At 58.9% G+C, this 68152-nt stretch overlaps 3 protein-coding genes across 6 annotated transcripts in view; 1 reads left to right on the plus strand and 2 right to left on the minus strand.

The window, feature by feature from the left end:
* The window catches only part of LOC111155735 (cystathionine-beta-synthase), a 19538-nt gene extending 7076 nt beyond the window's left edge, over window positions 1-12462 (minus strand). For both annotated transcript variants that reach the window (XM_022516102.1, XM_022516101.1), the window contains exons 1-11: window positions 12418-12462; window positions 9764-9977; window positions 6442-6548; window positions 5947-6081; window positions 5703-5782; window positions 5489-5623; window positions 5018-5087; window positions 3585-3676; window positions 2678-2803; window positions 2191-2275; window positions 1118-1223 (exon numbers count right to left, since the gene is read on the minus strand). In XM_022516102.1, coding sequence (XP_022371810.1) covers window positions 1118-1223; window positions 2191-2275; window positions 2678-2803; window positions 3585-3676; window positions 5018-5087; window positions 5489-5623; window positions 5703-5782; window positions 5947-6081; window positions 6442-6548; window positions 9764-9969 — 1142 coding nt within the window. In that variant the 5' untranslated portion in view covers window positions 9970-9977; window positions 12418-12462. The remainder of the gene's footprint in view (window positions 1-1117; window positions 1224-2190; window positions 2276-2677; window positions 2804-3584; window positions 3677-5017; window positions 5088-5488; window positions 5624-5702; window positions 5783-5946; window positions 6082-6441; window positions 6549-9763; window positions 9978-12417) is intronic.
* A 9631-nt stretch (window positions 12463-22093) lies between these two features.
* LOC111155749 (U2 small nuclear RNA auxiliary factor 1) lies at window positions 22094-34935 on the minus strand. 3 transcript variants are annotated; one of them, XM_022516132.1, is made up of 9 exons: window positions 34820-34935; window positions 31496-31583; window positions 28581-28647; window positions 27680-27746; window positions 24238-24287; window positions 23989-24087; window positions 23278-23411; window positions 23102-23194; window positions 22094-22375 (listed from the first exon to the last, which is right to left on the minus strand). In XM_022516132.1, exons 5-9 carry the CDS (start codon window positions 24265-24267, stop codon window positions 22228-22230), a joined length of 504 nt encoding a protein of 167 aa, XP_022371840.1. In that variant the 5' UTR covers window positions 24268-24287; window positions 27680-27746; window positions 28581-28647; window positions 31496-31583; window positions 34820-34935; the 3' UTR covers window positions 22094-22227. The 3 variants fall into 3 exon arrangements, with proteins under 3 accessions (XP_022371840.1, XP_022371839.1, XP_022371838.1); XM_022516131.1 differs by lacking the exon at window positions 27680-27746 and having other exon boundaries at window positions 34820-34922; XM_022516130.1 differs by lacking the exon at window positions 28581-28647 and having other exon boundaries at window positions 34820-34913.
* A 30939-nt stretch (window positions 34936-65874) lies between these two features.
* LOC111155751 (crystallin alpha A) overlaps window positions 65875-68152 on the plus strand; it is a 2891-nt gene continuing 613 nt past the window's right edge. The window contains exons 1-3 of the mRNA XM_022516133.1: window positions 65875-66121; window positions 67054-67176; window positions 67994-68152. The exon at window positions 67994-68152 is cut by the window's right edge and continues 613 nt beyond it. Of these exons, the coding sequence (XP_022371841.1) occupies window positions 65933-66121; window positions 67054-67176; window positions 67994-68152 (471 nt within the window). The 5' untranslated portion in view covers window positions 65875-65932. The remainder of the gene's footprint in view (window positions 66122-67053; window positions 67177-67993) is intronic.

Below are 68152 nucleotides of genomic sequence, written 5' to 3' on the forward strand. Positions count from 1 at the left end.
CCTCTGCCCACACGGGGGTTGGGGGGGGACCCAGGTGCTCAGAGAGTCCAGCACCCCCCGCCAGATGCCACGGTCCAGCAGAGACCCCGCTGCGGCCGAGGCTGTAGGGTAAGGGGGACCCCGCAGGGACCCGGTGAGAAAGCTGGACAAGCAGCAACCTGTGTCTGTGTCTGAATGAGCCCAGGACACAGCAGCTCCCGTCCCCGGACCTGGGCCAGCAGGCCCCTCGTGGCTACAGGGTCACCTCCTCCCCAGCCCACTCCTGACACTCGGGGACAAAGGGAGCGCAACCCTCCTGGGGGTGAGGGACACCGGCCACACCACGGGCACCTCCTATGCATTTACCCCCCCCATAGCCGCCCCTCCTCCTGCCTTCCCCTTGCACACCCGCCCCTCCTCGCACACCCCCTTCAGACTTTATCGCACACGCGGCAGGCGTGCCAAGTTCACGGAGTCAGACACCCCTCCTGACTGGGGCAGGTGAGCTGCCCAGCTCGAGGCGTTTGGCCGCAGGAGCCCAGACATGACTCACGCCGCCCCTGGGAGAGCACCGGAGACACGTACCCCAGCCCCCGGGCTGCGGAGCACACGGTGAGGGTCTGGTGGGCGGAGGGGGGCATCTCTAGATCTCTGCCCCCCACAAGCCCACCGCAGAGCGCATGGGTCCGGGACCATTAGCCGGGCCTATGGTCTGCAGAGTCAGGACACAAGGTGAAGGGGTCTCAGAGGCCACTGGTCACACATTCCGCACCAGGTCCCACGGGGCCATCTGAGCCCCCCTGGGAGCGCCTCGGCCAGAGGCTGGACAGAGCTACAGGGGAGCGTGGAAGCCAGCAGGGAGGCGCAGTCACCCTCCTCCCTCGAGAGATGCTTTAGGCCCAGACTGTCAAACGCGTCTAGAAGACCCGAGGTGGGGACGAGACGGGAGGAAAAACCACGGACCCGAGACCCCAAGGGGACCCCAAGGACCAGGAGGGTGGACACAGGGCCTGCGGGTGTCGTTCAGGCCCCCACCCCGCCACGTTCTGCCTGTAGACGTCAGGGGAGGCTCAGTGGCGGGCCAGAGCGCGGCCGGGAGGGATGGGGCAACCCGGGCGGACGAGGGGGAGCGTCTCACATGTAGTTGCGAACGGAGTCGGGCAGGATCACCACGCAGCGCTGACCCTCCCGCAGCTCCTGGGCCGCCTTCACGGCCACCGACATGGCGCTGCCCGCGCTGCCACCTGCGGAGCAGGACTGTGAGCACGTGTGCGTGTGTGCCCGGACACGCTCTGTTGGACCCCGGGGCGCCGTCACCAGTGGCTGCCTCTGTGGAGAGCACCCCTCTTCTCAGGGCCCCCTGCCCTCCTCTCTTACCCACTGAGCTCTGCGTCGGCCCAGGCGTTCCTCACTCGACCCTGCCCCAGGGAAACCCAGAGACCCCTTGGCGGGTTTCGCAGAGCACAGGCACTGCCTGTCCCCTCTATCCCGAAGCTGGTCAAAACCAAGCTGCTTCCCTCGGGGGCCTTGGGGACTGTGAGAGCTGGTGGGGAGTGTCGTCCCACCTCCCTCTGACCCGAGGCCCGTGTGACAGACGCCCTCCAGCCTCTCCAGGGCATTCCCGGCGCCCTCTCCCGGCCGGGGACTCCAGTCGACGACGAGCCCCCACTCCAAGGTCAGTGCTGGGCTTGACTGCAAACACAAGTGTCCCAAGAGCCTTGGCCTCGCCCCCAGAACAGCCCAGCATGGCTGATGGCATCGCCAGGGCTCTTCTCACGGGGTGGGGGACCCAGGTGGGAGGCAGACGCCCGTCGTGCACCCGGACCCCGGTGCCTACTTTCCCAGGAACGCGATGGCTACTTCCTCTCCCGTCAAGCTATTGGGGTCTGCTGTGTCCCCAGGCCCTCACCGCTCACGCTGCCCCCGATTTGCGCACCATGTCCCTATTCTCAGCAAGACCGTTCAACACAGAGCACAGAGCATGTAGGGACCTGGGAACACCGGCCAGAGATCCGCACTCCCCAGTCTCCTGCCCTCATGCGAGCACGATGACCACCAAGCACTGAAGGGCAGGCAGGCGGCACCTGAGAAGCCCGGCTGCCGCCCCCCGCAGCCCCAGGAGGAGGGCATCTCTCGCACCCCTGGACTGGAAGTGGGCAGAGGGCCAGCCCACCACCCCCCTCCCCGCCCCGGTGCCCGCGCCCCACTCACCGCACAGCAAACCCTCCTGCGCGATCAGCATGCGGGCGAAGGCGAAGGCCTCCTCATCGTTGCTCTTGAACCACTGATCCACCACCTGCAGCCAGGACCGAAGGCCTGGAGGGGTGCGGCCCACCCCCTGTACCCCCGTATGTCCCCACGGGGCCCAGCCCAGACCCTCTCAAGAGCCTTGTCTGGGGTCCTTCTCATCCGCCTCGCTCCCCTGCCCGAAGCACCTGGAGCTCCCTCCCTCTGCGGGGGCCTGATGGGCACACAAGTTGGGTCTGACCGGCCACGTCCACGTCTGTGCCCAGCAAGGCCACGGCACACACCTGTACGGTGCTGCCGGTTACCCAGCCTTGACCACCAGGACCGTGCTCCGCCCACCGGCCCGTGCGGTGCTCACGTCCCGGCGCCCCCTCCATAGGAAAGCCGGTCCGAGGGCGCACGTCACGGAGGGCTGGAGCCCCTTACGCGGAGGTGGCCCGGCTCTACCTACCGACCGGTCCAGCACTGTAGGGATGAAGTCGTAGCCGATCCCCTCCACCTCGTACATGGTCTGCTTGGTCTGGTTCAGCTCCTCGGGCTCCGCAAGGATGGAACCCTCAGGATCCACCCCGATGATCTGCAGAGCAGGCGGCGTTGGGGCCGGAGCTGGGCACAGGTCCCATCCGGCCAGGCCTGGCTTTCACCCAGGTGGCCGATCCCGACCCCAGCAAGCGCTGGATCAAGACTGGCCCCTGGGGCGTCGGCCTCTTTCCCAGGCCTCAGGCCAAGCTGGAAACCCAGGAACCCACGCCCCCAGCCTTGGGCAAATTCCAAGGTAAACATTCACCCTGGGGCACTCAGAGGGGCTGGCATGTCGGGGGAAGGAGCCTCCCAGGGGAGAACCTGGTGGCAGGGCACGTCAGGAAAGCGCTGACTGGCCCTGTGGGGACAGCTGAAGCCTGTGGGGCCAAGAGGGCAGAGAACGGACCACCAGCTGTTTCTACAAGCCCCTCCCCAGGTCCGGGCTAAACCCCAAATCCAGATGCCCTCCCAGGCAACACACGTGGGACCCGAGCCTAAGAGCTTAGAGCTTCTCGAACAGTCCTTGGAGGCCACCCAAGCCAACCGTTCGCCCCCAGAGCATCTGGGCACATAGGTCACGGGCCACTCCCAGACCGGCACAGACACACACCGGCCCGGACACAAGGCCGGAAGCAGAAATGGCAGGAACTCTCAGCCCTAAAGCAGAGGCTGCTCTGGGGACTGGATGCCCGGACGCCTGATGGGTCGGGTCCGCCTCCAGCTGTGGCTGAGGCCACAGGAGAGAGACGCGCCCACGTCGGGGCCTGCGTCTCGGGGCAGGGCCGGCATCCACGGGCCCCCACCTTCCGCCCGTCCGCAGCCCCGGGGTCACTCACCTTGCAACCCGGGCACTTCTCCTTCAGCTTCCTGGCGACGCCGGTGATGGTGCCACCCGTGCCCGCCGAAGCCACCAGCATGTCCAGCTTCCCTGATGGGAGAAGCTGCGTCAGGGGAACATCCTTGGGCCACAACCCAGCCGGCCCACCCCGCCTTTTCCTTTTTTCTTTTCTTAAAACTTTATTTATTTAGTTGAGAGAAAGAGCACATGCGTGTGTGCACATGTGCAAGAACAGGGGAGCAACAGAGGCAGAAGGAGAAGCAGGGTCCCCCCTGAGCAGGGAGTCCGCATGGGGCTCGATCCCAGGCCCCTGCGGTCATGACCTGAGCCGAAGGCAGACGCTTCACCGACGGAGCATCCACCCCCACCCCCACGCCTACTAACGGGTGAAAACCTAACCCAGGTGAAGGCTGGTTATGGGAAAGTTCCAGAGAAATGATTCTCATGTTTCAACAGCCTTTCATTACAGTGCCTGATCTCTGAAAGAGTTCACGGCGAGTGACCCCGGGGGCTTCACTCCAGTCTCGGCTGGTGGATCACAGCCACGGAAACCCCAAAGTGGTGGGAATCCCTCCATGGAGGCTGCCCCTGGGGGACGGGGCCTGGGCAGCTGAGTCTGGTTGGGGACAGGACTAAGGGAATCGAGTTGCAGAGGAGAAAGAGGATATTCCTGAGGCTCGGCTCCAACATCCCCCGCTCTCAGCTGCTGAGGGGCGAGCTCTGACAGCTGCAGACAAGTCCGCGTGGGCACACACGCCCGGGCAGACGCGGGTTTTTGCCAAGGGAGAGAGGGTGACCCAATGCTTGGAGCTCGCCGCCTGGCTCCTGGGCTCAGAACGCGGCTGCATGGAAGCCCACGCCAGCACCAGACTCCAAACAGAAAGCCAGCAGGGCCCACCGCCCCGGAACGACTCCCTGAAGTCTCTTTGCAAATGGCCCGTCGGCAAACACCGCCATAGCCCCTCGGGGCCTTGGCTCTGAACTTGTGGAAAGGCGTCAAGGAAGCTCCCGTCCGTCCCTAGGGTAAGGAAACCAACCCCAGGTGCCACCACCCATTCAGATCGGGGCTCGATGCCAAGTGCCCTTCCACAGCGTGAGTCCAGGGACGCATCCAGCACTGGCCAGGGATACACGCACTCCCTGAGCTCGGGAGACGCTACGCGTCTGGAGGGCACACCGCTGGGCATACAAACGGGACTGCTCGTGCCTGGTGTTAGAGGAGAAGCAAAGGCAAAGTCCAAAAAAGCACACCAGAGGGAGAAAACCTCTCTAGGGAGAGGCTTGGCAGAGCATGTCACAGAGTGGGGGCATCTGAGCTGGGTTTTGAAGGACGAATAGTTTACCAGGGAGAGGATAAGGGACTCGGACACTCCCAGGCAAGCAGGGGTAGAAGCCGCGGAGATGGACCACGGGGCGGGACGGGGTACGCACCCTCACACTGCTGCAGGATCTCCTCCGCGGTCGTGTCGTAGTGAGCAAGGGGGTTGCTGGCGTTGCGGTACTGCGCAAAGACGGCGAGGTCAGACACACTAGGGGCTACAGCCACAGCACGGGAGGCGCACGGCACAGAGCCAGGACACTCCTGGCAGCTCAGGTGACGGTGGCCACAGCACCGGCAGTTTTGGGAACCTCAGCAGGCACAGAACACAAAATCCCATCTCCGGGAGCCCCGGGAGGGAAGCGAGTGACACAGAGAGCGTCCGGAGAAAAGGGTTTTGTGTGCTTTACACCCATACAGCACTGCCAGGGTCCCCCGCACAGGCCGTTCCAGCCCAGGGCCTGACCGGCCGAGACACCCCTGCCTGCAGGCCAGGCACCCCTGCCGCCAGTGCGCCCTCCCCCCATGCCCCCACAGAGGTCCCCGCCTCTGAGGGCACACCCACCCCCCAGCCCCACCCTCACCTGGTCCAGGATGTGAGAATTGGGGATCTCATTTCGGAGCCTCCACGCCACCCCCACGTGCGACTCGGGGGAGTCGAATCTGGCAGTGGTGGGTGTCCTCACGATCTCCGCCCCCAGGGCCCGTAGCACGTCCACCTGCAGAGGAACACAGAGGCCTGCGTGTTCCCCACCCTGAAACCAGGACTGGCCCCGGGGGGAGGACCCCTGCCCCCACCTTCTCGGTGCTCATCTTCTCCGGCATCACGATAACGCAGCGGTAGCCTTTCACGGCAGCAGCCAGGGCCAGGCCGATCCCTGGGGGGGAGGGGGTTTTGAGAGGGGCACCCCTCCCCGCGACACTCCCCGCGACAGGTGCAACTGGTGCAAACGGTTGAGGGAAGAGGCCGGCCAGACAGGCCAGCATGCAGAAGCGGGTCGCCCTGGGCCGGGGTACCCTCCCAGCCTGTCCCAACACTCACCAGTGTTCCCGGATGTCGGCTCAATGATGGTGTCCCCGGGCTTCAGAGTCCCAGCCTGCTCGGCGTCCTCGATCATCCGCAGGCTGATCCGGTCCTTGACACTCCCGCCCGCATTGAAGAACTCGCACTTGGCCACTGGGAGCCAAGGATGGATCAGCAGAGGAGGAGGCCCTGCCCCGCACTGATCCCGCCACCCCCGCCCCGTGCTCTGATACAGACCAGATGTAGGGACAGACACGTTCTCTGCTGATTCTGCAAATCAGCCCCTCTCCGTTCCCACCTCCCACCTGCACCTGGAGGAGGGGGCTGGTCCGAAACTCTCACCTGTCTCCACCTGTTGGCCCCATGGCCCCTCCCCCTGAAGGAGACAAAGGCCCCTGAGAGCCCCTGCAGGGTGACAGGCCAGGAAAGCCCCCGTGGGGGGGCCCAGGGGGTCCACCCCCCATCCCTGCACCCCCCGAGCCAACCACAGGACAGAGGACACCAGGCACTCACGGAGCTCACACTTCAGGCCAAACTTCTTCCCAATCTTGTTGATTCTCACCATGGGGGTGTCCCCAATTTTCTTCAGGATATCTGGCAAGATTTTGGGGGATTTTGCCCTAAAACAGAGGGGTCCATGATTATTCAGTCTCGGCAGTCCGGCACGTTGTCTTAAGTCAAGAAGCAAATCGAAGAACGGGGTTTCCTGGGATCCGAGAGAGGACAGAATCCACACGTGGGGTGGAAGGCCACAGGCACACTCACACCCGCGTGTGCACGCACACCACGGGAGGACCGTGTGAGCCCCGCCTGGAGCTCGGCGCGGGGTCAGCCGCGTCAAGGTCGTGTCCTCGGCAGCGGGGGTCACAGGGTGGCCGGGCGCAGGGACGCAGGACCCCTCCGTAGGCTGCTGCAACTTCTCACGTCACGTTATTTCCAGATAAGGACGCTGAAGGACAGCGCTTTGACAAGGTCCCGGCCGATCCGTTCGGGAAGTCTTCTCTGGGGACCCTCACTTCCTTCCCTCTCTCAACCCAAGCTCCAGGACTCCTGCTTTTCCTTTTCTCGATGAATGCACTGAAGCCGACCCCAGAGCCCCAGGCCGCCCGTTTGCCCACCAGACCGGGGACGGTGGCTGCAAAGGGCTCGTACCGGACACCTGGCATCATCTAGAAAATGCCAGCCCCCAGCGGTGTGAAGTACCACACTCAAAAGCAAACCACAAAGACTATGGGGAAGTCCCTGGTGCCCTTGGGGTCAAGGTCAGGATGAATTCCGAGGCGGACCTCCAGCTCAGTGTGGGTTTCCGTACCATGGACCTGCTGTCTCCCTTCACATTCCGGCGACTGGCTGCCTATCTCCATTCTCCCACCTGGTGACAGGTGACAGGCGGGTGTGGACAGCCCAGCTGGTGGGGGTGTGCAAACCGGGATACGTGCACTTCCTGAAGGATCCCCACGAACTTTCCTCCATCCTCACCCTCAGGGACCGATGCCAATTCCGCACCCTCTTCCCATCTGCGCCAAGGGTGTGCTCGCCCAACGTTCACCCGGGAATATGCCCCACAGACCAGAGTTTCCAGAAATGCAGCCGCTTCCTACACCCCTGGCTCTCACGCACATTCTGGGGTTCTCAGACACAGCAGGTCCACTGCTCCAGGAACCTGCTGTGGCCAGATTCCTGGCCCCACACCCAGCGCCATCGGGCCCAGCATCCCAGGGGGTCCGGAAGCCCTAAGAGGCAGCATTCCAGCCTGGGGACCTGGACAAGCCGGAACCGGCCTCCCACTGCAGCCTTCCAAGAGGCTCAGAGGACACCCCCTGGGGCGAGCTAGGCAGAGAGGCGCCTCACAGATGCGCGGCTGAAAGGTGAGCCTGGCTGGGGGCCCAGGGCTCCTGACCTTGGCCTGGGAGGGAGGCCAGGACCTCAGTGAGTCGGAGGGGCTGATTCATCAACTAGCCAAAGGTGCAGAGGTAAACAGTTACTCCTGAATCATCCTGCCCCCCGCAGGGGCTGAAGCCCATCCCCTCTGGGCAGGAGAACCTGGGGTTCCTGACTCAGCACCAGGCCTTGGGGGCAAACCCCACCTCCCAGAAGCTTGCCCAAGGTGAGCAGCGCGGGAGCCCGAGAGAGAACTGAGCAGGGACCAGCCTGGAGGCCTTCAGGAGGGTAACCCCACAGCATCTTCGGGTAAAGCACACCCTCACCGCTGCGCCCACCCTGGCCCTCCTCCCAAGCCTACTCCACCTGGGAACCATCTAGAATCCCCTCCCCCAGATGTCCCTGCGGCTTCGGTCTATCCAGACACAACCCTCTCCCCCACCCAGCCCAGCACACCTGCACCCTCACCCAAGGCTCCCCAAGCTCCACGGGCCCCGGGCCCCCGGGGTCTTGCATTCTCCCGGCAGGTCAGCCCCAACACCCTCGGAACTCTAGGTCTGAGCTGGAACTAGCGTCACAGGGGACACCGGCCCCTTAAGGGCTTTTTAAGAGGATGGATCAGGCCGGTGTGTGAGATGCAGGTCTGACACTATCTCACAGCCCGGGAAGAGAGCATCCTTTCCACCCCGGGCTTTCTGAGTTAGAGCTCAGGAGCCTGCAGGAACCTGGGTCACTCTTTGCTGCCTCACCTCCCCTCCCCCCACCACGCCACCCCCGACCCCAGCAACCACGCCCCAGCGTCACGGCCCATCTGCCCACGGCTGGGCTTTGCCTGGGATGCGAGGGCTCATCCCGTCCCAGCAGCGGCCAACGTGGCCTCCTCCGCTCCCGGCCCTGAAACTTGTCTGTTTGCAGCTTCTGGGACATTCTTCATCTCTGTCAGCAGAGGCCTGCACCCCCCCAGCCCTTGCTTCTGACATTCAAACCGGGGATCACGAGCGCTGGTCCAGTAGCGTCCCCGGGACAAACAGCACACGCCTGGGAGCACATCCCAGACCTACCTGTCCCGCTTCCGGGAGATTATTCCAAGGACACGAGACAACCCTGGGGTTTAGCGCACTCAGCTTTTATCCCGGGACAGGGACTTCTGTCCTTTTTTTCCCTTTCCCACAGACAGATCTCCTGAACCTACAACAGGTCACAGGTATCGTGGGTTTTCGTTAAAGACAGAGTTTTCTGGGGCACGTGGGTGGCTCAGTGGGTTAAACCTCTGTCTTCGGCTCAGATCATGGTCTCAGGGTCCTGGGATCGAGTCCCACATCGGGATCTCTGCTCAGTGGGGAGCCTGCTTCCTTCTCTGTCTCTGCCTGCCTCTCTGCCTACTTGTGATCTCTCTCTCTGTGTAAAAAAAAAAAAAAACTTAAAAAAAAAAAAAAACTTAGGGAAAAAAAAAAGTTTTCTACAGACAGTTCTTCACACGAGATCATCGCAAACATCCAATACTCAATAAAAGGCCTAACGAGTCTCCACGCGACAGCCTGGGCCCAACCACGAAGGGGCCCAAGGCAGGAAAATATTTCCCGATCAGAAGCGTTCATCACCTGATGCAGAAAAGCGCAGGCGTGTTCCTAATGACCAACGCCCACGGGCTGGCCTCCCACACGAGGGGGTGGCCCATGTGACGGGACAGGAAACGTCTCCCCCACAGGTCGCTCCAAGTCTGCGGCTGGTTACGGGCTCAGCGCGACCCTTGCGGCACACGGGGTCTAGGTGCTGGGCTACCGTGCAGAGAAGCCCGGGCCTCTCTGAGCCTCGGCCCACTCCTCCCCACAGCGCCCCCGCCCCAGCTCACTGGCCCTCCGGAGGGATTTCGAGGGGGGACCACACCTCGGGCCAGGGGACTCCCAGGAAACAAAGTCCTCCCTTCCACTGCCAAGTGTCCACGGGCACTTACAAGGTGGCGTGGTGATGCGGAGAGTCGGAGACCGGCCTGCCCAGCTGCCAGGAGCACCTGCTTGGGGCATCGGGACGGATCCACAGGCGTTCCTTGGCTTCTTTGTCCCCCGGGGGCCTCTTCTCCAGGCTCCCTTTCCCCAGCTGTGCCCCTGAGAGGTGGGGGCACGCCGCGGACCCATCTGCTTGGGGCGTCTCGGAAGGCATGCTGGGATCTGCCAAAGGGAGGGGACAGAGTCCGTTCCGGCCATTTCTAAACACTGCTGCCAGACCCGGGGCTTGGGCCCGGCTGGTCCCCCTGGGGTGGGGGGTGGGAACGAGCACGAGTTTCAACTACAGCCCCGGCTGCTCCCCAAGATGTTAACACAGACCCACCATGCGGGTCGGCGCCCCACCCCCAGGCACAGACCGACCCCAACGACCGGGAAGGGGGTGTCTGGGCACCGTATCCGTGGCAGCGGGGCTTGCGGCGGGCGACAATGCCAACAAGACGGGTGTCGGCGCGGATGACAGGAGAAACGACGCGGCATCCCCGCAAGACAAATATTACTGGGCTATGAAAAAGCAATAAAATTTCAAATTTCTTCTCAATACGAGGTTACGTGGGGGAAAAAGAAGGGTTCCTGTGTGGAGGTGACGGGTATCTTGACTGTGACTATCAAACCTGAACACAAAGTTGTAAAAAGGGCTTCAAGTGGCATCTGTAGGGAAGGTTGGGGGGGTGCAGATCAGGGCCGCAGGGGGAGCTCAGCAAAGTGTCTGCCTTTGGCTCAGGTCATGATCTCGGGGTCCTGGGATCGAGCCCCACGTTGGGCTCTCTGTTCTGTGGGGAGCCTGCTTCTCCCTCTCCCTCTGCCTGCCTCTCTGCCTACTTGTGATCTCTCCCTCGCTGTCAAATAAATAAAATCTTAAAAAACAAAAACGAAAACACTCTGGAATCCGGTAGGTTTGGAAAAGTCCCTGCCAGAAGCTCATGGTAGGGGACCTGGCTCGGAGCCGTCTCTTGTGCACAGCCACGCAGCTCCTCTGGGAAGTGGGAGGGACCCCAGATCCCAGACCTGCTCATCTCTGCTCCCCAAGAGCTCTGTAGGGCAGTTCCACTGTGAAAAGGCTGGGTGGGGGCCCTGGGGAACTGGCTTGAAGCTGTGCACAGGGTTCCTCTCACGGAGATGCAGATCCACTCCCCTGCTCCCTTTCTCCTCTGGAGCTCACCTGGCCAGGTGATGGGCGAGGGCAGCGGCCGCCCCAGCTGGGTCTCCTGCCTCCAGCGCAGGTGGCCTGATGCGACCCAGCCTAGCGGCTCCCCACAGACACCCAGGCCAGAGCCTGCCAGCAAGGAGTTAAGAGGGTTGGGACCCTTTGTAAGTCATACCCCTGGGGAATCCTGCAGGCCGAGGCTCCCCCCAAGCCTGGGGCATTCTGAGAGAAACCAGCTCCCAGCTGTCCTGCCCCGAGGCATCCTTAGAGTGGTGGTTCCCTCAAGGGGACCATGGGCTTCTACTGGGGTCAGACCTTCCCTGAACCCACTTGAGGATCTCCTTCTTCCTCCTTTTGGAAAGACCTCAGCAGAACAGCGCCTGTTCCCCAGCAGTCGCCAGAGCCGGCTGTGGGCAGGTGACCCGCATCTTGCAGAAGCCCCCATCACCAACGAGGCTCCCCGGGAGGGGCCAGCAGCGCCCGGCCCGGTAGGCGCGCGCTGGGCCGCAGGAATGGCCACAGACCGGCCACCCGCACCTCCTTTCCGGCGACTGACCTTGCCTGGCGCAACCTGCGTCCCGGTAGGAGCTGCGTCCACTGATGGAAGCCTAGGGAGTCTCCGTGGCCCCCAAAAGCACTGGGTCGCGCGCGCGCTCGGGGAGCGGTCCGAACCCGCGGGCCTCACCTGCGGAGGCGGGCTCTCGCCTCACCTTAAACCGCAAGACCCCCCCCTCCCCGCCCCGGGTCAGGACCGCCCGAGTGCACCCTGAGCTCTGCAGACACGCACCAGTCGACCCCGTGTTTGGGGGTGGGGGTGGTCAGGGTCAAGGGCGCAGGGGCGCTAAACTCCTCTCTTAAAGTGTGAATTTTCAGGCGGGAGAGCGAGGCCCAGAGGGACAGTCCGGGATACGCACGCCCAGGTCACCTGGAGGAGCTCCGAGTTTTGCGTTCCCGCCCTTGCCCCCGCCCCCCCAGTCCGGCCGTTCGCCTCGCTTAGGGTTCGGGGAAGTGGGGGTTTCAGGGCATCCTCCCCCCACCCTGCGTCCCCTTCCCCCGTGGACACCCGCTCACGTGCCGCCCACGCAACTCCGTCAATATTTACTCCCGCCTCCTACAACTGGGAAAGGAGCATTTACGAAACAGCCCTTTCCCGTCCAAAAAATGCAGCGAAAACTCAATGATCGCACCCCGTCCCCGCCCCCACCCCATTTGCTCCACAGCCACGGGAGTCGGGGGGCAGGCCTGGGGCCGCGTGCATGCGGCCCCCACAGTTCACGACCGCCCGGACGCGCGGGAGCGGGGAGGTCCGGGGGCGCGGGACGCCAGCCCCGCTCCGCCGCGTGCGGCTGGAGATGATGCAACTCCGGGGGGGGGGGGTGATCCGGGCCCCCGACCCGGGAGCCCAGCCCGAGCCTCCGGCCCATTGGCGGGGTGGGTCTCGGCCCGGCGGACGCTCACCTGGACGGGGACGCGGGAAAGCGGCGCGGGGCGGGAGCGTCCAGGCTCGGGAGCTGCGGGCCCGACTCTGCTCACCCGAGCCGCGAACCTGGAACTGCGGGGCCACCGGGACCCCGCGGCCGACGGTGCGCGCAGGCGATTGGCCGAGAGGCGGGGGCGGGGGCCGGCGCGCGGCCAATCCCGAGTGCGGAGCGCTCCGCCCGCCGCCGCGCGTGTCCCCCCCCCTCCCCCTCCCCGCACCCCCCCCCGCCCCGCCGGCCTTCAACTCCCCGCCCCCACTGCACAGCCGCAGGGCCGGGACCCCACCCCTCCCCCGCCCCGTGCCCAACCGTGGGTCCTGGTCGCGGTTTCTACTCCCCTTTCACGCATCCGCCAGCCGGTAGCCCCTTTGCCCTCCTCTCCCCGGGTTCCCCGGATCCCGCCCCGCCCCTGCCCGTCCCCAGGACCCCCCCACCAGAACCTCAGACCCCAGGGGTGCGGACACTCCGTACTCGGTTCTGTTTTACGTGGTGACCTGCTTGCTCTATCGATGAGACGCGCGCCCTCCGGAGCTGGGGAGGGCTTGTCCGGCCGTGAGGCAGACGCTCCGCAGAATCCCGTCCGCCAGGTGTCCCCACGCCGGCCCTGGTCCCCACGGCCTGGGTCAGAGGGGCGCCCAGCGGGCACGCGGCACCCGGGCTCTGGCTTCCCGGGGACTGATTTCTGACCCCCGTGGTGCAGGTGCCCCGCGGCCCCAGAGCTTGCCCTCGGAGCCTGTCCGCCCAGTCTGGGCACTGGGAAGGAACCGGAGCTCGCCGGAAGCTTGGCCTGAAGTCACAAACGCCGCTCAGAAACACGTGTCACCCAGGTGCTCCCCATCAACGCTGGCTGCCGCCCCGAGGGCGCCCTGGGGCCACCGGGAAGGCCACTCCCAACAGGATTTCAAACCCGTGTGCTCTTGACTTCTAAGGAGCCGGCCTCATGGGGTTCTGGGGCTGACGGGCACCTGTGGGACTGACAGGCACAGGGCCACCAGGTGTGGACAGAGGCGGAAGCATCCTTGGCTCAGCCCAGGTCGGGCTTCTGTCCCAGGCTCTGGAAACACACGGAAACTCAAACAGGGCCTCTGCCCCTGGGGTGTTCTATTCCAGGAGAGGGGCCGCAACAAGGTCTCATTTTATAACAAAATTTCCACTAACGAAAATTAATGTGAAGAACGAGGAAGACGTGAATGGGAGCGGGTCTGAGGTCAGGTGCTCCGGAAGGTGCCCCGGACAGGTGACAGGTGACCGGAGGAGCCAGTCTTGTTCTCAAGGAGGAATGTTCTGGGCTGAAAACAGCCGGGACGCTAGTGCCTGGGGCAGGAATGAGCTCGGGGGCTGGAAGAACCCAGGAAAAGTCAGTGTGTCCATGCGGCCGAGCAAGGGACAGGAGTGGGGGAGGGGGCAGCAGGCCAAGAGGACAGGGTCCAGCCTTCAGCCGCCCCGCTCTGGGGCCCTTGGACAGTTTCAAACTAGGGAGTGTTTATTTATTTATTTAGAAGATTTAATTTAGTCATTTGACAGCACACACAGGAGCCTGGGAAGAGGGAGAAGCAGGCTCCCTGCTGAGCAGGGAGCCCGAGGTGGGGTAGATCCTAGGACCCTGGGATCATGACCTGAGCCAGAGGCAGATGCTTTAACCCACTGAGCCACCCAGGTGTCCCCAAACCAGGGGGTTTTAAATTATGCTCTGAATTTGTTTATTCTGGCATCATTTCTGTCACTAAAATGTCAAGAAAAGGATAAGAATTCCCAGACTCACCCAGATCGCCAAATAGTAAACTTTTACAAACCCCTGGAATCTGTAAATATGACCTTATTTGGAAATACGGTCTTTGACTACCTAATCAACAGAAGAGGAAGGTCGGGCGCCTGGGTGGCTCAGTGGGTTAAACCTCTGCCTTCATCCTGATCTCAGGGTCCTAGGATCGAGCCCCACCTTGGGCTCTCTGCTCAGCAGGGAGCCTGCCTGCCTCTCTGCCGGCTTGTGATGTGTCTGTCAAATAAATAAATAAAATCTTAAAAGAAAAAAAAGAGGAGGAGGTCGTACTGGAAGGGGGGAGCCTAAATCCAATATGACCAGCGTCCTTCTAAGAAGAGAGAAGTTGGGAGCACTGAGGCACAGAGGGAAGTCAAGCTGGCACAGGAGGAGGGACTTGGGCTGCACCCCACTGCCGCCCCACCCTAGCTGGGCGTGGCAGGAGGGACCTTCCCCTGAAGCCTAGGGGGCGGGCCCTGCCGACACCTTTCGGACTTCTAGCCTCCTGAAGCAAGAGACAAGAAATTTGCGTCGTTTTAAGCTGTCTGCGTTTGTAGTGACTTGCTATGGCGCCCAAGTACCAAAAAAAGCTTTAAAATGTTGACAGAATTTCAGACTGTCAGAAAAGTGGCAGGAACAGTAAGAATTTCCAGATGCCCTTTACCCATTTTCCAAATGTTCAGTTTTTTAAAGATCATATATATTTTTTTTTATTTGACAGAGAGAGATCACAAGTAGGCAGAGAGGCAGGCAGAGAGAGAGGAGGAAGCAGGCTCCCCGCTGACCAGGGAGCCCGATGCGGGGCTCGATCCCAGGACCCTGAGATCATGACCTGAGCCGAAGGCAGCGGCTTAACCCACTGAGCCACCCAGGCGCCCCTAAAGATCATATTTTTGAGTCATCTCTACAACCGTCGTGGGGCCCGAACTCGTGATTCCACGATGAACTGTCGTGTGCTGTGCCAACCGAGCCGGCCGGGCGCCTCCAAAGGTCACATTCTCACTGCATCTTCTCCACGCTGGGTCTCTGCGTGTCTCTGCAGTGAGAACGCAAGCGCGCACGGTCTGTCCGTCCGCGAACCGGCTGGCTCTTCTGAGTGGGTCACGGGAAGCCGCAGACCTGGTTTCCCTTTCCCCCTACTTCAGCGTCTATTTCTGAAAAACAGAATTGTTTTCCATGAGCACCAGCCAGTGGTCAAAGTCAAGAAGTTAAGCTACAACCGCTTGAAAGAAATTTAGCCTTTAAAAGACAACCAAACTGGAGATGAAGTCACCAGTGGTACAGACCCGGGGTCGAACCAACGGTCCCTCTGCCGACAGTCCCCATGGCGCCGGGCACCGTGAGTGAGTCCAGGACATCTGAGCTCCTGTGGGTGCTCTTACGTGAAGCCACAGGCGTTGGTGACGCGTACAGGACAGACGTCTTGTAGGATGTCCCCGATGTGTCTGATGTCTTCTCGTGACTGGCGCGGGGATGGCCTCCTGGGGGAAGGCACGGGGAGGGGGGACGGAGGACAGAGCGGCGTCTGCGTGGCCCCTCTCTGGCCCTGGGATTCTCCTCTGTGAAGGTGCGGGTCTTACGCTTCGTAACTAGTAAGACTCTTTGGAGAGATGCTTCGGAAATACCCGGTGACCGTCAAGCTCGGCCTCCTCTGGGGGAAGCTTCCTTGGAGAGTCTGCCTGAATCGGTTTCAGTGACAGTGGTGGCCAAGGGGGGTGTTCTAGGTCCTGGCCCCTTCTGCCTTTGTTACTTGGCATTCGGACACAGCAGGGGGGCCTCGCCCCACTCCCGCACCTACGCACTGATCGACACCCGTGTGCACTCAGGTCCGTTATTTTTTTTTAAAGATTTCATGTATTTATTTAACAGAGAGAGATGGCAGGAGCCGTGGGGTTGGGGGTGGGATGGGGGGAAGGGCAGAGGGAGAGGGAGAAGCAGACTCCCTGCTGAGCAAGAAGCTGGATATGGGACTCGATCCCAGAACCCTGGGATCATGACCTGAGCCAGAAGCCACCCAGGCGCCCCAACGCTCCGTTTTCTGTCACACGAGGTATTTCAGGCCCATGTGGATGCCCGGCCCCCGTCCTGGGACAGGGACGTTTCTTCAATGGGCCCGAACTCCTGTATGGAGGTCCCAGCCCCTACACCTAAGAATGTAACCGTGTTTGTAGGTCATTAGTTAATGAGGTGACAAAGCAAAAATGAGGCCATTCGGGTGACCAACCTTTGGCCATGGTCCTCTGACCTCTTTACTTCCCCACCTGCCTCGCTCACCCCAGTCCGCCCCGGCTTGGGTCTGCCTCACCAGGTTTAGGGTCTGTTTGTTTGTTTGTTTGTTTAGTATTTTATTTATTTATTTGACACAGAGAGAGAGAGAGATCACAAGCAGGCAGAGAGGCAGGCAGGGAGAGGAGGAAGCAGGCTCCCCGCTGAGCAGAGAGCCCCATGTGGGGCTTGATCCCAGGACCCTGAGACCATGACCTGAGCCGAAGGCAGAGGCTTATCACCAGGTTTAGGTTTAGCAAGAATCCTGCTAAGTGAGTTTAGAGAGGAAGCCCCACATTCAATCGCCATCATACCTGATCACGTGCCTCACGCCCCCGAACCCCCACCGCATGGAGAAGCCCCTGGCCCCCCTCCTGGCCTTTAGCACGAATCTGCCCCACCCTCGTGCCCCCTGCCCCCTGGTGGTCTGCCCCAGCTGTCCTCTTGTTGGGGCTGAGCCCAAACTCTCTCCCTACGGTCACAGGCCCACTGCCAAGAGTCTTGACTAGCGTCTCCCATATGGGGACACACGGCTGGCTCAGCGTGTCACTCTTGATCTCGGGGTCGCAAGTTCCAGCCCCACACTGGGGGTAGAGGTCACTTAAAGGAAGTCTTCCCTACCGTTTCATCCAGAGTCGGAATAAGATTCTTAACCGAGAGGGGGGCCGGGCTTAAATGACACACGTTAAGTTCTCCTGTCTTGGAGGCTGGAGCTCCAAGAGGAGGTGGGGGCATGGCGAGGGCTCTTCCCCTGGCTCGCACACACGGTGGGGGGCGGGCGGGGACCCAGATCTCCTGTCTTTTCTTAGGCGGCACCAAGCCATCGCCTGGGCCTCACTCTCTGCCTGCCGCTCTGCGTACTCGTGGTCTCTCCCTCTCTGCCAAATGAATAAAATCTTTTAAAAAAAAGAGAGAGAGAGAGAGCGCGCACAAGCAGGGGGAGCCAGGGAGGGGAAGCAGGCTCCCCACCGCGCAGGGAGCCCAATGTGGGGCTCGATCCCAGGACCCTGAAATCATGACCTGAGCTGAAGGCAGACACCAAACCGACTGAGCCACCCGGGCGCCCCCCATGGCTTTAATTCTTATGTTTAGGTTTCTGACCCATTTTGAATTACTTTTTTGTTTATGGTGTGAGGTAAGAGTCCAACCTCCTTCCTGTGAATGTAGATAAGCAGCAGTCCTACCACGTTTGTTGGAGAGACCGTTACTTCCCAGCTGACCAGGGGGGTACGGCTCTTTCTGGACCCTCAGTTCTGTCCCGCTGGCGCCCGTGTCTGCCCTTATGCCAGGCCCACACCAGGTTCATTGCCGTGATTGCAGTAGGTCTGGAGATCAGGAACCGCGAGTCGTCCTGCTTTGTTGAGAATTTCTCGGCTATTTGGGGCCTTTAAAATGCCACATGAACCTCAGGATCAGCTTCTCTCTTTCTGCAGAAAGGCCCTTCGGACGTGGTAGGGATTATGTGGGATCTGCAGACTACCACGGTGGGGGCAGGTACTGCCGTCTTAGCAAAGGGACATACTCCAGTCCGTGCACACGGCCGGCTTTCCGTTTGTTTGGGTCTTCTTCAATTCCTTTCAGCAATGTTTTGTAATTTTCAGTGCACAAATCCTGCACTTTCTTGATTAAAAGTACTCCCAACCATGGTAGGCCTTCGGCTGTGGGGAGCGAGTCTTCTGGTCCATGAACATGGGATGCCTCTCTTTTTAGGCCTCCCTTACTTCTTCCCGCGACGTTTCGTCACAATCAGTGTGTGAGTTTTATAGTCTCAACTTTTTACACTCCTTGTGAGCGCTACACCTTGTAAAAGGGGCCTCGTGGGTAAAAGGGCTTCCTAGGGATCCCTCTCCTGTCCTCCTGGGCACTCACCCGCGTTCCACCTTCTGTTACGGACCGTCTTGCTTCTATCACGAACGGTTACCGAGCACTCGCTACGTGCGTGCTGGGCACTCACTGTTCAGGAACTTTCCCTAAATTAGCAACGGATTCTTATCATCACAGCCCTCACACCACTTCATCTTCACCAGACTGAGGAGAAAAATGAGAAAAACGGAGAGGTCCGGGGACTTGCCCAGCGTCTGCAGGTAGTGGCGAGCAGAGCGAGCAGAGCCGGGATTTGGACCCAGAATTCAGGCTCCTGGTCTCTGCTCCTTCACCCCTGAGGCAAGGGCAGTCCGCCCGGCCCTGGGATTTGTCAGCCTGAACCAGGTAAAGTTGTTGTTTGATCTTACTTGACCTACAAACAATGGCTATTTCATGTGATTCGACTTGTTTAAAAAAAAAGGCTTGGGATTTGCAGCAGGTGCCCGAGTCTATCTGCCCTCCCGGTGCGGATGGAGATGTTCGTGCCCATGTGCTCCCCCCAAGGAGGCTCCAGCCGTGAGTGGGCCAAGTTCGTGCCCCGTGTCTTCTGAGGAGAAGAACGCTGCCAGCCCCGAGATGGGGTCCCACGTTGGGGCGAGAGCTCTTGTGCCCGCTCTAACAGGAAGCCCCAAGGGGTCCCCAAGGGCCACACTGCGCACGTCTAGGAGTCATCCGGCCTGTCAGGAGCCCCCGCCGGGACGGGCACGGGGCTGACGGATCCCGGGCTGGGGACCTCTCCTGAGGGCTATGTGCACTTGGCCTGGCTCTGTTTTTGGGCCTGTCCTGCTGCTCCCAGAGCATGGGAAGGCAGCCACCTGGTGGGCAAGCTTCCATCACCTGAGATGTGGTGGAGCGGGAGGCCTTGAACCTGGAAGAGGGAAGGCGACCCAGCCGCGGGCGTGGGAGGAGCGCTGTCCGACCACAGCCTTGACCTCACCCCATCTCCTGCGCGGCTGCTGCGGGGACTCCCGGGTCTGGGCGTCATGGGAGACGGGCTGGGGGGAGGCAAGGCCCCGCTGCAGATGCTCCGTGGTCTTGCTTGTTCAACACCTTGTCGGGACGGAGCCTCGCTCTGTGGAGCCAGGAGCCCCGAGGGGCAGCGGCTGATGGACAGCAGCCTGAATGGGGGGTTGGGCCCCTTCCCTAGCCCACTCTGGGCCCCGCCGGCCTCTCCCCAGCAGGCTGGGAGGGGCCCTGAGCGACACCGAGGGTACTGCATTTCCACGGGGACGAGCGGTACTGCTCTGCTCCTTGCTGGTTGCGGGGAGACCTGCGGGGAGACCTGCGGGGAGACCTGCAGATCGCAAGGCAGGTTATGTCCAAAACACACAGGGGCCGTGCAGAAGCCTCGCACGAGCAAGCCAGGTTATGCATAAACACTACGCTTCGGTAGAAACTGAAACACCGGGAAAACGGCCACGTTTCACGAAGCTTACGGGGCCGCTGTCCCCTCCAGGAGGAGAGCTCGGTGGCGGGGAGGGCCCATCTGGGGCTGGCGGCCCCGCCGTTCCCTCAGCTCTTCCTACTTGTCTCCTGTGCTGAATGCACCAGGCGGCCCCCAAACACCATCAGTGTGGGCTTTACCCCGCGGCTCCAGGGCCCCGCGTCTGCCAGGCGCCCTGCGCTGTCCCTTTGCAAGGGCTGCGGGATGCCGTCTGCCAACGGTTTATTTTAGGGCTTCGTGTCCGTATTCAGAACCGAGACTCCCTTGCTGTGGGTGTGTCTGTCCCGTTTTTGTGAGGCTTTGTTTGTTTTCATCCTCATTTCATAGAGCCTGGAAGCTGTTCTTTTTTTTTTTTTTTTTTTTAAAGATTTTATTTATTTGTTTGGCAGACAGAGATCACAAGTAGGCAGAGAGGCAGGCAGAGAGAGAGGGGGAAGCAGGCTCCCTGCTGAGCAGAGAGCCCGATGTGGGGCTCGATCCCAGGACCCTGGGATCATGTCCTGAGCCGAAGGCAGAGGCTTAACCCACTGAGCCCCCCAGGCGCCCCTGGAAGCTGTTCATTCTTACCAGAAAAGTAAGTTGCACCGAACTGGGTCAATGGGGCATGAGACACCGGGTGTCTTGGGGGAAGAGGAGTCCCTCCCAGGTCCCGGCTGCAGGAGGCAACATGAGGCCCCGAGAAGCGGCCGCCTGGCTCCGGGCCTGGCGTGCAAACCCACGCGGGGCGGGAGAGGCAGGCGGAGCGATGCTACAGCCCACCGGCCTTTCCTGCCGTTGCTGCGGTGCTCGCCAGCCGCGTGGTCCGGCTGCTGCCCCAGCACGGCGTGGTCGCCAACCAAAGCGGTTTCCTCGAGCCTCGGAAGGCTGCGTGCATCGCCCGGGATGGCGCCCGATCCTACCAGGTCCCTTCCTGCGGCTGTGCGCGGGCTGCTTCCGAATCCCTGTGCCTGGCCAAGACCGGGACTGCACCCCTTGACCCCGTCTGTTTCCCACTTTCCAGCCCTTGGAGTCTCCGCCACGCGGCCCTGCGCGGACCGGGCTCTCCTCCCGAATTGCTCGTCTGAACGGAGCACTTCTCGGAGCAAGTCCCCTGGGTGCCGCCTCCGTGCGGGCACCCGCTCCTCGAGGGTCGAGCCCTCGCGCGTCTCGGCGCGGAACGCCAGCTGAAGGTTCCGAGGGCCAACGAGGCGTTCGTCCCCATTCGCGCCCCTTGCTGGCACGCACGTCCAGACGGGGCTGGCCAGGCCTGCGGCTGCCAACCCTGCCCCAGGGAAATGTGGGACATGAGGTCCTGTGGCAGTCGCGCAGGGCAGGGCCTCTTCTCAGACTGTGGGGCCAAGTCTGCAGGGCACAGGCGCGAACGTAAAGCAGCTGGGGCCTCCCGGCAGCCTCCACGTTAAGTGTCTGCCTTCGGCTCCGGTCATGATCCCGGGGTCCTGGGATCCCTGCGGCGGGGAGCCTGCTTCTCCCTCTGCCCACCCCCTGCTCGTGCTCTCGACAAATTAAAAACCAAAATGTTTCCTTCTATAAAGACGGACATTCATGAAAAAACAAAAAACCAAAAAAACCCAATCCTGGTGGAGTGTGCAAAATTTGCTCCCCACCCCACTTCCCATGCACCGTCACGAGGGCCACACAGCGCAGCTGACCGCAGGCTCCCTGAGCAGGCTGGCAGCCCCCAGGGCCGAGCAGCAGGCCGGGACGGGCAGGGTCCCCAGGGCCGGGGTCGGCCAGGCCTGCACGTGGGCACCTGGGGTGGTCCCTAGAGCCATGCCGTGGTGCGCCACGGACGTGACCTCCTCTGAGGAAGCGCCCCTGGCTGCGACGTGCGAGAGCCCAGACCCAGCGACGGCAGTCAAGGTCACACCGCAGCGCACGACCGCCGTTCTCACGGCAAGGATGGTTCCGGGACGGTCACGTGGCTGCAGCCCGCCCCTGTGCAGGGCCGGGGCCGGGGCTCTGATGCCGCTCCGGGCAGTGCCCCCACTTCCTGGCTGCGTGGAGGCCCGGGTGAGAGGGGCCACGGCGTCCCGCCGGACAGCCCTCCGGTGAGCGCGCGCGGCCCCCGCCCCCACGCTGGGATCCCTGCGGGCCTCAGAGGAGAAAGGCCGACGGCCGGTTACCGTGGAGGTGGTAACGGGCAACAGGCCTGACCACGCCCCAGGGGAACCGTCCCTTATCGGGGGCGGGGGTCTTCCAAGCTTGGAACCACGGCGCCGTGCACAGTAGCTCAGGATGGGGACCAGGCTCCGGTGGCAGCGCTGACCGTGTGCGAGGCGGCCGGGAGAGGCAGAGACTTTCCGCGAGCAGTAAGTGACACCGAGGCACTGTATCACTACAAATTTTATTCAGAAACCCATCTTTGTTTGTTTTTGTTGTTTTTTAAAAAAAATCCCCGTTACGAACTGGTCTGGTCAATCAACTACAGCACTGTCCGGCAGACAGACGGTACAAACGGCTCAGAATCGCCCAGATCTCTCGCGGTCTCTCGACCGCCTCCTGTCACGCTCCCGTCCCCCGCCGCCGCCGCCGCCACCGCCGCCGCCGCCGCGACCACGGTCTCTAGACCGAGAGCGACGCTCCCGAGACCGGGACCTCGATCTATGCCTGCAACCAAGGAAAAGAAACGGGACTGTGGCAGCCATAGCAAAGCCCGCGCGGATCCCCACAGCGACGAAGGCTTCTGGATGCGCCTCCCGCCGAGGGGACGCGTGAACAAAGGGCAGCCGCGCAGCCACGGCCCGTGTCGGGGAAAAAGAGGGGCCCAGCAGGATCGGGGGTCACGTCACCCCCCATGGTATGTGCTTCCGGGGCGCCGGCGCCAAAGCTCGGGGACTGAACTGCCACCGTGCCCGGGACACACACACGCACACACGCGCGCACACACGCTCCCCCGCCGGGTTCTGGGGCGTGGAGGGCAGGGCTCCCCTCCTGTGCTTTGCTGAGAACGGGACAATCACTGGCTGTGCGCGTGTCTCCCGGTGCGCGTGTGAGCAGAGACCGGCGAGAACCCCAGGGCCAGAGCACGAGCTGCGCAGGACAAGGGACCCTCCCCGGACACCCCAGCTCAGTCTCTGTTCTGTGCTCCCGGGGGGGGGGGGCGCTTCGATCCCAGGCCCAGACACACAGACTGCCCGCTTGTGCCCGTGTCCCCCCAAAGCAAACCGACACAAACCAGGAGCCCCCAAAGGAGCGCCCAGCTCTGCCGAGGGACTGAAGCCCACTCCTGTCACACAGGCACCAAGGGCTCTCCGCAGAGCACGTCCTGCTGTCCCCGGGGGCACTCGCACGCTGGGCGCGGGGACAGGGCGGCAGGCCACGGCGGACACTCACTTCTTACGCCGGCGCCCGTACAGCTCCCGCCGCAGCTCCCTGGAAATGGGCTTCAGGTGCATGAAGTTGCAGAAGCCGCCGCGCGTGCACTCCCTGCGGGAAGCAGAGCCCACATGCCGCACCCGCAGCCGCAGCCGCCCCCGCCCCCGCCCCGCGGGCCGCGCCCCGTCACCTACCCCATCTCGTACTGGCGGCAGCACGCCTCTCGGAAGTCGGTCACCGGGGAGAGCTCCGCGTGGATCGGCTGCCCGTTAAACCAGCGGTTGTTCAGGTCGATCACGGCCTTTTCCGCGTCCTCCTCACGGCGAAACTGCGGAGACGAGGCAGAGCTGCCCGCGGCCACGCCTTCCCAGCCGCCCCCCCCAGCCCTGGCACGAACGTGCACCGCGTGCCCACAGGGGTAAAGTGAGGCGGAGGGAGGCCGGAGCAGGTTAAAAGCAGCGCACCCTCTACTTGCCATCCCATCACTTAACTCTGCGGCGGCGCGAGGTCACGCCAGCTGCCCACGGCCTTGGCTTCCCGCTTCAGTGTGTTAAAAGAGCAAATGCAAGGACGTGCGCAGGCCGCGGGTTTTAAAAAACGGGGAAAAGAAACCACACACATTCACCAGCTTCTCCTGTGTCTACACAGCCCGTCAGGAACGGCTATGGAGACCCGGACGGAAGAGCCCCCGGCGACCGCGGAGGCCCGTGCGCCCCTCCCGGGCCCACAGGCGGCCGCCACACCTGGGTTCCGGCCAGCCAACACCTGAGCGCCTTGGAATCGACCAGCAGGGAGCGGCCCCAACTTCCAAGTGCAAAGCTGAAACCCAAGGGCAAGTGGTCTTCACCCCCCAGTCTGCATGGGTCAGGAGCCCCAAGCCCCCGGACGTGCCACACTGTTCTCACCTTGACGTACACGTTCCCGACCAGGTGGTCTCCCAGGTTGTCGCAGACGTTCATCTCCTCCACTTCCCCGTACTTCTCCTCCATCTCTGTAAAAACCTCCTGCGGGCGGGACAGGGCTTTAAGGCTCACGGTACACTCGAGATGAAGGAGGAACCGAACGTCACGCCCACTTCTCTCGTAAGGAGAAAACGTACGCCCCCCCGGGACACAGGGCGAACGGGCCGGTCACTTTCAAACGGTGCGCCTCACCTCGAAAAACTCGTCGTAGTGCTCCTGCATCTCCACGTCGCTCACGGCGCCTGCGAACACAGAAACCTTGCTGGTTAGACGGGAGCCCGCCCGCCGCCACGCTGCGTTTAACTCATCCTGCTACAGTCACACACATTCGATTATCTAGAGAGGAAACAACGGAGCTGCGTTCTACCGAGAACTGACGGTCCCGCGCGACACCCGGAACCTGCGCGTGCGGGGAGCTTTTTAGACGCCCCTCCTGACAGTCTCACTGCTGGCCGTTCAATCACAGCAAGTTTTAATCCGCATCAAAGGGCCATGTTTTCAGAAAGCGTAAGGGTCAAGTTTACCCTCGAGAACTTATTTTTTTAAATGACAATTCTCTTCTTTTTACAATTTAAGATAGAGGCCAAGGAATCACATGGATGTTTTTTCCCCTTTCTTAGGCTAAAATAAAAGTTGCAATCAGGGTAAGTGATTAAGAGCTGATGTTCCTGACTGATTTCTTTTACAGATGAACAGCCACACGATGCTATTATAAAATTCTTTCTGATGCGATTAAAACCCAAATGACCATAAATAAAGACTCAGGTGGATAATGACCAAGTTCAGTTACCTCTGCATGCCTCTGCATAAAGGGAAAGTTACAATGCTTTGTTGAAGGAAGCATTATCTCATACTCCAGAACTATTTCCATCAAGTTTATTCTCCGTAATGCGCATGCACTAAGTGAAATCCTTTCCGCTGTGTGGACACTTTTCCAAATTTACATTCTGTCCTTGTTATCATTCTCTCTACCAAGTGTTACCGCTAAAATTCTAGAATTCTCTTGACCTAAATGTGAGAAATCACAAAACTGGCAGGTTGATAAACCAGTGTTCCACACAGCCAGCTCCGGGAGCCTGCGAAGGCTGAGTGGCTTCGAGGCTGGGCCAGCTCAATGTTCAACTGTCCCCTTCCATGACCACACCCCTGGCCTCACCTGGTGCACCCCACTGAGGGAGCAGAGCTGCGGCGCTTGGACCTAGCCACTGAGCCGCCCTGGAGTGGTTTCCTAGCTCTCTGGAAAAACCTTCTCTTCAAGGACAAGAGCTTTTAACTTTTGGATTCTGAGAATGGTCTAGATTTACTTTCTAATGCATGGGAGGGGGGATTCCTGCATTGTAGTTATGTTTGACTTTCCAGGAATCCAGCTTCCTTTAGAATGAAAACCTCTCGGTTGTGCTAGCCAACAACTCCTCCTCCTGACGGCCCGGTCCCATGGACGTGCTATCGTGAACAGAACCTCCTTCCCTGTAGCCATCTAGCCCTGAGCAAACGGAACAGATGGTCGGGAGAAGAGGCACATTTTAATGTTTACATTTCCTGCTCACACCAGAACAAAATGAGGAGAAAAGGCATTTACATGTTCAAAGTGCTAGCTGTGTTGAGAATCAGGCTCTGGTGGTTTGGACACTGCTGTACTCGTGATTACTTCTATTCTCTCGCTGGAGAACGGTATTCCTGCATCTCAGTAACTTCTGGAAAGTTCCATTTGAAAATGCTCCACAGTGGGCATATTTTATCCTCTATACTCAGCTTAAAGATTTTCAGTCAAGTGACGCGGGCAGGACAGAGGTGAGCGATTAAGAACCCGGTCCACTGCAAAGCCACCTATGTGACTCAGCAGATGCTACAGACCGGCACCTGAAAACCCTGTTTCTCGCAGACACATCCTTAAACTGGGGTTCGTACCTCATAGCTGGAAGGGTGTGTCAAAAGGTGTAAATTCGGGGACTGGATGAACCTGGCCAGTTGAAAATTTACTCAAAAGATCTGCCACAGGTTCACAGCTTAAGCAGATTTTCTTCCTAAACCGAAGAGTCAGAATTTCGTTTAATCTGTGGAATCGGGACCCCGCAATCGGAGTATTTGGTACTAAACTTTACTCTGTAGCACACGCACAACAAGAGCACTGTGAACCGCAGGGAGAGACACGAGGAAAACTAATCCAACACTGTTCTGTCAATGAAGCATCCGTAGTCCCCAGGTAAACCATCAGGGCAAAGAATGATTAACTGATGTTACTCAATCATCAACCTCTCGTTGGTTTTGTCCCAGGGCAGGGCTGTTACGAAAATTATTTAATAAGTTCACATATAAGCGTTTCCCTTCAACTACTGATCTTGTTTCTTTAAAAAACAAAACAAAACAAAATAAAACAAAGCAAAACCAAGTATTTTAAAACAAGGGCTACCAAGTAAATCCTGTCACCATCAAACTTGGGGACACAAATGATCCGCTTCCCGGTCAGAATGGGTCAGGATCAGCATGGAGAGAGACAGTGTCTGGGCAGGAAAACCTTACCAGCCCCTCCCCCACAGACCCGTGCACTCACAGGTGTACCACTGGGAGGTCCCCCCGGTCTGGGGCCAGCCCGAGCGGGCAGTGCTGCCGGGACCACGACGCTGAGCCGTGTAGATCGCCCTAGAAGCTGAGGGCTGCGGGCCAAGGGCGCGTCGGACTCAGGTCTGTGGCTACCCAGGGCCTCCGCGGACAGCGCCTCGCATGAATTTTCGCAGCTTCAGAACAAACTGGCGAGCGAGAAGCCGCCTGGTTCGGACCCCGTGATCTTAACACGAGTCCGGGGACTCGCTTCTGCTTATCCAGACGAGCAGGCTGATTCCACGGCTCAAGAGCCATAAAATTTAAAATTTCAACTTTCTGAAATCTCCAGTGATACGAACACAGATCCTTTTCTCAAAGAACTACCCCTTGGGAAACACAACGTTCGTAACTTAAATTTACTGCTTCCCAAAGCAGGAAGAAGGGGGCCGTGTCTACTAAGTGCCCCACGCAGCCCTGCTTCTGGGGTCCATGTGCCTCCTCTCGCCCACGCGGGGGGGGAAGCGAACCCCCGCGGTTGCACACGGCCGCCCAAAGGGCTCTGATTACAGACCGAGCTGGCCCAGGGCTGGCGTGGAGGAAAACTCGGGGGGGTCCGTGCCACTCGGAGGACCCTCATCTGGGAAACGCTCTCAGAACGATGCTCTCGCACTTAAAGCGTGAGCGCTAGAATGGACTTTTAAGAACAAGTCTAATGAGAAATAAAACCTCAAAAATAATTCCCAAAGCACTTGTTTCTTAACCGGAAACTTAAATGCTGTCGCTCTTTAGAGGGGAAGAACGTAACTGCACACTTAATTCCAGGCACAGTCTCCCCGAGGGTGACGGTCCAGGACAAGAGCGGCAGCTCTGAGCTGTGGGACAGGGAGGGCATCCCTTCCGGTCCCTTCTCATCGCTTAAGTAAGTGGGCAGGAGCTGCGATCTCAGAGGCTTCCGAGGGGTCAGTAGACAAAAGCTCTCGGCACGTCTAGCGGAAGGCCGTCCTTGACACTACAGCGGCAGACCAGGCGGAGCGGACACTGAGCTCTGACGCGCAAGCCCAGGGAACCAGGGAAGGAACTTGGATGAACTTACAGCGCAAACCGTCAGCAGACTGGGAAGAGTTTTGAGGGTTACGGTAAATGTTCAAGAGGGCAATGGTCTGAAATACAAAACGCAACAACTTTATATTATGGAAAATTAAATTGAAACACTTCACCGGTTTCCTGTGGCGATCACTTCAGTCAAGACTCAGTGCTGAAAAAAGAGCAAGTTATTTTCTCTCGAAGCAGAGATGTTCTCTCTTAGTGGGTGGCTGTCTCGGAGCGCCCTAACCCTGCACTGTCACGGAGATGCCATGATATGCGGATATTGTATTTCTGTCCATGGGATGCAAGGACTCCCCGCTGCCCAGTTCCCCAGGTAAGGGTACAAGCACTTTGGCAGACTACTACCAAGACGGTCCTCCGTGTTACAGAAAACTTCAGGAGCCGAGGAAGTGCCCGCACCAGCTGACGACAAGAACCACGGGAGCCGAGAAATACAATAATTACATATCATGAGATCTCCACGTCCTAGAGAAAAAATTGTAATGGTGAAATAAAACCCACACTTATTGGGCAACTTACCTTAGTGATTCCTAAATATTCCTAAGAGTTGTGGCTTTACAGAAAGAACCTCGTATTAAGGTCAAGCGTTCAGGCACTGGAAAGACCAGTGATGCTGGCGGCTGTCAAGTGTCGCAGGGACAGACCCCTTCCCTCTCGTTAACAAACGTCAACCCAGGGAAGAGGCCTCCCGGCGCCCTTGCCGACGCAGCCCCCTGGACGTGGCCAAGTACCAGGTTCTTGCTGTAGGTACCAAGGCCTTCCAGCACCTTGTCCTGTTTGCAACAGCTCTGCGTCAGCAGCTCAGAAGCCAACATTGTTTGTCTCAATTAAGAGTGGGCTCTTTAACACCATTGTTTTAAAAAAATTTCTCCAACTGTGGGACTTACAGTGTGAGCCGTCAGCCGTCTGTGCACTGTTTTGGGGATTACGATAGATGTTTTGAATCAAGATGGTCTGCGGGGAAAAAAAAATAAAAAGGGGAATTCTACTGGCTGCTGTGCATGTATTAGACAATTGCAAAGAGACAACTTGTTTGCAAATGGCTCAACGTTCGCTTGCTTCCCACAAGTGAGACGCTCATCCTCCGGGAGCGCACCCAACCGTCATATTATGAAAACAGAGTGTGGGCGGCGACTTAGGTCAAGTCAGCCAGCAACCAAGAAGAAACTGTAGCCATTATTCTCGGTAGTCCCACGTTATTCAGGTGTTTTAGTGCAAAATAAACAATAACACACTGACATTTTCTTATACTTCAAGCTACGATGTCGAAAAATTCACGTGATAATCATATTCCCCACACAAAATTGTATTTTTTAAAACCAAATGCGTCAGTCAACTGTATGCAGTCCATCAAGCTGTCCGGTCTCCCAGGAAACAGGCGCACCAAATGGGTGTCCTGACTGTCACGGACACCTAGACACACTCCTGTTTGCTTGGTGGGACCTCTGTTTACATAATACAACAGCTTAAACATCTGTTCTTTTCCGATCCTTCTTTTAAGGGAAAAAAATCCTTTTAGCCCTTGTGCTTTAAACTGGATCAGGCAGACTTGAAACCTTACATTGTACCGTTCTTCTTAAAACCAAGTCTGAAAAAACAAACCACGTTTAAGTTAGTAGGCTAATACAGTACATGAATCTTAACGTCCACATCACTGAAGAAGCTCAAAAAGAAACCCACACGGAGTTTTACAGGCTGAACGAATGAACCGCGTGATTTAGGGAAATAAAGGTTTGCTCTCAACACAGGTCCAAAGCAGTTCAGTGGTTTTACAGAAGCAGCCGTTCCGTTTCTAGCTGCGTGTAAAGGAAGCCGCTGTGTGGGCACTCCCCAAAGGTCTGCTGTGAGGAAACCCCAGGGGAGGAACATCTAACAGCCAGACCGCACGCACGCACGCACGCACGCAGACCCTTCTCGCCGGGCATGGCCTTGTCCCCTAGCCATCAAGTACTGCCCTGGGGCAACTTCTCTCTGCCTCCGGTATTTCTCAAAGCTGATCTGACTCAGTTTTCAACAGGAACCGCCAGCGTGTATGTGACCACGCTGGGAGAGAGCTGCATGGAGCCAATTGCTCAACAAGAAATCCGTTTAGGTCTCACTCACATCACCTGGCAGTGGCTGTTTAGGAAAAGGATCGTCACTCAAAGGGGGCCACGACGTTCCATTATAATCAGGGGAGGTCAGGATTGCCCGCAACCAGCGGACCGGCCAAGCCAGTCGGAGCGAGATGCTCAGGCAAACACCTTACAGTTGACCCCACCCAACACTGACGGACTCGCTCTCTTTCTGACCCGTTGTACTAAAATTCACTTCCCACCAACATTCTGAGGTCATCAGGGACTCAGAGGGAACACAGGCCATGTCTCTGGAGAGTTGGAAGAAAACCTTCTGGCCCGACACCTGCCCCATCTGTAAGCAACCCCCCAAAGTCAAAAAACTCAGTGGACACTCAAGACATTGGGTTACTGCTCAACCTAGGACCCCCGGCTTAGTTGGGGAGATTTAGTCCAAAAAAATCGAAGGACTTAAAAGAAACTGCTGTAAACAAAGTTTAAAGCAAGATCTCCGATATTCTGAAATTCAAAGAGACATATCTGTAAGTTATGAGAGATTCTTGTTCTATCAGTCGTGCCGATATCAGCAGACTAATGCGGGAAAGGAAGCCATCTCCCCCCTTTCTAAAAACCCATTACATTGTGCGGTTTTCTATGGGCTTAAATTAGAATATACAAATGTCTCGTTCTTAGAGCAATTGGCTGATTTTCCTAAATCCTTATAGGAAAACCCCAGTATCTACTCTGTCAGAGGTTTAAAACACATGAGCAGGACAACGTGACCTCAAAGGTGAGCCGGCAGCTCCGAGGGGCGCTACACACAACCGTGACAGGACGGCTCAGAGGAAGCTCACTCAAACCTCGCCGTAGTCTTGGAAGGAGCTCAGAGTCCTCAGTCTGGAAACTGCAGTTCTCAAACTCCAAATGCTCAGATAAACATGGGCAGACGCTTTCTGTCCCTGCTACAGGTGCCTTCTCCCTCTAACTCATCAGTGATCACTTGTAGGGAGCAAACCCTTGCCTGTTCTTCAATTACCAAACAAAACCTACCCCAAATCACACTTTCTGACTCGCCTGAACTCACAGCGGCCCTAAGCTCAGGCTAACAGGGAACCCCCTCAACTGATCGAACAGAGTGGCTGCAACTAACTGAAGGTAAATGCCGTCTTCTGACGTTCAGTCTCCTTTTTAAGGTTTCTCTGACACGATGTCCTCGCTATCCCCTGGCCTGGGGGTCTGAATGCAGGGGCGCTCCCAGGACACTGGAGGAGCCCGGAGCATGGAGCAAGCTGGCTCTGCTCAGAACGGCCCCAGCATCTCCCACAACTGGCTCTGCCTCCGCCGCCGGCCTGGAGACAGCAAAGCGCAGACAGCCCGCAGGGCCTCTACCGGCGCCTGGAACACAAGCTGGCCCTGCGCTGCCGTCCCACCGGACCCACGTCTGCGAGAGGGACAGGAGGGGCAGAAGGGGGCGCTGGGCGGCAGGGACCAGTCGCAGCCAACACGCAAACATTAATCACTGCTCTGTGAAAGAGGAGGGACCTGTCTCGCAGACCTCCCCCAGGGGTGGTTCAGCCGCCTCGTTCTCATGGAAACAGAAGGACAAACTCATGAACACAAATGGAGAATAAAACTGAGAGAGAGAAAAGCGGCCAACGTGCTACACGGACATTATTAACCGCCTCTGCAAAGTACGTGAGGTTTGGTAACTTACACGAGAACAGAAAAAAGAGGAAAAACAAACAAACCTGGCTAAAGGTCGGTTTATTGTGCAAGCGAGAGCATCTGTCTCCGTGACGACATGCTCCGATTTTGAAATAAAATGAACAGTTGACTCTGTAAGGGAAAAGAAGAGCTGATTATTCGGCTGGGCAGACTCAGACACGGGTAAACACACCAACACCCAGCACGTGCTGCCCAACTGTTCTCCCTTGGCGCCACGAACACCCAGCGCAGGGCATTCTGGGGCAGCAGTTCCGGGAAATGTCACTTGAACGTGCCTGACAAACACGCTACTTCCAACGAAGAGGTTCTAACTCCAGCCCAGGCCCCCTCATCCGTATCGACTCTCAGCGACTCGTTCTGCTCTATACTGTTCTTTCTCAAATGAAATATCCTGTTTAAAACGAAATTTAATTGAAAAACATATCCGTTCTCTAGCGCTCTACAATCAAATTCTCTCACGGGCACCAACACGGCACAGTGAGGGTTAAGATCCTGACTCCCCCACTAGCTACCTGGCCTTGGGCAAGTCACCCTACCTCTCCTGGTCCCAGGAGCCATCTGTGAAACGAGGAAAATGCCAAGCTGGCTTTGTTCCAAGAATCAGAGATGGCGTGTGCGCCTCACACAAACGACTCGCTAAATGCAATCATTATCTAACAAAGTCCATGCTCTCTCGTTCATGACGCCAGGCCAACAGGAAATTTCCAAACACAGGTCTGAAGCAAGCCAGTCTCCTGGTTTCAATACACTCAAGACAGGCTATTGGGGAACTCCTCAGCCTGTTCTTACGTAAGGCCACCTTCTGTCCATGTCGCAAAGCCCTCTCTTACTGCTGTTCAAACACTTGGATGATCCAGACGAAATCAAACCCAGCAATCCAGCCATCGCCTCAGCAGCGTCCGCTGGCTCAGACCTGTGATGAACTATGAACTCTTACTGGATGGGCCCCAGAGTTAGACTCGCAGAGGTGGGACGGTTACCCCGTAGATTCAATTTTTTAGCAAGTGCCCTATGTTCAGACAGTCGGTCCAGAGTTAGAATCAAAGGGCTTCAACAAAATTTGACGGTTCACAAGTATCAATTGGCCACTGATTTATTACTAGGTAGCAATAAACATGGGAAAGTCAGGATTATCAGGGAAGGAAAACGATTACCGTCCAGATTTGCAAACTCATCATATCAAGTCTCTCTTTACGTAACTTAAGTAGAATATACAACTTACATCTTTAGAAAGTCCGCTGAAAACGAAGAGCTTATTTTAAGAATCCCTCAGAATGGGCGACAGCCCCGCCTGAACAATACCCAACTACTCTCTGTTATTAAAACAATCTTTGTTCCTGTACTTCCAGAGATGGCTTTCATTTCATAATGCTTAATTAGAGCTTCAGGTATTAGTCAGAACTTTCCTAGTAATAAACTTCTAGTGACCCACTTACTAAACTACTGAAATGAAAGGAAGAGACAGAAAATAAAAAATCTGATCCACCATCACGGAGAAGATGTTAGAGAATGAACTTTTGCTTGGATTTAGAGAATGTCCGTAACTTCGCATGAAGGACTAGCTAAATCCTTTTAATTGGCACACACCTAAATTTTACTTCTGGCTTGGGGAAAAAAGAAAGAAGTTGGCCGGAATCATCAACTTCATTTTTTAGGAGCTGATACGGTCTCCTGCAATTTAAAACCCGTCAAGCCACCCTGAAATGAGACTATGAGTAACTTAGATTAAATAATCTTGTTTCCAAATTAAAGCCATGCCTCTCATGATAGAGCTCTACCAGGCTGAAACGTGGTTTCGTACAGCAGGAATATAAAAAAGGTTCTGGAATAAACCTCTACACTCCAAGTGCTGGCAGCACAGTGAAGGCACCTCCAGGAGCAGCTTTTTTACAATAATAGGGAAAAAACTTCAGGGAATAGAAGTCACGGCACTATTACCAGCTCAAGAATGAGATTAACGCTGCATCTTTGTAGCTGGGAGAAGGCTCTTTTCCCAGCAGAGCGGCCCATTCTTTAGGATGAGGTTTACAGGTTAAGTTCCCCGGTGCCTCCAGCAACCGCCTTCCCTAGCACTTAACAAGCTTCGGTATGTTTTACTTTGATCATCCTTTACGCGACAAGCACCCCCTCCCTTCTAGTTCCTTGAGATCACCTTCCGATTTTGTTCCTCTTTAAGTCAGCAGAGACAGACTTACGGTTGACAACAATGTTTCTGAAGTGACTAGGACTGACGATTGTGTCTTGTGGTTTTGCTACTAAAAAACATAAACCCTCTTCCCAACAACACAGGTTACAAGTTAGCCTGCATCCTGGAAAACAGAAACAATGTAAAGTGTCTGATGGGTGCACAGTCCCGGAGCTGCGCGCGCCCCACTCCTGATCTCAGGGTTGGCGAGTTCGAGCCCCACGCTGGATGCACAGATTACTTAAAAATAAAATCTTTAAGAAATAATAATTAAAAACCCCACCGTGTTGGAAAAAGTGGTACTGAAAACTTATCTGTGCCAAACCCCGGGACTCATCATTAGGAGCTCACATTAACGTAAGCCTTGAACGGCCCGGAAGAGCCCAACGTGGTAAATATGGACCCAAAAATAAATTACACCAGAGCTCAGTTTCTCGGTTTTCCAAGCAGGAATTATGCTTCTAAACAAGACATTCCCCGTGGCCTAAACTTCCGTCACGGAACTAAAACGTCCCAAAGCGACAATCAAATCAGAGCTGCATTTTCTGCTCATAATCTAACAGCCGGGCAGGGAGGACGTGCGGCCGCAGAGGGGAGCGGGGGACGGCCCAGGTGTTCCGCCGCGCTGGATCGCGTCTCCGAGCCCGTGAAACCGGGCTCCGTCTCGAACCGGCACCAAGTTCGTCGCACTTGTTCGCGTCCAAAGTCCTCACGGCCCGGCCCGGCGCGGGGCTTCCACCGCCGGGGGCTCGCCGAGAGGCCCCGCGCCCCGAGTCACCGGGCGACGAACACGGCGGGCCCGAGGCCGCGCCCGACCGACGCCCGCGGCGGTAGCAGGCGGGGGCCGCGCTGACAACTTCGGCCCAAACTCGAGACGGTTCGGAGCCGGGGGCGGGGGCTCTGGTCGCCGACACAGGGGGCGGCCCCCGGGCCGCGAAGCAGCCTCTAGCCGGAGAGGCCGCACCGCCCGAGCGGAAGCCCGCCCAGGCGCCCACGAGGCGGCGGCGCGCGGCTCCCGAGGCCGGAAGGGCCGCCGCGCCCCTCCCCCCGCCCGCCCGCCCGCCCGCCCGGGCCTCCCGCGGCCGCCCGACCCCGCCGCCGCGCCCGCGCGCGCCCCGCCCGCCTCCCCGGCCCGGAGCCCCGGCCGGCGGCTCTCACTCACTTGTCTTTCTCGGTGCCGAAAATGGAGGCCAAGTACTCCGCCATTTCCCACCCGCCGCCGCCGCCACTGCTGCCGACGCCGCCGACCCTGCCCGACGCCCGCGGGAGACGTCACCCGGACGCGACGACGCTCGCCCCGCCCCGACGGCGTGGCGGCGCTGGCCAATCGGACGAGGCGTTGCCTGCGCGCGGGCGGGGCTTGCCGCGCGCGGGAAGCACCGCCCCCTCGGCCGGGAGCCCGCGCACCGCCCCGCCGGCGCCCCCTGCCGGCGCCCGCGCTCGCCGCCGCCGCCGCCGCCCTCCGCGGCCCGGACCCCGCGCACCTCGCGCCTCCCGGGCCCCCGGAAGCCGAGCGCGCAGAGGCGGTCGCGGAGAAGCAGCCGGGGCCCGGGCCCGCCTGTCCGCGTGGGCGGTTCCGCCGAGCCCCTCCCCTCGCCGGAGACCCCGTCCCCCCGCCGCCCCGGCCTCCCGGACGCCGCGCGGGCTCGGGCTGGGGATTCCTCGGGTGCGCCCGGCGCCGGCTCCGGGCGGGGGCGGGGCGGCGGGGGGGCGGTGCCGGCTCGTGCGGGGCCACGGGGCCGTGGCGGAGGCAGCCGGGAGTGCGGGGAAGGCCGCCCGGGGCCCGACGTGCCGCGCTTCCCCGCTCCGGGGCCGCGGTGTGGGGGCCGCGGCGGCCGGCGGGCTCCGGGGAGGGACGCGGCCTGTGCCCCCGCCGGGCGGCCTCGGGGCCTCGGAGTCCCACGGACGCAGCAGCCCCGGGCGCGTCTGCGGCGAGGACCGCCCGAGGGAGTCGTCCCGGCCGCGGTGTTCGACGTCTGGGGCTGCGCTGGGCACGTGCGGCCCCGAGCGTGTCGACCTCGGGCGCGGGGGACGGACGCTTCACCGCAGGCGCGGCCGCGAGGAGCCCCGGGCCGGTTCGCAGCCCGTTCGCAGCCCGTTCGCGGGCCGACTGAGAGCCGCCGCGCCGGCCGCCCAGGACTCCCGCGGGGGCAGTGAGCCGTCCCTGCTGTCGAGAAGCACCGCGCTGCGGCCGACTTTGGCTCCAGACGCGGTGGTCATCCCGCAGCTTGTGTAGCGGCCAAGCCCTCTGGCCTGGGCAGGGCTGGAGCCGTGGGTCGGTTAGGTGGGCTTTGTGGGCACGGCAGCGAAGTATGGTCTTCGGGCGCATTCCGGGGTGGGTGGGATTCAGGTCATGCGGGCTCAGGGTGGATTTCCTGCTTCCCGGCTGGCCGTCTGTCCGGTTCTGGGCGTGCGGGAGCTCTCTGCCTCACAGAGCCCTCTGCGAGCAGTGCGTTCAGTCTCGTGCTTTGGTTTCTCTGCCTCTAGCCAGAGACGGCTTCGCATGTAAGGACTCCGGTTTCCCAGCTGGGCCTGGGTTCCTGGTTGAGCCAGGACACTCTCCCTGTGTTAAGGTCTTAATGACGTTGGCAGTTTCTTCACAGCCGTGCCTAGCTTAGTCCTTAGGGGAGGAGGCTCCTGGGAGTGACCTTAGAGTCCTGCCTGCATTTGATGGTGCTCAGACCAGACATGACAAGTGGCTAAAGGGCCAGTTAGGTCGATGAGAAGCGAGGAGCCTGAATTGGGGCTGGGGTGGCAGATGTGGTCAGAGTCCTGGGCTGCAAGCTGCCGTGGCTGAATGCTGGCTGCTGGGATGGGTGGTACCTTGTCTCTTGGAAACTCTACGTTGAAGCTTTGACGTGTGGATTTCCCTCAGAATGGGACTGTGCTTACTGATGGGGCCTTTACAGAGGTGATTAAGGTGAAATGAAGCCGGTGGGGTGGGCCCTGAGCAATCCGACTGGGGTCCTTATAAGAAGTTGGGACAGGGGCGCCTGGGTGGCTCAGTGGGTTAAAGCCTCTGCCTTCGGCTCAGGTCATGATCTCAGGGCCCTGGGATCGAGCCCCGCATCGGGCTCTGCTCAGCAGGGAGCCTGCTTCCCTCTCTCTCTCTGCCTGCCTCTCTGCCTACTTGTGATCTCTGTCAAATAAATAAATAAAAAATCTTAAAAAAAAAAAAAAAGTTGGGACACACAGGCACCCAGAGGGGCAACTGCATGAGAACACAGGCGAGGACTGTCTGTGATCCCAGGAGAGAGGCATCAGGGAACCAGCCCTGTCCCCACCTTGACCTTGGACCTCTAGGCTCCAGCACTGTGATAGAATAAATGTCTGTCGTTTAAGCCCCGTAGTCCTGTTGTCTAAAAGGGATTTTAAAAGGAAATTGGGTAATTCATCACATTACTGGGAGATGTGGAGAGTCACAGTCTGCGATCTCCCCACTGCGCTGGGCTGGGGAGGTGCCCACTGCCTTGCTTTGGCCGTGCTACGATCCCCCTTCTTCCATCCTCCCCTCGCCCCCCCATTAACACATGACACCGGAGCGCCACGTTGCAGCACGTGTCTGCTGCCCAAGCCGGGGCCTGACGTCTTGCCTCGGTGTGTCCCTGGCCAGGTGGTTCGTCATCCGCGGGCTCTTCGAGCAGTCAAAGGGAGAGTCGTGTCTACTGAGGCACAGAGTGGCTGAGGAGAAACAGATCTGGGGGCAGTTCTGGCCTCTGGGAGGTTGGGTTATTAGTTTTCAGCTTTTCCTGCTTTTCCTGCCTGCCCACGGTGCCCCCCGGGCGCTCCCCCCCGGGGCCCCCCCCCCGGGGGGGGGGGGGGGGGGGGCTGGTCCTGTACCTCGCTTTTGCCAGTAGCATGTGACCCGATGTAAGGAAGTCCCATCCAGAAGAGCTGGTCCCACGTGGCTGCTCCCCTGCCGGCTGGGGCCTCCGTGAAAAGCACACAGAGCAGGGCTAACCGACCTGCAGCCCCGTCAGTACCCTGGTGGCCCCGCAGGCAAGGGAGCTGGGACACACCTGTTTCTGTAAGCCACTGAGATTTTAGGGTGCGGACATGGTGTATGGTTACCCGTAGTACCACCGACTAGTCTAGCAGGAGGGGGATGGCCTAGGGGGCGTTCAGATAGAAATGACCGGCCACCTCTCGACTACATCAATAGACAGGTCTGTTAGAACGTTCTGTGATGAAGGAAATGCTCACTGTCAGTGCTGTCGCGTGATGGGACTGCCACTGGCCGCCTGTGGCCATGAGCACGCGGCAGGTAGCTGGCAGGATGAGGGTGCCGAATTTTACATTTTATTTAACTTTAATTAATTTAAATTTAAACTGAAGTAGCGATGTATGCTGACCGGCTGCTGTATTGGACAGCGCGGGCATGTCTACGTCTAAAGCCCAGGAGAGAGGGTGCCTGGGGGGGCTCAGTCGGTAAAGCATCTGACTCTCGGTTGCAGCTCAGTTCTTGATCCCAGGGTCGTGAGTTCAGGCCCTGCATCGGGCTCCATGCTGGGCGTGGAACCTACTTTAGAAAGAAAGAAAGAAAAAAAGAAAGTTCTGCAGAGAGGCCCAGGTGGAGTAGCGTATTTGGGATTTATTCTTATATATAGAATTAACATATAAATATACATGGAACCCTGGAACATATATACAGAATCCCAGTATATGTGCGTGCTCTGGGGGCAAATAGTTCATGATTCTGTCAGATTCCTAAAGGGGACTTTAGCCTCCAAAGTTAAGAGAAACTCTAGACCCTGGGGGATGTTGTCTGGAGGTTAAGAATCCCAAGAATTAAGAGTAGATCAAGGGCCAGGGCTCCAAGGGACAGCAGTGCCTGGGTGCGGTTAGCAGCAGGACCCTTCAGAGGAGCAGTGACATTCAGAAGAAGAGAGCTAGAGTTGGGACACCAGTAGACCAGATGGTCTCAGAGGCAGCTGTCACTGCAGAGGGCAACACGATGTACTCTAGAGGTGGTCTATACAGCAGGACCATGGGTGCTCTTGGCTGGAAGGGGGCTGCATGCTAATCGCTAGTGTTCGGATGAATTCACTTGTTCACTTGGCAACAGAACAAACATTCCGTACCTGGAGAAGAGCTGGATCAGCAAACCAGGAACCTCCCTTAGGAAGAACAGGGGCTCAGAGGTAAGGCCAGATAAGCGACAAGACAGATGCCCGTTCAGCAGGCAGATCTGATCCAGAGGGTGCAGCAGTGGGGCGTGGTCCAGGGAGGATGACTCCTGAAGAGGTGGAAACTGGAAAAGAGGTGTCACTGTAGAGCCCCCAGGAGAAATGGAGAAGGCAGGATAAAGTCTGCTTATGGGAACTGAATTGAAATACAAGGCTCCATCACAAGGAATTAATATGGTTACTGGAACCAGGGCCACCAACATCATTCCTCCATCTGTCCATCCATCCAACCATCCATCCATCCATCCACACACCCACCCATCTGTCCATCCATCCATCCATCCATCCATCCATCCATCCATCCATCCATCCAATCCATCCACACACCCACCCATCCATCCATCCATCCACCCATCCATCCATCCATCTATCACTCACTGATCCATCAAATCATCCACCCATTCATCCATCACTCATCCATCCATCCATGCATCCACTCACTCATCTGTCCATCCATTATCTAATATTTGGAGGGCATAGCTGGTACACCTATTACTGAGGCAGGACCACAAACACAACTGAGAAGGGAGATTGCTACTCAGGAGTCTGCCAAGCCCTTGAGCTCAATGTGTTTCCATCTGATCTCATGTTCTCCCAACTCCAGACTTTCGCCTGCTCTAGCCTTTAGTGGCTGTTAGTCATCCATACCGAAAGTCTGCATGGGTGGTCCTTGGTTTTCTGTCTTCCTTACCCTCCCATCCATTCTAATTCCTTGGTTTCTCTCAACTGTCTCTGCTCCTCTTGGGCAGGACTCAGTGCCCCTGTGTCACCACAACAGTACCAATACTAGTGTTTTCATCCACTCAGGCTGCCATAACTGAAGACCAAAAACGGGGTGACTGGATGACAGGCAGGTATGTCTTACACTTCTGGAAGCTGGATGTCCAAGATCTAGGCACCAGCAGATTTCACGTGTGGTTGTCAGGGGCGTGCTATGAAGGTGCTCACACCAGGAGTTTCTTTCCCAACACCGACTTTATTGGGTCCTTAAGGTTAACGTGCTGATGAGGCAGGGTCAGGATTCCAAACTCAGTGACATCTCCCCACGTGTTGACCTTGGCTTCTTATGGGTCACACAGAGCACAGCACGAGACAGGCCACACAGCACATTAGGCAGAACAGGATGTAGAAGCAAACAACCCCCATGCGACGTCAGTCTGTGAGTGCACTGTGGAGATAAGGTCTCAGTCAGTCCAGGTCACCTCCTGGCGCTTACTGCTGCTTCTGTCCCAGCAGGGAGGGGTCTCAGTTCCTCCTGGAGATCAGTCGGGCAAAGCCCCGTGCAGCAGCTGCCGTTTGAAGTGGTCAGACACGCAGGGGTCAGGGTCTGAGAAGTCTGATGGTTTGCTGCGAAATCTTCCCTTTGTAAAGGGCTGGCATCAGTCTTGGGCCCTGCGGACCTCCTCTGCTTCTGCTGGTTGTTGGTTTTGGGGTATGGTCGGCCGGTGCTGGTCTGGGTGATATCTTGTCTTAACTTGATATGGTGGGCTGCTGTCACTGCCTGACATGAGTAACTCCATCTTGCTCCCTACAGTCCTGAAGGCCCTCCTCATTCACTGATGTCATCTTCTCCCTGTGTCCTCACAGCGGGGAAGGGGCAAGAGGGCTCCCGGGGGTCTTCTTCCTAAGGGCACTGACCCCAGTCATTGAGGGCTCCCCCTAACCCTGATCACCTCTCAGAGGCCCCGCTGCCTACGGCCATCACCTTTGCGGGGGGGGCAGTTTCAGCCTATGAATGTCAGGGGAGCACCTTCAGACCCTAGCCTTCCTCTCCTGGCCCCTAGAAGTCACATCCTTCTCACAGGAGAAATACAATTGCTCCATCCCAACAGCCCAAGTTGGAACTTGTTCCGGCATCAACTCCCAAGTCTGAGTCCAAAGTCTGATCTAAATTTCTAAGTCAGGGGTCAGGGAGACCCCAGGGACGCTCATGCTGAGGCAGCATCTCTCCAGCTGTGAAGCTGTCCCGAATGCAAAGGTGGGCACAGGACAGACATGCCCATCCTGAAGGGGAGCAGCTGGAAGGAAGGATGGGGTGACCAGGCCAAGCAAGTCCAAACTACTACAAGAAAAACTGCAAGAGTTTGAGGCTTCAGAAGAATCCTCCCTGGATCCTCTGCCTTCTGGGACTGCTGGGGCAGGAGGATCCTGACCCAAGCTCTGCTAGACAGGGCGGCCCCACCCTGGTGCAACTCTGTTCCAGGGCTCTCCCCTCAGGCTGACCCTTTGTAGCTGGGGTCACAGAGTACAGCTCTACCTGGAGGTCCTATCCTTTGAAATCTAGGTGGAGGCAGCCACGCCTCCAGGACTCTGTGGAGGGGGTGGGGTCTTGGGGTGGGGTTGGGGAAGCACCTGGAGCCACAGTGAGGGAATCCTCGCTCCGATGGTCTCCAAAGGTCTCAGGGTCCTTCCCTCTTGTCTTGGAGAATAACATCCAGTTTTTTTATCGATGGTCACTCAAACATCCTTCATGTTCTCCATTTTTACAATGTGGATAGGCTGGGAGTTTTTCCCAAATCTTAGAGTTCTACCTCTTTTCTGATTAACAATTCTGTCTTTAAAATATTTCCATTTCGCCTAGATGGCTCAGTGGGTTAAGCCTCTGCCTTTGGCTCAGGTCATGATCTCAGGGTCCTGGGATCGAGCCCCACAGCAGGCTCTGGCTCAGTGGGGAGCCTGCTTTCCCCTCTTCCTCTGCCTACCTCTCTGCCTACTTGTGAGCTCTCTTTATCAAATAAATAAATAAAGTCTTTAAAAAAAAATTTTCCACTTCAAGATAAGACCTCAGGAGAAGCCAAGCCACACCGTCTACACTTTGCTTAGAGCTTCAGCCGAAGATCCAATTTCATCGCTCAAGTCACACCTTCCACGGAACACTAGAACACGGTCCAGTCCAGCACTGTTACAGGATAGCACGGATGGCCTTTCCTCCAGTTTCCGGTAACGTGGTCCCCATTTCCATCTGAGACACCACCCATGTTTCCAGCAATGTTGCATTCAAGATCACCTGGGCACTCTCCAGGAAGACGGGGGCTTTCCCGCCAGCTCTCCTCCTCTCCTGAGTTCTCATCAGAATCGCCTGCAGTGGTCTTCATGGTGATGGAGGCTTTTTCCAGCATCGACCTCAAAACTTGCCCAGCCTCAGGGCACCTGGCTGGTTCAGTCAGTAAAGCGGCTGCCTTTGGCTCGGGTGGCAGGATTCAGTCCTGCGTCCGGTTCCCTGCTCAGCGGGGAGCCTGCTTCTCCCTCTCCCTCTGCCTGCAGCACCCCATTCCTGGTACCGATGTCCAGTCTTAGGCGGTTGAAACAAAAGGACCATGGCCTAAGTGGTTTATAAACAGTAGAAATTTGTTTCCCACAGTCCTGGGGCCTGCAAGCCTAAGTTCAAGGTGCTAGCAGATCGGTGTCTGGGGAGAGCCCTGTGGTAGCTCAAGGATGCTGCCTTCTCCCTGTGTCCTCACTGCGGAAGGGCTGAGGGAGCCCTCTGGGGTCCCTTTTAGAGGGAGCTAAGCCCATCAGGGAGGCTCCACCTTCAAGACCTAATCACCTCCCAAAGACCTCATCTCCACATACCACCATCGCATTGGGGGTTAGAGTGGAACAGATGAGTCTGGGAAGGTAACCGTTCAGATGTGAATTTCTCTGACTCCGTCTCCATGTGAGAATGGAAGCAGCCACACCCACGTGGAGAGTGGCGCAGAGCTGGGCCCTTACCCAGCAGGGCTTCCGCCAGGAGCTGCTCGCACCCCTGGACGGTGCTCTCTTGGCTACTGTGGGCGCTGGGAAGACCCTCTTCTACCTCCCCCTTGATTCCATTGTGTAAGAGACCACAGTCTTGGTTGTGATTCTGAAATATAAAAAGCTCTGAAGACAGAAAGTTGTGGGGTTGTTGTTTTTGTTTGTTTTTTGCTTTTTTTTATTTTTGTTTTTGGTAAGTTTGGTGCCAAAATTCAACTTGCTGCAAAACCTGACCTCGTCTGCGTGGGCTGCCCCCCCCCTTGTGACCTGGGTTTCAATTGCACTACGAGTGAGTTAAAAAGAGTGAAAGACACTCTGTTGCGTGCGCTGGGAGGGACACGTCAAATGCTGTCCTTGTCAACAGCAGGAGCTGTTAGAGGCCGCTTTTGGGCGACAGGCTTGAGTGATGGAAATTGGGAGAAGGTAGGAGGGCCTGATGTAGTTTTTGAATATAGGTGAGGTTTGGTGAGGTCCGGAGCCGACAGCCAAGGAAGAATTCTTGAGACATCTTTGGTGCAAAAAGTTGATTTTGCTGAAGGACGGGGACAGGACCCGCAGGCTGGAAGAGCTGCTGCCCCGGGATCACGAGGAGTGACTGATGGTGTACTTCGGGGTTGGGGGAAAAAAAGGAAGGGAAGCTCCAAAAGGACTTTCATACGCCAAAGAAGATGCAGGGGATACCCACGACCTTGCCATTGTCAAGTTAAGGTTATTTTTCCCTGTAGACAGGCATTGACATTAAGATAGTCGGATGGGGCACCTGGGTGGCTCAGTGGGTTAAAGCCTCTGCCTTCGGCTCTGGTCATGGTCGCAGGGTCCTGGGATCAAGCCCCATATCGGGCTCTCCAATCAGTGGGGAGCCTGCTTCCCCTTCTCTCTCTGCCTGCCTCTCTGCCTACTTGTGATCTCTCTCTGTCAAATAAATAAAATCTTCAAAAAAAAAAAAAATAGGACAATTGGGAGTTTCCGGGAGGAGGGTTCCACTCTGCCCGCCTCAAGTGTCTGTCAGTGGGCTGCTGGTTATAAGGACATTTAATTTTATCTCTGTTTCTTCAGCCTTTGATTCAAGAGGACTTAGGAAATCAAAGGATGGCAGCTGAAGTTTCACAGCACCTGTGGTGACCCAGTATCACAGCACCCATGACGACCCAGTACACCAGTACCCATGATGACGCAGTACCACAGCACCCGTGATGACCCAGTACACCAGTACCCGTGATGACCCAGTACCACAGCACCGGTGACAACCCAGTACCATAGAAATGTGGAAAACACCGCCTGGTGGGAGGGAGAAGGCGCTGCTCAGGGGTAGCACGAGTGCGGTTGGCGAGGACAAAGCCCATGGATGCTGAGGGCTGTTTGCTGGTCATGGAGGCGGCTGGGATCTTGCAGGAAGACCTGATCTTTACAGGGGAGCATGAATATTGAGGAGCCTGGCTGTGGGAACTGAGGAAGTGTTGTGACAGAAAACAGCCTGAATATCAGTTGGAGGGAAAACTTCTGGTCAGGAAGCAACTGAAAATCACTCTGATGGGCTTGCTCTGATCGTGGGAGATGAAAACCTTTATCCAAACGAGTCTTGGTGCAGACAAGGCAGCTGGCATTTCCAGAGAGGCATTAGAATGGCTGAGGGAGGGGCTGACTAGGGTTTCAGGACGCAGGGCACAGGCTGGCTCGGGATAAAGCCAGGCGTGATTGGGAAAAGCCACTGGTTCTCGGTGGCGTGTGCTATGTCCCTCAGTCCTACTGTGCAGACAGACACAACCAAGACATGTTTTTTGCCTGGTTTGATAACCCCTTTCTATCAGCAGCACGATTCGCTAGCTCCCCACACTCCCTTCCCGAATGTCTTTGGAAAAGTAACGTGTCTAACATCTGCTTTTCCCCAGTTTGCGAGAGGAGCTTTCTATCCCATGAAGAGTAAATGTGAATGATTTCTGCAGGCGGGGTAAATGCACGCTCCCGAGGTTGTCAGGGCTGGGCCTCCTGAGACCGTCGGTCGATCAAGCTAGCGACAGGTGGCAGGATCGGGATGGGCACTTAAACTGTCGCTAGTGCTCGGCTGGTCTGGGGAGCTCCCCTAACATCTGCTCGGCACAACTTTGATCTAAAATGTTGCTGGACCTTGAATCTGGAGAAGAAGTCAGCCCACAAGAGGATATGGTGAGAGCAAACCTCATTGTTTACTCCAAAGTTTTACCAAGCACAGTTTAAGTTAAGGGAAAGTGACAGGCTGAACACTTCCTTGAGTGATGGGGAAATCGCTGCATGGGTTAGATACAGACAAGACTAAGGAGGGATGAGGGAGACGAGGAACTGTGGGCGCTAGGGGCCGCCCCCATAGACCGTGTGGAGATGAGCGTGGGACCTGGTAAGTGCTGGCTTCAATAACACTGATCAGGGAGCAGGTGGTCACCGAGCTCGAGGGACGGCCTTAGCTTTGAGACTGGTGACTTGGGAAGATGTGCAGAGAAGCACTGTCCTCAAGGGGCTGCCTGGTGACCAAGACGCCTGTCCTCCCATATGTCCACCTCTGACCCCAAGACCCCAGCCATGCAGCACGGCGGTGCCCTCTTCCCGAGCCGCGGCTCTGCGGACAGCAGGCCCAGGGACAGCTCCCCACATGTGAGGATGAACCTTTGCTTCTCTTGAGCCGCCGTGTGTTTGAAACTGCACTGAACGTTGTCCTCGGGAAGAAGTACTGGGAACTTAGTGCCAGTAGTCAGCGCGCTGGGTCACGCACCGTTTCGTGACTGTGTAAATCAGCCGGAAGCCCCTGCAGTCGTGCCTGTGGGATGTTAATTCCTCTTAGCGGGAGAATCTGACTGGGGCGATGTTAGCGTGTCTGCTCTGGGGCTCCTGCCGCGGACCCCTGGGGGAGGCCACGTGATATAGGGTGCATGTTCGTGCTGCTTTCTCTTTGCTCGGGATGGTTTCAGGACCAAATGTATCCAGCCCCGCAGGACTCAGGCCTGGTGCTCAGGAGGAGGACCCCTGGACGTGTTCAGGACGGAAGGACGGGCAGTGATGGGGACCACAGTGCGGTGCGGCTGACACTGCAGAAGAAGTCGGGGCCCCGGCCGGTCCTGAGGGACTGGAGTGCCGGGAGCAGGGAGTAAGCCCGGAATCGTTCAGTCCCGGCCCTGATGGTTGCTCTTGTGGACAGAGGAGAGAGATGCGGATTCTGGACTCGCTGTGTCTGTCAGACTCTGTCCCCAAGAGCCATGCTGGGCTCGGGGTACCCAGGAAAATACAGGATGCTCGGCTAAATTTGAATTTCAGGTAAACAATGAATAATTGTTTAGTCCAAGTATGTTCCAGATATCACAAGGGATTTACATTAAAAATGTATCCATCGTTTATCTGAAATTTTGTCCTTCGCTTTTATGTCCTAAATCTGGCAGCTCTCGCTGGGGTCTCAGACACCTTTGTCCCTGGTGCCGTAGCTCCAGCCCTGCACCCGGAGATGCTCACAGGTGTCGGAGGAATGACGGGAGGTAGGGATGGGCTTGGGCTGGGTGGGGCTTGGGTCCGCTCTCAGCTTCTTGCCTCTGAGCTTCGAATCCACCCTTTGGCTGCTCCAGATAATGGAAGTGGCTCTGCCCAGGGCTTTCCTCTGCCAGCTGGGGTGCTGGTGAGCCCCATCAGTACTTGGCACAGTGGAGGGGAAGCTATTCTCTTCCCAGTTCTGGTGCAGTGCACAACACCAGCAACATGCTGTGGCCAGCATCTCCCCTTGGCGTCTCTTCCAGCGTCCAGAGTAGAGTGATGGGATATGATGCCTCCCACATGCTGCTTCTCCTGGCATCCTTTGGGGGGACTTGACAAAGGGCCCTGACACACAGCACGTCCTGTGGCACCTGCCCAGCACCCCAGAGGCCAGACCTCTAGCTGTGCCATTGGTGATGCCGTCAGTGAGTCCAGCATGCAGCCAGCCACCCTGGGGCCACTCTGGGCTTGCTCCTATGAGGCCTGGGTGGGGAGGGGGTCTTTCCTGGCAGCCCGAGGGCTGCTCCCCACATCTGCTAGTCTTGTACCCGAGTGATCTCTGAAACTGTTGCTCCCAACTGTCACTTCAGGGCCCTGTGGATCATTCTTCCAAACGAACTTTCCCTTTTCACATGACTGTGTGGTTTCTGTCTCCTGCTGTGTGACCCCGATGACCCAGGCACGAAGAGTCTCTGTGGTTCTGTTTTTACTCTAAAGCAAGCCTGGTTTTCTCTCTCAGACCAGGACCTGATAGTTGCTGGATTCGTTCAGTATGACCTCAGACACGGAGGGCGGCCCAGAGACTCTGCCTGCACAGGCCTCCTGGGGGCCCCTGAGACCACTATCTGCCACCTTGGAAGAGGTGGTCACCAGGGAGCTTTGCTGCCACCGGCTGGCCCCTGGCTGGAGGCCACGGGGGAGCCAGGCAGGTCTGGGTTCTGGAGGGGAAGCTGGCTCAGCCTGGGGGTGGGGGTGGGAGGTAAAGAGACGTAGAAGAATTGACACAAGGCTTTTCCCGAGCAGGAGGGTTGAGAGCCTTGAGTGAGCTGAGGCCGGTCCCCGCAAGAGCACGGTGTCCCTCTCCGGGGCCCCAGGAGGACAGCTCTTATCAGAGACCACAGAAGTTCCGTTTGAGGCGGGAGACAAACGCCGGGTGCTGTGACTAGACCAGGGGGTGGGATCCTCTGAGTGACCTTCATCTTCTAAGAACCTCGCAACCTGTCGCCAGCCAGTGTCACCCCACAGATCTCCAGCAGGAGACCGTGGCCCAATGGCTCCTGCATCTGTCCCCTGTCAGCTGGAAGGTCCTGGAACAAGGCCTGGTTTGGTCAGTAGAGAAATCCTGGGCCCTCTTGGGGTTTCTGAGACCCAGGGCTCTGGGCTTATCTCAGTGAGGGAGGTGGGGGGATTTCAGGGCCCACGGCAACCCTGGGGGAGCTCCCACCATCCTTCAGTGCCAGTCATGTCTGTGCTGGGGACTCTGAATCTGTATTTTCAGTCGGACTGTCCTTGGGGCTGTAGCCCCCCCAGCCGGGCCTGGACTTATGGGGATCGTCACCTCATGCCCGGCTCGAAGCTTCTCTGGGTGGTTTGTTCTCTGGTTTTACTAGGGACGTCCTCGTCAAGGGATAGGATCATAATTTGGTCTTACCGAGTTTCATTTTAGAGTCCCTGACTGCCCCCCCCCAACCCTGTTCCCAAGGGCGGCTGCAGAAGTCACATGATTCTGACCCCCCAAGTAGATAGAAGGCCGCCACTTTGTAGGGACCCTTACGGATGGGGACTGTGTCGGGCCCACAGAGGAAAGCCCTGTGCCACCCACCCAGGGAGGCGTGCCTGGCTCCCTGCAGAGGCCTGCGCACCCCCACACCCTGAAAAGCCCCCATTCCCTTCAGCACCCAGAGGAAACAGGCCACCAATTCCTGTCTCTTTCTTTCTTTCTTTTTTTTTTTTTTTAAGATTTTATTTATTCATTCGGCAGAGAGAGAGATCACAAGCAGGCAGAGAGGTGGGCGGAGAGAGAGGGGGGAAGCAGGCTACTTGCTGAGCAGAGAGCCCGATGTGGGGCTCCATCCCAGGACCCTGAGACCATGACTCCAGCCACAGGCAGAGGCTTTAACCCACTGAGCCACCCAGGTGCCCCTAATTCCTTTTTCTTTTAAAGATTTTATTTCTTTATTTGAGAGAGAGAGAGAGATCACAAGCAGGGGAGCGGCAGCAGAGGGAGAAGCAGGCCCCCATCTGAGCAGGGAGCCCGATATGGGACTCAATCCCAAGACCCCGGGATCATGACCTGAGCTGGAGGCAGCTGCTTTGCCAACAGCCACCCGGGCGTCCCGAGCAAACAATTCTTACATTTAGGAAGAAGTCGACCTAACTGGAGTGAGATACATTTCTTAAGCAGATTTCAGAGCCTGAGAAGGTGGGCTCATGGGGGGGGGGGTCTCACCACTGGTGGGATGCAGGGGGAGAAAATCATGGTGAATGTAAAGTACTTATGGTTATTGGAATCCAAAAAAATTTTTTAATTTTAATTTTCTAAACATTTTTTTAAAAGATTTTATTTATTTATTTGACAGACAGAGATCAGAAGTAGGCAGAGAGGCAGGCAGAGAGAGAGACAGATGGAGCAGGGAGCCTGATGCAGGGCTCGATCCCAGGACCCTGAGGTCATGACCTGAGCTGAAGGCAGAGGCTTAACCCACTGAGCCATCCAGGTGCTTCTGGTTATTGGAAAATAAAAAAAAATATATATATATATGTATATATAATATATTAAAAATATATATAAATATATATAAATATATATATAAACATAAATATATAAATATATATATTTTTTATTTCAGAGAGAAGGAGCACAGCATTGGGGGCACAGAGAGGGAGTTAAACTGACCCCCCGCTCAGCAGGGAGCCCGATGTGGGGTTCGATCCCACAACCCTGAGCTGAAGGCAGACACTTAAACCAGGCATCCTGCTTATTGGCAAATTTCAACCTCGCTCGGGTCATGAGGCCCTTTCCAGGTCTAAATAAAGGTTTTTGTGTGAACACACCATTCTGTGCAATGTTGCTGAGGGTTCACGACCACGCGGCCCGTCTGGGGGCTGTGGGTTTGGGTTAAGAACCCTTGGCCAGGTCCCTGTCGTTCGGCATGCGGTCGGGGACCCCTCCCAACAGATCGGGCTCGCACCTGCTCAGGACGCAGCTGCCCGGGCTCACCCCCCTGAGCCAGAAGCAGGGGAGAGGGACTCGCAGGGTGGAGGCCCCGGGCTGCTCCAGAGGCGCCGACACACGCGTCCTGCAGGAGGTTGTTCGCAGACTTGCCTACTGTGTGGCTCTTGGACACGACATGCGGCGGCAAGTCTTCCTGAGTTAGGGACGTCCAGGGCAGCTGGCAGAACAGTGGTGCCACTCGGAGCCGAGGGCCCGGGGGCCCTGCACTGTCGCCGTCTGGGACCGGCCACCCTGCGGCAGTCCCCCTACGGCGGCCACCTGCCGCACCCTGGAGCCCGCGGCGCCACGCCCGCCCGTGCAGAGTGCAGACCCCCCGGATCCAGGTTCCGTTACTAACGTCGGCTTTGGCTTGGCTGCTTCCGAGGCTCAGAGCGGCTGCTCCTCCCCAAGCCAGCACGGTGCGCGTCTTCACTGTCATTTACGTTCGAGCAGAAGGGAGATGCGGGTGAGCGCGCACGCAGCACGCACGCCCCACAGCGTCCAGTCTCCCAGACCTGAGGAAGGACTGACCTCCCTCCAGGACAGACGGACAGATGGGCTCCGACGATGCAGGAGAAAACCCCACAGAAGTCAGAATCACCAGCCCCTCCACCAGCGAGCAAACGCCCACCGGGACACACCACACGGGATGATGCCACCTCGACAGCCGGGCCCACACTCTAGGGAAAGCCGCTCTGTGGGGCGGGGATGCTGGGCCCTTCCGGCCCCCCGTTCTCCGTTCCTTCACTCATGACGTGCTTACCGAGCACCTCCGAAGAAGCAAGCTTTGTGGGAGGCACCCGGGATCCCAGGATGAGTGAGAGCCGGTCCCTGTCCTCATGAGCCCACATCCTGGGCAAGAGAAAAGAACAAACAAGAAAAAGTGCGACGTCATGTCAGAGCCGGCTCCGTGCTGCCCAGAGGAGGAATGGGCACTTGGGGGCGCTGGTGGGCACAGGAGGGGGACCCTGGCAGCCAAGTCAGGCGGGGGGGGGGGGGGGGGCCACCCAAAGTCATGATACGGGAGCTGAGGTTCCCAGACGTGAAGAGCTGGGAAGGGACAGTGCGGGGACAGGGGCAGCGAGCAGGCCCGGAGCCGGGGGCAGGGGGAGGCTGGCGGCCGCAGAGGCTGCCCCCCGCGTGTCAGGAGGTCTGGGACACCCAGGTTGGATGCTGTCCCAGAATCAGTAGCTGCCCCGGAACATGCGCATGAGAAGAGAATTGAGACCCCGTCTCCGTGGTTAAGTCTCAGAAGTGGCGCGTCACCGGGACCTGCTGATGTTGCAACGGCCTCTGATCTCACACAAGCTTGTGCACGGGCTCTCGCGTGCGTCCCCACAGCCAGAAAGCAGCCCACGAGGCAGAAGCTTGGATCAGTGCTTGTTGGGGGCTGGGGGGAGGCGGGAGGGAGGCCGGGGAGGGAGTGTCATGGGTGTGGGGTTTCTTTTTGGGGTGACAACAATGTCCTGGGGTTTGACTGGTCATTTGTGCCATCTGGGAATCGTCTGAAAGCCACCTAAGTGTACACTCTAGAAGGATGAACTTTATGGTATGTGAATTATGTCTCAATAAAGCTGATTTTTTAAAAAGATTTTTATTTATTTAAACATAAATAGGGAGAAGGAGAGAGAGCGCAAACTCAGGCAGAGAGGCAGGCAGAGGCAGAGGGAGAAGCAGGCTCCTTACTGAGCAGAGAGCCCGATGCGGGACTCGATCCCATGACCCTGGGATCATGACCTGAGCCGAAGGCAGCGGCTTACCTGATTGAGACCCCCAGGTGTCCCTAAAGCTGATTTAAAAAAAAAAAAAGCAGAGGTTGTTGTGTTGAGGACGAGGCAGCCGTGGGGAGATGGCTGGGGAGCAGATCCCGGGAGGGTGAGTGTCGGCTAGATTAGGGGTTCAGGAGGGGTTGGAGAGGAGGAGGAGCTGGCCCTGGCCCTCGGCTGGGCCGTGGAGGCAAGGGTATGGAAGAAGAGGTTTGGTCTGGAGAAGTAGGTTTAAGGGTTGGTGGGCCCCCTGGGGTTACCGTCCCTCACTCAGTATTCGGCCAGGAGCCAGCATGGGCCTTGTCTGGACACCCCCTCCCACCACACACTCCAGGGCTTCATGCCAGCTCCAACCTATGAGAACTGGGAGGCCTCGGGCAGCACGCGCGATTCTCAAGGGAGTGTCCCCGTTGGTGAAATGGGGACACGACGTGTACCCACCCCGGGCATCGTTGGCATTCGCCGCGATGAGACAGGGGCCGTACTGAGCGCAGGCCGGTCCATGTGTGAGAGCCAGGTGGGGGGCGGTCCCGGCCACAAAGCTCCGAAAAGTCCCTTCCTCCATCTGGGCCTCAGTTTGCTGATCTGTAAAATGGAGCTGGACGCGTTGATTCCCAACATCCTTTCTCAGACCCTCATTCTGTGGTTCCGTGCGGTAGAACACAACCGTGCCAGGGTCCGAGGAGACCGGGGGAGTCTCACTCCCCGGGCACGTTCAAGGGGAAGGCAGAGTCAGTGCCCCAGGCGGCCCTGACATGCAGCCTCAGAGGGTGGGAAGGGGAGGAAGGGACAAGGAAGGGTCCTGCCCGCCCTCTTCACAGCCACGCTGCCCTGCCGGGGCGACCTCCCTGTGCGCTCTCAAGGGGACCCGTTAACCTTGTCGCAACAAAAGAGATGGCGTGTGTGTGTTCTTTCAAGCCTGTATAATCTGTCAGACCATGTAGTTAAACCCTTAGCTTCAGGTTTGCGTACGGGCCCCTGGGACCCCTTATTTCTGGCAGAGTAAAGGTGGTCGACACTCACACACACACACACACACACACACACACACTCTCATACACACATGACCTTCCATAGCAGGCTCTACATCTTTTTTAAAAATTTAATTTGTTTTTATTTAAATTCAATCAATTAACATATATTTTATTGGTTGCAGAGGTAGAGGTCAGTGATTCATCAGTCTTATGTAACACCAGTGCTCATCATACCACGTGCCCTCCTGAATGCCCATCCCCCAGGTACCCCGTCCCCCCACCCCCTCCCCGCCAGCAGCCCTCGGTCAGTGTCCTCGAGTTAAGAGTCTCTCATGGTTTGTCTCCCTCTCTGATTTCTTCTTATCTTATTTTCTCTCCCTTCCCCTATGGTCATCTGTTTCGTTTCTTAAATTCCACATATAAGTAACATCATATAATTGTCTTTCTCTGGTTGACTTACTTTGCTCAGCATAATGCCCTCTAGTTCCATCCACATCATCGCAAATGGGAAGATTTCATTTCTTTTGATGGCTGCATAGTATTCCATGGTATATATATACCACATCTTCTCTATCCATTCATCTGTGGATGGACATCTGGGTTCTTTCCATAGTTTGGCTATTGTGGATGTTGCTGCTATGAACATTTGGGTGCACGTGCCCTTCGGATCACTACGTTTGTATCTTTAGGGTAAATACCCAGTAGTGCGATTGCTGGGTTGTAGGGCAGCTCTATTCTCAACTTTCTGTGGACCTTCCACGCTGTTCTCCAGAGTGGCTGGGCTCCACATCTTTGTTCTTTGCATTTTGGTTTCAGTTCATGACTTCACATGTGGGTAAACTCATTCCCATGGTCCAGAATTCACCATGAGGAGCCCTGCTGGCTCTCGCCCGCCCCCGCGGCCTCCCAAGGAGTAGCCGTGCCCCTGGGGCTTATCTGTGTGGTCACGAGCCACCGCATGTGTGTCTGCTCTGTTTTGGCGTTAAGAGTGCACAATACGGGGGTGCCTGGGGGGCTCAGTGGGTTAAGCCTCTGCCTTTGGCTCAGGTCATGGTCTCAGGGTCCTGGGATCGGGCCCCGCATCGGGCTCTCTGCTCAGCGGGGAGCCTGCTTCCCCCTCTCTCTCTGCCTGCCTCTCTGCCTACTTGTGATCTGTCAAATAAATAAATAAAATCTTAAAGTGAAAAGAACGCCCTTCATTTTGAAGGCCGAGTACTATTCCACTGTGTGTAGGAGATTCTTGTCTCTAACCCGTTCACCTGCTGGCAGGTTTGGGTCGCCCGCTTTGGGACCGGTGCAGTGGTGAGCACGGGTGTGCTGCTGTGTTTAGAACACCGTAGAACATTCCAGCAGCCAAGCCCGGCGTGCCGGTCCTCTACTGATGCACCGTTCTCTGACGTCTGTCCCTTGCTGTCACAGGCACAGCCACACCAGGAACGCAGTGCAGAGCCCCGCGTATCCGTGGGGTATGTCTGGGCGGATGGATCCCACGCAAGGTGCTTTTGAGACCTGAGACTTAAGTCACTTTTGTCCAGCCGCTGTTGGAAGCTGTTCGGACGCGCCCAGCCTCGCGGGCGATGGTGTGAGGACTGCGGGTCCAGGCGATGGTGTGAGGACTGCGGGTCCAGGCGAAAGTCAGAGAAGGGGTTTGCAAATTCCCACTTCGGCGGCTTTGGGGGCTGCCGCTTGGACAGAGGACGCCGCGACGCCCGCAGGCTGCGGCGGCGGACACCAGGGGGCGCGGTGCTCCCGCTCGCAGCCCCGAGAAGGCCGGGCTGGGGAGGACACTCTCCGGGGGTGTGGGTACGGGTGGGGGACGATCGGTGTTTCCTAAAGAGAGGCCGCGCGGCATTTGTTTATTAGGTTTTGGGTGGACAGCGACGTGGGGGCTTGGGCTCTGGTCTGGCCCCCAGTGTGCTCGTGGGCCTCCCGCTCTCTGTGCCCGCGGGCTCGCACGTTCTTTCACCCCGACCAGGGCGTGTCTCTTCATTGGTCGAAGTTCAGGGCTCCCCGGCCTGGCCTGCGGCTCAGTGCATTCACCCCCGCCCCCCGCCCCTGCCCCGCCCGTGGACTGGGACTGACACTCTGCCCGCCTTGCCGTGGTGGTGGCTTCTGGCCGGGGTCGAGTGGGGATGTCCCTCCTGGTGGGGATGTTGTCTGGGGGCCACAGCCCTGCAGGGAGGCTGCGATGGGGACGGGGTGGGGGTGGGGGGTGGTCCGGTTCTTCCTCCCCAGCTGTCGCAAGGAGTCGGTGCAGGCTCTCTCCCCACCACCTGCCAACACAAGGGCCACAGCCACATCCCAACCCAGGGGTCCAGGGCTCATAGATTTGGGGGCGTTTGGAGGAGCCCAGAGGGGGCCAAGGGGCTGACGCACAGCTGCACGGCCTCCCAGGATGGGCTGGATGGGGGTGAAGGGCAACGAGGCGGGGGTGGGACCGGGGTCTGCAGTGAGCGCCACAGGACTCCCTCCTGCAGGGTCATGGGTACCCGGCTGCTGTGTCCACGCACCCCTCACCAGCCCCCTGCAGCCCCACCTCGCCATTCTGGGGGAGTCTGTGCTGCGTTGCCAGGGCAGGGCCGTGACACATGGGTCCTTCTGCCTGACCTGTGTTGTGACATGGGGGGGGGTCCCTGGGAAGGACGCGCCCCTGTGTCCCACCAGGGAGGGAGGGTGAGCACTGCTGCGCTCAGAGCTGCGGGACCCCCCGAACCGGGAACCCGGGATGGAAGGGCCTTCAGCTCACCGTCTAACCCTGTCTCATGGAGAGAATGCAGAGACCCAGAGAGGGAGCTGGAGCTGTGCTCTCACACGCTTGACCCACCTCTCGGGGCAGTCGCTCCCGGAGCAGAGGGGCTCGGGTGAGCGTCGGGGAGCCCAGTGGAGCGCCCCAGATGGGGGACTTCAAACTACAGACACGGACGGTCTCACAAGCTTCTTCCCTGCGTCCAGACCTCTCTGCACGGACGCCAGCATCCGGGTCCACGGGCCACACTAACCCAGCACGACATCATCTTAACACATCACCTGTTTCCAAATGAGCTCACACCGCGGGTTCTGGAGGTGAACATGCCTTTTTGGGGACCCGATTCAACTCCGCACAGGGCCTCTGTGAACCGCCAGCTGTGAGTAAGCAGGCGGTGTAGACAGTGGCTCCCGGGAGCCGTCACACCCGCGGACCCAGGAATGGTAGCCTTCCGGAAGTTTAGGGAGATCGATGCTCTGGGGTGTCTGTGTGGGCTGGAGAGGCTGGAGCGGCTGGGGAGCCTCTGGGCATCTGTGTGGTTGCACGTGGGGAGGGGCAGCGTGCCCTCGCCGCTAACACACCGGGCCCGGGTTACCATGGGAGCCGGTGGGCTTTGAAGTTAGGAAGAAGGTTCCTTGCCCAGAAGGTGCTGGTGGCTCTGGCCAGACCCCCCGAGGCGGAGCCTCCAGCAGACGTGGGGCGCGAGGGTGAACACGGGAGCGACATTCCCAAACTGCTCACCGAGGGACCGGCTGCTGGTGCATCTGACAGAACGTGCTCTCCCTCACTGTCCGGGCTCCGTGGGAAGGCAGTGGTGAGCGTGGACTCTGGAGGGAACGAAAATCCTTCATTCATTCACCGCGAGTGGATTGCAGGACACCTAGCGGGCACGGGGCCTTGGGGGTGGGAATGGGAGCAAGCCAGGCTCCGACGAGCTTCTCTGCCAAACTCCCTGGTGCGGGAGCCCCTGTTCTCCAGGGTGCCGGGAGCCCAGAAGACCGGGGTCAGACCTCGGTTCTGAGAGGGAGAAAGTGCCTTTCTTCTTCACAAAGCCCCAAAACCATGTCCTAGGGAGGGCCAAAGACAAGGGCCGGTCACCCGCTGCCAGCCGGATCTGGGTGCGGGTAGTGCCGGAGCAGAAGGAAGGGGCCGGCTTGGCGGGGCTGCCCATCCAGGGGTTTTCCTGTATTTCCCTGCTAACAGTGGGAGCGTCTTGGAAAACCCCACGAAAGCCATTATGGATAATCTCTGGTTCACCACAGGACGGACTCTCTGTGCATAGCTCACCGGATTTAGGGAAAGCCACATTTGTGCAATTTCCTCTAGGGGAACACGAGGCTACAAACACGATACCTGTTCTCTTTGCATCTGTTTTTCTGAATTTACAGAGAGGGTTGGGAAGGAGCTGGAACTCTCATCTTGGCTGAAATTTGGTTATTTGACCCAGCGATGTCCCACCCGGGAATTTCCTTACAGAAATGCTCTCACGGGGATGTGTGTGCTCGGGCCGCTCCGGGGACGTTATTTATAATGGGCCGGATGGGGAGCGCCCTGAGCATGGCTCCCGAGGCCAGCGTGGTCATGTCCCTGTGCGCGTACAAAGTGGGGTCTCAGGCAGCTCTCCGAAGCAGCAGGGCACCCCCGGGAAAGAAGCAAGGTGTGGGCAGGGCCAGGTTCCTCCTCTGTGAGACCGGAGGTCACTCCCACTGAGGCAAACATGCGCGGAGCCCCGGGAGCCTCACGCCCACTCCGTGCTCAGCAAGATGCCCCCGTTCTCTTCATCTACCCCATTTCCCAGCTCCCCTCACTCCGTGTTGGAACCCAAATCCGGGCATCAAGCCGTCTCACTCCGCACACGTCGTCGTCTTCTTTTTGAAGATTTTATTTATTTATGTGACAGACAGAGATCACAAGTAGGCAGAGAGGCAGGCAGAGAGGGGAGGAGGAAGCAGGCTCCCCACTGAGCAGAGAGCCCGATGCGGGGCTGGATCCCAGGACCCTGAGATCATGACCTGAGCCGAAGGCAGAGGGTTAACCCACTGAGCCCCCAGGCGCCCCTGCACATGTCTTCTTGACATAATGGTCCGTGTTCAAATTTCCCCAGTTGTCTCAAAAATGTCTTTTTACAGGGAGTTTATTTAAGTCAGGATCCACACCGCGGACCTGGTTGTCCCTGACCCCAGACAACGTCATGGCTGTGTTGCTCTCTGGCGGCTGCCGTGACCGGTTACCGGGGGCGTCATGGCTTACGTTGTCACAAACTGATGGTCCCTTAGGGGAGGTCACGGGCCAAGAATGGGTGTCACTGGGCGCAGGTCACAGTGTGTAGGGACATGTGGGGGGGGCTCGAGTGGACCATCCTCACCTTCTCCTGCTTCTAGAGGGGACCCCGGTCCTTAACTCACGGTGCTCATCACGCTGACCTCTGTTCTCTGACCCTCCCGCCTCCTGCTTTCCCGTGACAACACCAGGCACCTCTGGGTCATCTCCCCACTCGAGTTGTTTAACTTAATCCCACCTGCAAAGTCCCTTTGCCGTAGAAGCCCCTTTACAGGTTCTGAGGATTAGGACATGGACATCTTGGGGAACACTGGTCTGGGGGGGCCTCACTCTGCCCCCCACAGCACCTAATTAAAACACTGGAGGGAGAGCCCGAAATGGTCCTGGGCGGTTCTTCTAGCTTTCCGGCTGGAGGGGCAACTGCGGGCATGTCCGGGCTGGAGAGCCGGGGTGCTGCCCCCGTCACCCTGAGCTCAGAGCTGCGGGTCCACCTCAACACAGCTCCCCAGGGCTGTGAACCCCAGTTTGCTAAGGCACCTCCTCTGGCCACAGCCCTCCCTGTGGGGGGGGTGATGTCTGGGCCCCCGGGTGACATTGGTTACACTTCCTGGGTGGTCTCCCAGCAGGGACACTCACGCGGATGGGCGCCTGTGATGGTTAGGGCTCTACGTGCGCGCGTGGGTCCATGTGCGCGCGTGGGTGTGCGTGTGCGTGTGGGTGTGCGTGCCCTTAAATACGCATCGGTTGACTTCGAAGGGGATGGATCTAGATGGTATGAATGGGACTTGTTCCGTCGAAAGGCCTCAGAGCAAAACTGGAGGTTTTCAGGGGAGGAGGAAATTCCCCCCAAAGCTCACAGCCGTCCCTCCGCCCCAGCGTCTAGTGACTCTCCGACCCGGCCCCCCTCCCCCACTCTGCTGTTGGCTCCGACCCAGAAGGTGGAGCAAAGGCCGGTGCACATGGGGGCGAAGCTCTCTTTCTCCATCAGAAGGCCCTCTCCCCTCCCGGGAGTCCCTAGCTCCTGTGACCACAGCAGATGCCCGGACTGGAGTCCTGCTCGCTGCCTCCAGTCGGTGTGGGCTCAGGGCAATGATACACACCCACAGGAACGTTCTGTCGAGCCCCGGGGTCCAAGCACAGACTCGTCCGTGCAGCTCCGATCCGTGCTCGCGTGCGTCGTGTGGCGAGCCAGGCCGTGGGGTGGGCTCCCCACTGTGGGGCTCCCTCCATCCACAGCCAGCTCCCACCGAACCCCGTGAGGCTCCCACAGCTGAGCACTCTCCATGCTTACGTGAGAGACGAAGAGCGGTAGAGATCACACAGCTAAGTAACCACCCAAAGTAAAACAAAGTTAAATAAATAAGATAAAATAAAATAAAGTAAAATGATGAGTAGTAGAGTCAATCCAGAGAACACGGAAGGGAGAACGTAGTAGGACGAGCAGAAATGAACGGAACAGAAAACAATACCCCTTAGAGAGGCCCCACTGAGCCGGCGAGGAGGGCTGAGAGCTCCAACAAGGCTGACGGCCCACAGACCACGCAAGGGAAACGTCGAGGAGACGGAAGCCGACGACTGCGGGAGGCAACAGCAGGTGCGCGGCCCGGGGCTGCGTGGAGACCCGAGCCGGCAAGTGCGGCAGCCGCAGGGCGTCTCCACACCGGGCTCGGGCCATGGTGTGCTCGAGGACAGGGAGGACCGAAGCCTGCGGTGGGCTCAGGCACAGTGGGGAGACCGGGGGTCCTGGCACCACTACGAAAACCGAATCTGTGGGAAAAACGTCCCCAAATAGAAAACGTCAGGCCCCGATGTTTGCTGGTGTTTCCCTAACACTTCAGCCACGGCTCCCGTTTCGTAGAAACTCTTCCAGAGGAAAGAAAAGTGGAAAACATGCCTCCCCGGCCCCATCGTGCGAGGCAGCCACAGCTCTGACATCAAACCCGGGTGCGGAAGCTGGAGAAGAAGCTAAGGGTGGGCCTGTTGTATCTGGGACATAGACACGGGATCCTAAATGAGTCGGAGACATCAGTTAACAGGGCCAGAGGCAGGAGGGTGCGGTGGGGCCCTCCGCATGGTGGGGCGCAGCTCTCGGGCTGCCCTGCCCGGCCCCTGGCGGCTCTGCTTCCCCAAGGGCTGCCTGGGGAGCTGGCGGGGGCAGGGAGGCTGGGAAAGGCGGGCCCACGGTGTGGGGGCGCTTGTGGGAAGGACCTCGCGGTTACACCGCTGCTCCGAGATGCAACTGCTGGGGCCGTGGCCGGAGGCTGAAGGCATCCGGCCACATCCCGTGGGTCTGACACACACGATTCTTCACGTCATTTTCACTGTATGTCCTTAGGGTGCCTCACTCTTGCCTCCCTGGGCTCGCAGCCCCTCGAAGGGCGTTGAGCCGGGGCTGCTTTCAGAGAAGCCGTGGAGAGACCCGGCCTGGTGGATGCCGGCGGGCGCACGTGGGGCGTTCCCTGGGCCTTTCTCTCCACTTGTGAGGACGTATGAAAAATTTTGTCATATAAACAAGGTCGGTGAGTTAGCACTTTACCCCCAGGTGGTGATGATCAAAGGGCCATGGGCCGGTGGGTGGACGTGGCATTGCTGTCCCCGGCCTCACACAGCCCGTCGAGCCAGGATGGGGTCTCAGTCTCCGGCACACCGTGTTCGGGGCATTTCCAATGTGCCTTCCCTCCTTGTCTGCAGCCGCGGTGGCTCGGGGGCCGACATGGGAGGAGTCGGCCGAGGGCTTAGCCGGTGCCTTCCCGCTGACGCATGGCCATGCCCGCGGGCCCGCACCGTGTGGATTTGCCGGTAAGCCCTGCCAGTCCCTGGACTGGAAAATCGGGGTGCCGGGGCTTTGTGAGCGCGCCGGCAAAGTGCTGGCGCGATGGGAATCCTGTAGATAAGCAAATACCGGGCTTTGTGTGAGAGCGGCCGGCCTTCAGCTCCAGTGCAGCCCAATGCCCATTGCTGAGGGCAAGCTTAGCCCGGCTCCGGAACAATGCCGGGGGCACGGCGCCCCCGGGAGGGCTCCCCCCGCACGCCGCACACTCCCTGCCCGCCGGCCGGCTGCACGGGGTCTGACAAAATGCTCCCGACAGCTCCTGACGCATTCAGATGTCAGAAGGAGATGACCTCGGGGACCGTGCCTCCCGCTCCCCCAGACCCCGCACGCAGACACACACAGACACACACGCAGACACACGCAGACACACAGAGACCACACTAGCGTAAACACTGACACACACACACTCATACGGACACACACAGAGAAACACACAGACACACACACAGACACACACACGCACAGACACAGACACGGGCAAACCTCTCAGGGGCTGGCCCTGACATCCTCGGCCCCCTCCCCTGGCCCACTGGCCATTCTGCCCTGCGCCCTCCCTGCACCTAGAGCCCCGGGCGAGAGCGCACACTAGGGCCCGTCCGCCCTCGGAGCCCCTCCTGTGCTGCCTCGGCTCTCAGCGCCTGTCCAGCCCCATCCCCGCAGGTCACAGGCCCTGCGTGGACAGTCTCTGTACCCCACGTGGGCAGGACAGGACCTCAGCAGACATCTGGAGATAAGCAGGACCGTCTCCGGATTCCCTTCCTTTCCCTGGCTTTAGTAGAGACATCCTTTCTCTTTCTTTGATTTTTAGGCATTTCCCTTTTCTCTTCAACCTGCAGTGTGGGTCCGGCCGAGGGGACAGAGCAGGGTGGGCTGGGGTCCCAGGCAGGGCCGGCCTGGGCCTCTGGGCCCCCGTCCTGTCCCTGACGGGTGGCTGTTTCAGGACGCGCCAAGGACCGCACAGCTGGGCCTGGCTGAGCCCCACGTGGTGTCTTGTGGTCACCTTCTGTGTCTGCTGGCTGCCCGCCTCCACCCCTGGCTTTGTAGACTCCTCCCCTCACCCCATGGCAACGTTACCTGCCTCTCAGGCCAAGGTCAGTCCCGGTTGGTGGTCAGGGGACAGCCTCGGGCTGGTCAGCACTCTCCCCAGAGTCGAGGTCTGGGACACAGAGGGAAGGTGACAGTGACCCTCCAGGAGCCTGGGGCTGGGGAGCCGTGGGGAGAGTGGAAAGACGGCTGGGGGAGAGAGGCCATGTTCGGCCCACGTTCGCCGGCTCGCACAGGCCCCCGGGGAGGAAAGCATGGCTCAGAGGTGTGGTGTGCCAGCCTGGGGCCACCCGTGAGGGAGCTCTGGTCCTCCTCACTCCCTCCCCTGCCCCCCCGGGGAGCAGCCCTGCCCTGCACACAACTGGCCAGGGGTCAGAGCCACACACCTATGCGTCCCCTTGGCTTTTCTCTGTCCCGGGGGGCCTCGCAAGTGCCACGGCTGAACAGACGTCCGCGGGGCTCCGGGACAGGCCAGAGGGGCAGACACATCCGAGCACAGCCTGTCCTGGTGAGTAGGATCGGACGATGCCGGAGTCCGGCCTGGCGGCTGGGCGCGCCTGGGGATGGTGTCCCTGACTCACGGCCCAGCGCGACGGCGGGACTCTCTGCCCCGCTCTGAGGCGGGGGCGTCTTCGTCGCAGGGAGGACAGGTGGCGGTGCCTGATCTCCGGCCCGCAGGACCCCCGACTCCCGAGATCCCCAGCCTGGCCCACCCCGTACACGTCTTGAGACTCTGTTGGCATTTCACGGCTCCTCTTCCTTTGCGAACGCCTCCCAGCTGCTTCCCCGGCCCCCGAGCACCGGCCCACTGAGCCAGATGGGAAAGACTTGCCTTTCCTCTCTGCGAGGACTCAGGGGTTGCTAGGATGGTGGACACGTCCCCCACTGTTGGAGTTGTCGGCCCGAATTCTGAACAATGGCAGTGCCTCGCTTTTCTAATAAGAATGTTATTTGAAACAAACAAACAAACAAATCCAAGTCCAGTGCTCCCATCAGTCGTCTTTGGAGGGACACCGGGGAGGTTCAGGTGTTTGGGCATCTGCCTTTGGCTTATGTCATGATGCCAGGGTCCCGGGATGGAGCCCTGCATCAGACTCCTTGCTGGGCAGGGAGCCTGATTCTCCCTCTCCCTCTGCTGCTCCCCCTGCTTATACTCTCTCTCTCTGACAAATAAATAAATAAATCTTTTTAAAAAATCCTCTTTTGAAAGCTGGATTCATTAAGACCTTTTAAAAAAGCGTCTCATCACAAAAGGTCTGCTTTTGGGTCTGGGATGATGGACAGGACAACGTGGGGGGCACTCGTGGGCTGTGCCCTCTGTGCCCGTGCCCTGCGTTGAGGGCTCTGGGGCCAGGGCCCTGCCCCAGCCTGGCTTACACCTCCGGCCACATCGCCACGAGGCACTAGACGATGGGCACCGAGCTCTCGCGGTGTCCTGGAGCGGGTCCTGGCCTTGTGCACGGTCTCTGGCGACCAGGCGGTTGTAGCCTGGGGGCTCACAAGGTGGGGCTGAGGTCTCGGCCCAAGGGCTCTGTTGAATGAACCCCCAAGGTCTTTACGGAGATCTCCGGGGGGTTGTGGCGAACTTCAGGTCTGCCCTGGACAGCGATGGGCTCCAATTCCCTCCTATAAACCTGTGGGAACCTGGATGCACGCGAGTGTCCCGGGGCAGCCCAGGGCCAGTGGCCGGGACACCAAGCCCGGACACCTGGAGCCGGTGACCCTCTGTTCACTCCCTCTGCGTGAAGAGACACGACTGCTGATTTGTTCTTTCAGAAAATGAACCGTGAACTCGAAGACGGTGTCCATTGTAACACTCCTCCTCGAACTCAGTGAGAGGTGACGCCTGTCCTGGGACATCCACCTTGTGGCTCCGGCAGGCCGACAGCGCGCCCCCGCGGTGCCCCCGCGTGACCCTTGTGACTCCAGGTCTGCGTCCTCGCGTGGGCAGAGCCGTGTGCCACCGTGGAGGTCAGGGCTGAGACCCGGCCCCCAGGAGCCCAACCCGTTCCTGCCCGTGGCCACTGGGGACCAACACAGGCCCACAGTCGGCCGTCCCCGCTGGCCCTGTGGCCCGGCGTCTCCGGGTGGTTTTCATGCCGCAAATGTTCGCGTGAGAGGACACCTGTGCTGCTGTGAAGGTCGTGTACCTGTGGCAGCTCCTGGTTCCTGGAGGGTTCTGCGTGTGAGCCCCATCCCTGGGTCAGCTGGCGGCTGGGGCTCGGTACCCTGGCTGTGTCGCGTCCTCACTGCCCGGAGGCCACCGTCGGGGGTCCCGGCGCGGGCAGGGCTGCTTCCTCCCAAGGCCTCGCTCCTGGGTGGCATGTGGCTGTCTCCTCCGGGGGTGCCCAGTGCACGGCCCACCTCTCCTTCTGTCGCCACCATGGCTCTGCAGGTGTCTTCCCTGGGGTTCCAGGGGCCTCCTGGCCCAGAATGAAGGGGTCTCCTTTTCCCAGAATCTAGGGTGGCGAGGGGCCGTGGCAAGTGGGAGTCTGCACACGTGTGTGGGAAACAGCCTGGCCCGGGGCTTCCTCTCCCTGAAGCCTTGGTGCCGGCTCAGTGTGAAGGCCACCGCTACAGGTCCTGCCGGCCACCCTGCAGGTGCCGCCGCAGGTGCCCCAGCCCTGTGGGACCTCTGCTCCTGCTGGCTGCGGCACACGCGCGTCCCGACCCTGGAAGGGCTGCGAGTGCCCAGGCACCCCTGGGGGTCTGAGGGATCTTGGCACAACCTCAGCCACCCGGGCCGTGTAGCCCATGGCATGGAGCTTCTGTCTCTGCCTGCGGTCCCAGGCTGTTTGAACGACCCCGTGGAGGCTACGGCTGGTGAGGAGAGCAAGGCTGTCCCCTGTTGGGGGGCGCCAGAAGCATAGTCCTTAGGATAAATCATTTCTTCCTGTAATGGTTAAAAAATCAAAATGAATGCAAAAAATCTGTAACGCACAGAATACCAACTTTTTTTTTTAAGAGTTTATTTATTTAAGAGAGAGAACAGAAGTGGGGGGAGGGGCAGAAGCAGAGGGAGAAGCAGGCTCCGTGCTGAGCAGGGAGCCCGACGTGGGACTCGATCCCAGGACCCCGGGAGCATGACCTGAGCAGAAGGCAGACGCTTCACTGACTGGACCCCTCAGGCGCCCCCAAATACCACCATTTTTAATGAGGACACATGAGCGCTCCTGACTTCTCCTTCTGCCTTACGCTCCTCTGTTCTTTCTATGTCGAGCTCCTGGCAGTGGCTGGCTCTGCCAGAACCGCGCAGAGGACCCAGCCGATGGACACTCGCAGCACCAGGAGGGGGCAGTCTCTGAAGTGCTGGGCCACCCGCTGCCCCCCTCCCCTGCCTCTGCCTGGGTGAGCAGCCAGCAGGAGGCCCCCTCCCCTTCCTCCAAGCCAAGTGACGGGGCACACAGCTCACCCTCTCCGACCCCCAAGCCCCACTTTCCCTGTCTAGGAAGTGTGTGAGACAACGTGCCACGGAGGGATGCCAGCAGGGCCTGGCCCGGAGCAGGCTTGGGCAGGGACGGTGCCCTCTGCCCCCCACCGCACAGATCATCTCTGCCCTAATTTGGCCTTCGTTGCCTGACATCTGGGGAACTGCAGAGCAGAGGTTGGCCCTTCCAGATTTTCCAGGGCCCTTTGCCACCGGGTGGGTGCTGTGTGTGTAGTGGGTGGGAGACGGTGGGGGATTTGGTCCAGAGCTTGTGTGCGGGATGCTCTGGGGCTTCCACTGCTCGTGCTCTTCTGGGACGAGCAGGGTCTGGGGCGGGAGGGGAGCATGTGAGGACGCCTGGGCACTTTGAGGGTGCGTTCCCTCCGCCAGCACCTGCGGACACTGCTAGGAGCTGTGCTGGGAACCAGGCCACGAGGACAAAGAAGCTTCTGGCGCCAGACTGCGCAGTGAGGGGTAGGTCCAGGGGGCTGGGGGTGGGCACCCCCACCCTGCTGTGGGTGCGTGTTACCGCAGGGATGCACTCCCCAGAGGCCAGGCTGCTGAGAAATATACCGGGTGGCCGGTCCCCTCCGGGTAGCCGCCGGCCAGAGCCACAGCGGGAGGAGCCACATGGTCCCGGGGCCTCGTGAGCGACAGTGGACACTGGCCATGTGGCTGCCCGGCCGAAGCACCTGGTGGGAGGTAACACGGGGGGGCAAGGTCCCTGCTGAGTCCACGATACAATGTTTCCAGGCGGACCGAGCCTGCCTCCCTGTCCAGACGCACAGACCCCACGTCAGTCCCTCCCCCCTCTTCAGTTTCTTCCTGGTATTTTCTGTCTTCCTCGAGGTTATGACTCTGTATCCGTTTTGTCATCGGAAGGAAGTGATAGACGGAATGCTGTTGTGAAAAATGATATCCTGGGGGCCCTGGGGGCTCCATTGGTGAAGTGTCTGCCTTCGGCTCAGATCGTGATCCTGGGGTCCTGGGATCTAGTCCCAGGTTGGGCTCCCTGCTCAGCGGGGAGCCTGCTTCTCCCTCTCCCTCTGTTGCTCCCCTGCTTGTGCGCTCTTCTCTCTCAAATAAATAAAATCTTAAAAAAAAAAAAAAAGAAAGAAAGAAAAGAAAAACGGTATCCCATCCCCCAGGAGCTGTGTGGTCTGGGTTTCGTGGGTATCGTCACTGAGCCCAGCCCTCATCTGTGAAGTGGGCTCATAAGCAGGGGCTCTCCATGCCGTCACGGGGATGAAAGTCTCTACCGTCCCCCAGGTGAGCGCGGGGGCAGAGCCACAGGGAGAGGCGCCTCGGGGACATTGTCCTGCTGGGGTCCAGGGCTCCGTGCTGGTCAGCGTCGCACGCCCGGGGCCGGGAGAGGCGGGCACTCAGCCCGAGCCACATTTCTGCTGACCAGGCAGCCTTCTCCCTGAGCTCACGCTTTCCAGACAAATCCCCCTAATGCTTCCATTCTGTCGTGGGCGTATATAGGGAGGACCGTCCCTGGGGCGCTCCACTGCACTGCCCAGAGGCCCCTGCCCGACTCCCCGCCAGCCCCTGGTCCCTGCGCTGCCGACGCCCAACATGGACATCGCCATCCAGCAGCCCTGGTTCAAGCGTGCGCTGGGCCCCTTCTACCCCAGCCGGCTGTTCGACCAGTTTTTCGGCGAGGGTCTCTACGAGTACGACCTGCTGCCCTTCCTGTCCTCCACCATCAGCCCCTACTACCGCCAGTCCCTTTTCCGCACCGTGCTGGACTCCGGTGTCTCCGAGGTAAGACCCGCCGGCGGACTGGCTTCTCCTGCTGGTTGGAGAAGCGCCCGGTCGTGGCTGGAGGGGACGCAGGGCTTCCCGGGGGCTGGCCCAGAGCAGAGGCAGCCCCGTGTCCCACGTCTGGGGTCTTCTGGTCGGGTGGAGCCACTCTCCCCCCAAAATCCCTGGCGGCTCCCCGTGACCTGCAGCAAGGAGCCTCCCAGGGCTCTGAGAAAGGGTCTGGAGGGAGCCCGAGCCCACGCAGTGTCCTTTCCTCCCAGCAGCGCATGACGCATGTGCGGTTCGTGAGGTACCCCACGTGGTACAAGCCCCGGGAGCAACCCCGGACAGGCGGGTGTGGTGGTCTCGGCTCTCCACCTTGTTCCTCCCCCAGGAAGCCTGGGTGGGTGGGCCGCGTGCACAGGGCCCGGCCCAAAGGGGAGCCACCAGACTGCTGGCCATCCCTCCTTGAGCCCCACCGCGGACCCCAGGGACCAAAGGTCTGGAGGAGCCAGGTCTCCCCCACCACCCCAAAGCAGAGGCTGGCCGGGAGCGGAGGCAGTGCCAATCACCTCCAGGAAGAAAGGGAACCCGGCTGAGTGCTCCCAGCCAGCCGGTGGGGGCGGGGCAGAGGGAGACACTGGTCACAAGCTGGCAGCTGCTCACATCGTGTCCACGTGAGAGAACGGGCCCCAGGCTGCCTCGGCCGACACTAGCGGAGCCGAGGGCCGTGACCTTATTCAAAGTGCTAGGTCCAGTCTGCCAGCCGGCCGACCCGGAACGGTCTCCTGACCCATAACCAGCTAACCCCACCCAGCCACAGTCCATCCCCAACGAGGCTGTCGGTGGGTCACTGGGGCCCGGGACGCTGGCCCCTCCACATGGGCCGCTCTGGCCGGCCCTGTCGGAACCTTGGCCCGGGTGGACCCGCACGACCAGCGTTTGGGTTTCAGGTCCGATCCGACCGAGACAAGTTCGTCATCTTCCTGGACGTGAAGCACTTCTCTCCGGAGGACCTCACCGTGAAGGTGCTGGAGGACTTCGTGGAGATCCACGGCAAACACAACGAGAGGCAGGTGAGTCCAGGCGCCTTGCACCAGCCTCCCCGGGTCCTGCCCCCTGCCTGCCGGCCACCCCGGCTCCTTCCAAATCACACGGGTGATGGGTGCGAGCAGGGTGCATCCCGGGAGACGCTGGGTGCCGATAGGGCGAGCTCGGAGCCTACGCGGATTTGCGCGGAAACCCACGTGTGACGGCTGAGCTGTGAGCGCAGGGCGTGGCCCGAGGCCCAGACACCCCGTCTGTTCTCTGCCTGCTGGACCCGTAGGTGGCAGAGACCTCAGGGACGTCGCGGCCTGCCCGGCCCCACAGCTGGTGCAGGGAAGGCGGGCTTCTCAGCGGGTGGAGACCGGGTTTTCTGGTCACGGTTGGGGAAGCTGTGTGGGGAGGCCGGGGGGGTTGGCCCTGCCTCCGTGTCTCCCGCCCCTCCCATCCCGGGCCACGCGCAGTGCTGTGGTCCACACCACTCCGAGCCTGGAGGAAGAGGTCGGGCCCAGGGACTGAGGCTCTGAGCCTGGGGGCCGGGTGTGGGTCGCGGGTAAATGCCAAATCCGACCCCAGTACGTGTCGGGACAGAGCCGCTCATGCAAGTCTCCAGTGAGATGAGTCTGATGAGCCACGTCCACGGCAGTGACTGGCCCCAGGCTGGACCGGACCTGCAGTGCTGGGAGGCAGGGGGGCCTGGAGGCTGGGAACCCTCCACGGGGCATTCTGGGCCTCCCATCCCTCCGGTGGGAGCGTCGTGGGCTGGACCCCGTGGTGCCTTCTCCATGGAAGGTCGGCGGCCCCCGGCGGTGCTGCCTCTGACTGTGCCCTTCCCTGCGCCTGGCCCAGGACGACCACGGCTACATCTCCCGCGAGTTCCACCGCCGTTACCGTCTGCCGTCCAACGTGGACCAGTCGGCGCTCTCCTGCTCCCTGTCCGCGGATGGCATGCTGACCTTCTCCGGCCCCAAGGTCCCGTCTGGTGTGGACGCTGGCCACAGCGAGAGA

Source organism: Enhydra lutris, unplaced genomic scaffold, assembly GCF_002288905.1.
Source record: "Enhydra lutris kenyoni isolate GAN:26980312 unplaced genomic scaffold, ASM228890v2 scaffoldscaffold43, whole genome shotgun sequence".
Taxonomy (NCBI): Eukaryota; Metazoa; Chordata; class Mammalia; order Carnivora; family Mustelidae; genus Enhydra; species Enhydra lutris.

Bases quoted from the DNA above. Each gene is read 5' to 3' on its own strand.
- LOC111155749 (XM_022516131.1), bottom strand. From the start codon at position 34,863: ATGGCGGAGTACTTGGCCTCCATTTTCGGCACCGAGAAAGACAA. The intron at 24,288-28,580 runs GTAAGTCCCACA...CTGTGTTCGCAG, and splicing joins GACGGCTGACGGCTCACACT to GCGCCGTGAGCGACGTGGAG. The intron at 23,195-23,277 runs GTAGGTGACGGG...TGCTTCCCGCAG, and splicing joins TGCCGCCAGTACGAGATGGG to GGAGTGCACGCGCGGCGGCT.